General features: G+C 46.8%; 1 non-coding gene and 1 pseudogene across 1 annotated transcript; one reads left to right on the top strand and one right to left on the bottom strand.

Moving 5' to 3' along the window:
• Window positions 1–21,651: 21,651 nt before the first annotated feature.
• Window positions 21,652–33,827, bottom strand: LOC144160636 (uncharacterized; annotated as a pseudogene).
• On the top strand, window positions 23,394–23,465 carry Trnar-ucu (transfer RNA arginine (anticodon UCU)). The gene has a single exon. It is a non-coding gene; the product is annotated as a tRNA-Arg (tRNA).
• Window positions 33,828–72,089: the final 38,262 nt, after the last annotated feature.

The raw sequence follows: 72,089 nt of genomic DNA, 5'->3' as shown, positions 1-72,089 counted from the left end.
TATATATTTATATATATATATATATATATATATATATATATATATATATATATATATATATATATATATATATATATATATATATATATATATATATATATATATATATATATATATATATATATATATATATATATATATATATATATATATATATATATATATATATTTATATATATATATATATATATATATTTATATATATATATTTTTTTATATTTATATATATATATATACGTGTATAGGCGAATCTGAATGGGAAATGGGGTGCCCATTCAAGTAACACAAAAAGAAGGCTGGGCAGCAAACGAAGGAAGCAAGGGTTTAGGAGGAAGGAAGGAAATGTAACTTGGCTAGAGCATAGTTGGCTATCCTGCATGTGGGAAAGGGCTAACTAGGCAATAAAGAGATTAGAAGAGTGAAGAAAAGTTGGAGCAGGCACGTACGCCCAGCACTGAAGCACTGACGCTGACAATGGAGCCGCTCAGTCTATAGTCTGGTGTTTAAGTTCGTCGCCTGAAGAAAGCGTAAGTGTTCCTTAGTCGCATTTTCAGCGGATGAGAGTAACGAACACCTCGGAAACCAAAGGGAAGAATGTGGTCGGTCAATAAAACCGATTATGAATATTGAAAGACCGAAAGAAACTGGAGACAAAGTACCCGCCGTGTGGGATCTGAACACACAACCTCGAGAATACGCATGTGGTGTGATTACAACTATGGTACCGTTGGGGCTATTTTCCCACCACTTTCAGGAGTGTATGTCAAAGTATTTTTTATTTCTGCACTTGGGGGTGGAAGCCAGCGCACCTCAAACTACTCGGGGTGAAGGGGGTCTTCTTTTTAACCCCGGGGCCGTGACTCGAGTATCTACGATACGTCGAGAGTGGTCGACCGGCGTTGAACCATCTTAAGCTCCCTATGGCACCAACACTCGCAGAACAGAGGCCCTCGCTATCTATGTAGCGAATCATAATGGGAAATGAGGGGCTCGTTGAATTAAAACAAAAATAAGGGTTGTCAGTCAAGAAAACCTCGTGAAGCAAAAAGGAAATTGTTGTTGGTCATGGAAACAGATAAAGAATTAGGAAGGACAGGAAGTGTAGAACAAATGCCTGCCGAGTGGTATCCCAACTTACAAATTTAAGAATACACGTCAGGTGTTATGTCCACAAGGCTACTGGAGGGGTGGTATCTGCTCACCTTCCTCGTCCATTTATGTTAAGGTATCTTTGTTTCCTGTGCTTTGGAATGGTAGCCAGCACACTGACTACTCGTGGTGAAGGGGACATTCTTATTCATCCTCAGGCCGTGACTCGAGTCTCTTTGACGCGTCGTTAGCTGTAACCAGCGTTGAACCCTCTTAGTGCTCGGACGAAGCCAAGCCTCTTTGCTGAAATGTTGGCAACAATCCTAGTGTGTACCTTGTTAGAAGTTTTTTTTTTCTTGTGTTACCTACCATCTTCAAAATATTGTTTATCCCTAAATATATATATATATATATATATATATATATATATATATATATATATATATATATATATATATATATATATATATATATATATATATATATATTGCAACCGTGAAAGTGAGCGCTGGTTTTTCTAGCAATGGGGAATAAAGTACTTTATTTAAACGGCGAACTTGTGTCCGTAAGTCCACTGTCAATGCTGGCACCAGCGTCCACAAAAACTGCTCCTTCATCTTTCTCTTCGCCCTTTTTCATCAGCTGTTCACTTGAACGTCCTCACTTAGAATATTGGGTGTAGACCGCTGGGTCTGTATTGCAATGATGATATTAATGCCGTGGCATCACTGCCCTCTAGGAAACGGCATCGGCCCGATGCGGGATAGTAGGTTAGTTGGTATTGCAGCCTAACCAGTATGAAAAACGTAGTAGCTGAAAAGCGCCGTGTTAGTCTACAAATACACAAAGGAAACCAGATACGTTCAGTCAGGCTGAATTTGGTCTGAGCGAAAGTAATCGGGCTTCATGTGGGCCACGTGTACGATCTTTGGGGTAGGCCTGGCGTCACGATGAGCATGCTGCTTTTGCCTTCGGTTCTACCTCGTAGTTTACATCAGATACGCGACGAAAGATTTTATAAGGGTCTAAGTATCGGCAGAGTGGCTCTTCCGAAAGCCCACGGCTACTTACGGGTGCCCAATCCCAAACGATATCTCCAGGTAGATATTCATGATTGCGTCTTCTCTGGTTGTATCCTTGGGGGTCAAGTCCATGTTGCCTTAGAATGCGCAGTCGGGCAAGCTGACCAGCTTCTTCAGCGCGCTGCGTGAAATCTTCCACGGCATTGTCGGCTACGTAGGTGTGATCTACGGGAAGCATAGCGTCCAGTGCAGTGGTCAACGCGCGTCCGTAGGCAAGTTGAATTAGGGTGAGTCAAGTTCTTTGGTGCGTAGCCGTATTACAAGCTATGGTGGCGCAAGGTAGAATTTCGTCCCACTTTCTGTGTTCTAAATCGACGTACATCAACAACTTATCGGTGATGACCCTGTTGAGGCGCTCCGTGAGCCTGTTAAATTAAGGGTGATATGCCGTTCTTTTACCATGGTCGCAGTTAGGCTAAGAACGTTTTTCGGGAAGGTAGCAGTGAAAGCGGTACCCCGATCTGTAATGACAGTGGTAGTTGCGCCGTGTCGCAGAACAATGTTCTTTACGAAGAATTTGGCGACTTCTAGGGCGCTGCCTCGAAAAAGAGGCTTCGTTTCGGCATATCGTGTTAAGTAGTCAGTGGCTAAAATAATTAATTTGCTTCCCAGAGACGATGTTGGAAATGCCACAATAGATCCAGTCCAACCGGCCTGAATGGCGCGTCTGAAGGATCAACTGGGTGAAGCATTCCGGGTGGTTTTACGGGAGGTGTCTTCCTGCGCTGGCAATCGCGGCACGTTCGTACGTAATGTCTTCCGGATTGAAGAAGCCTAGGCCAAAAATACCTATGGTGGATCAAACACTGATTTCGTGTTAAGCCAATCAATTTGGGGAAGATTAAAGTCACCAGATAGAATCAGCCGGTTGTCTTTATACATACATAATTCATCGTGAAGCACTTGCAAATAGCTGGACGGAGCATTTGGAGGCCTATACACCGCACATATCATGAAATTATGACCCCAGCAGTTTGCATTCAAAAATAGGCTCTCGTGGTCTGGTATCTGCGGTAAGATAACATGCGGAATAGAGCTTTTTAAGACAATAGCTACACCGCCCCCACGAGGAGGGCGGTCGCGGCGTATGATTTGATAGGATGCAGGAACTATAATAGAATCGGGGATGTAATCATACAACCATGTTTCTGTTATAACTTTTTTGGGTGGGTTATATTCTAGAAGCAAATATTCAAGTTTATCAGTTTTGTTGACAAGGCTTTGAGCGTTTAGGTTTAATATTCTCAGTTCTTTGTGGACGCTCCGTATTTCCCGTCAATCTGATGTGCTGCCATTTGACTCATTGTGTGCCGCTGCTGCAGTTGCCGCTGCTGCAGTTTCTGGCGCACGCTGGTTTTTCTGTGCTGATCAGGCAGGCTGTGAGGGCAGCAGGACTCTCTGTTTCTTTTCGTTGTCCCAGATATACAAGTCTTCATCGATTTTAAGCTTATCGTGAACTAGCAGAACGCGTTTTTTACTATAGCGCTCGGGTTTTGCGCTTTCCCAGAGAAGCTTGCGTTTGTACAAAGTGTTTTGGCTGTAATCATTGTGTACAAAAGTATTTGTTCCCATTAGTTTATGCGCATTTTTCAACACAGCCTGCTTTTCTGCAAATTCCTGAAAGTAGGCAATAACTGGCCTCTGGCCTTCTTTTCGCCCAAGGCGGTAGATGCGAGCAATTGATTTGCACTCAACGCCGAGTTTTTTCTTTAAAAAAATGCTTATAACCTTTCTTTTCGGTAACTCGTCCTCTTCATAAGCTGTTTCCGCAATGCCATATACAACAAGGTTCGACCGTCGGCTGCGGTCCTCCAAGTCTACTAGCTTGCTGTTCTGCCATGCCATCATGGTCTGTAGAGAAGCCGTCGAAGTTTCGAGAGATGTAACGGCAGGTGCCTTCAAGTTAGGTTCCTGTAAGATCTTATTTATAGACTGGATTTGCGAGCCGTAATCACGCAATACTCGTTCAGTGTCGATAAGACGCGTTTTCTTTTCCGACAGTTCATCCCGTATCGTAACCTGACCACTCAAAAGTTTTTCGCACATTTCCTCAACCATTGGACCAGGATTTTCCTCGATGTCACAGCAAAGCAACAATTTGCATACAACATAACGATCATAACAAATACAAGCAAGTGTGCGTGGGCAGGGCACAACCAAAAAGAAAATTTCATTTTTCGTTCTGATGTTACAGTTGGAATAACTAACCTGTGCAGTGAAGAATTTCATGGTAAGCGACATGGTCGCAGCCGTTTCGCCGTGTCCACTGCCGAAGAAGCACTGGAGCGGGTCCTTTATAGGGTTGACGATTGGTGACGTCACTAACATGCGCAGACCATGCAGAGGGGTGGGGAAGAGCTTGTCGGGGAACGATAGCGGTGCAGACGGACCCGTGTCGATGGCTGCTGGGCCTCGGCACGCATCGCTTCCGGTCGATGATCCCGCGATCACTGTCAGAAGGACCTGTGCAGTGAAGAGTTTCGTGGTAAGCGACATGGTCCCAGCCGTTTCGCCGTGCCCACTGGCAAAGAAAGGCAGGTTTTTGCACGAGAGCGTTGATTGTTAAACGTCAAACGAAAGGGTGTTTCAGTCTGGCTGATGCATTGTTTGCCGCAGAGGGTGCATTCCAGCAGGCATACGACGTTGGCGGAATCACAGTTAAAGTTCCCTTTTATATTAACATAATAGTTTGAAGCTGTGCTAGCGGCGCGCTGTGTGGTAGTCATTTGTGGGCATACATTACACCGTGGTTTGTTACAGGGCATGCAACCAGTAGTCTGTGGTCGGCTGATGCTGGATTTAGTGAGAACGTCGCCCAAATTTTTGCCCCGTCTATAAACAACACGTGGCGGCTCTGGGAATATTCTCTTTAGGCATTCACTTTGAGCGAGGATGCTTTGATGTTTCTTTAGTATGGATGCAACTTTCGGAGAAGAGGCCGGATGGGTAAAAACGAGGTCTGTTTGTTGATTGGGTTTTGGAGCTTTTTTTTCGGATAATGTCGGTGCGGTTCAACTGGTTAGCTCGTGTAATCGCGTCATCGATCACCTGCTCTGGGTATTTTCGATTTAAGAGTGCGGTTTTAAGTTCTCTGCTGTTAGAATCAAAATCCGACTGGCTTGTGCAGATTCGCCTAAAACAGTGAGATTCGCTATAAGGTATTGCAGTCTTGCAGTGCCTGACACGGCTGCTGTGGAAGTGCAAACACTGGCGCGTGTTCGTAGGTTTCCTGTAGAGATTAGTTTGAAGTCTGCCCTGAGAAACTGTGACCGTAACATCCAGGAGATTTATGCTGTGCGTAGAGTAGGAATGAGAGAGGGACATGGTAGGATGCGCAAGGTTAAAAGCCTCAATAAACGCACGACATTCCATTTAACCCTGCTGCCAAATCATGAACAAATCATCTATATACCTTTTGTAGTACAATGGTTTCAATCTTTGGGTTGCGAGGAAGTTTGACTCTAGACATCCCATAAAGATGTTCTCGTAGTAGTGCCCGATTTTGGTTCCCATTAACGTCCCAATGACTTGCACGTAATTGACACCATCAAACTCAAAATTGTTAAGTTGAAGGATAAGGTGAAGTGAAGTTACTAGGGTGAGAGAATCGATGGGGTAACAAGTAAACAATTGGTGGGAATTTCCATCTTCATGATATCCGAGAGAAAATCATTTGTATCCTTAATGAAGGATGGAACGCTGGGGGGAATGTCGTGAATGAGAGAGTCGACATAACGCGAGAGGTTCTTGGTGACAGTACCAATGGCAGAGAAAATGAGGTGACCTGGGTTGTTATTTTTATGAATCTTAGGAAGAAGGTTGAATCTACCGGCTACTAACTTAAGGGGATAAGAGAACGAACAGTTGTTTGAGTTATTTCCTGATTTTGAACAAGCTCAGTGAGTCTTTTTTTGACAATTAGCTTATAATCATTAGTGGGATCGCTAGGGAGTACTTTGTAGAACGCAGATTCTGATAGTTGTCTATGAGCCTCGTTGACATAGTCAGCTTTGTCGAGGATTACGATGGCGCCTCCTTTATAGGCCGGTTTTATTACTATTTCGGGGCAACCAGCGAGTTCCTCCAGGGCTTTCTTTTGCTTGTTTGTGATGTTAAAGCGGAAAGGAATCGGCTTTTGGTATGCTGCTCGTACATCGCGATGAACGGCCTTAATGTACATCGCGAGGCATGTATCGCGCTGCGTGGAAGGGGTCCAGTGCTTATGGCTAGGCAATGCGTTCGGGCTTTGTCGGTTGGAGGACGGTCATGGAAGTACTCTCGCAGTCTGATTCTTCTGGCGAAGTTGTTTAGGTCCTTAAAAATTGAAATTCGTTGAAACCGCCAGTTGCCGGGCAAAAGTTCAGACCTTTTGACAAGGCGCTCATTTGATCTGGTGACAGGGTAATACTAGAGAGGGTCATCACATTTCCGGTGAGATTTTTGTTAGTTTATTAGCCTGGGGAGAGGTTACAGAAGGGGAATAAAAATTTGGGTTTGCGTTGGCAGACTCACTAGTACTGGCACTAATGAGACCTTCTGAATGGTTAGTATTTGGCGCGTTTAAGGGGCGATTTTCATGTGCATTCCCAGATAATGAACAGCCATTAGTAATGTGGCTAACTTTATTCTGCCCTGCTTTTGTTTTGCAACCGGGCGCATGCATTTATGACGCACGCTTACTCATTGACTCTATACCTGCTTGATCTAACACAGTTTTTCTGCATGTCGGTACTAATGACCTGACCTGTTCTTCTGCTGAACGTGCTTTTTGTGACTATCGCTCGCTGACTGACCTGATTCTTCAATCTCGGCCTAACATCTCCACCATCTACGCAAGCTTGATTCTTCAGCGCTCTGCGAACCACCGCCGTGACTACCGCATCTCTCGCTTTGCCATTGGCTGCAATGAAAAAGCACGATGCTTTAACTCTATCCTGCGTGAATTCTGCCGCCACTCTCGCTGTGTGCGCTTCATTGACCACGGCTTCCAGCACGTTCCCGCCCGCCGAGTCCTTGCTGCTGATGGCCTGCACCCCCGCTTCGGGAGTTAGGCTGTGCTTGCTAGCCATATCCACGAGCTTTGCTTCACACAAAAGCGCTCCAACCCTCCGGGGTAGCGCAAGGTCGCATGCACCGCCACCCAAGCTCCCACAGGGGCCTCAAAGGACCATGACTTCCCATCGCTGCCTCTGCTCCCGTCCAGCCGAACGCCCTCCACGATGTCCCCGGCCACACGGGCCAACCGGCCAGCGCGGCGTGCCGCCGTGACCACCGTGGCCACGGACCTTCAGCTGAGCGCCAGGGACGTACTACCATAGTCCCCGGACGCCCGCTGCAGGCTGCAACCTGTACGTGCTCGTGCGATCACAAACTCGGAGCGCCGACGCGTCACCTGCAGCCCAACCCCGAGAGTGCACCACTCCCAGACCCTGCCGCACCCGCCCTCGGGAACTACAACGGCCACCGTAGCCTCAACCACGATCTAGCCACTGGAAAACGCCAGCAGCGGATCCGCACTGCTATAGGACGCCCCAAAACAAGCCTACAACCTCCGCAAGAAAGTGCCTTCTGCGCCGACAAAGGGACTAGGCTCCGAAAAACCCGGTAATCCAGCTTCCTACCCAGTATCAAAACAGTTCTTAAAATTAAGAAAGATTACTGAAAAACGCATATGTTCCCAAATGCACGTTTCCGCACTTTCACAGTATTTGTCTGCCGAGCTAGCTCCCATGTATTTGAGGGTTAGGCAGAGCCCTGCAACTGTCGAACAGTCCTCTTCCTACAAAAAAGAGGCAACAAGTACTATGCAACACATTCTTGTAATTAACGCAGATAATTCTCCATCACTACGAGACTATGTCCCATTCCCTCCGCCAGGAAGAGGAAATTCTTAGCAAGGATCTAAGCGAAAGAGAATCAGGCCTTCTACGCAGCTACGAATCCGAAAAGGCATCCGCTATATCCGAAACAAAAGTCCGTAAATTTTCCCAACATAAAATTCCTAGCAATGACTACATCCGCAAGAATATTAGCCACATTACTAAAGGCTGTCCATTACCTGGCAATGCACATAAAAATCGCCCCTTAAACGCACCAAATACTAACCATTCACGAGCTCTCATTAGTGCCAGTACTAGTGAGTCTGCCAACCCAAACCCAAATTTTTATTCCCCTTCTGTAACCTCTCCCCAGGCTACTAAAACTAACAAAAATCTCATCGGAAATGTGATGAACCGCTCTAGTATTACCCTGTCACCAGATCAGATCAGCGCCTTGTCAAAAGTTTTGAAATTTAGCCTGGCAACTGGCGGTTTCAACGAATTTCACCTTTCTAAGGACTTAGATAACTTTGCTAGCAATATGAGACTGCGAGAGTACTTCCATGACCGTCCTCTAACCGACGAAGCCCGAACCGCATGGCCTAGCCATAAGCACTGGACCCCTCCCACGCCACGCGATACATGCCTCGACAAGTACAGTAAAGCCGTTCATCGCAATGTACTAGCAGCATACCAAAAGCGAATCCCTTCCCGATGTAAGATCACAAACAAGGAAAAGAAAGCCCTGGAGTGACTCGCAGGTTGCACCGAAATAGTAATCAAACCGGCCGATAAAGGATGCGCCATCGTGATCCTTGACAAGGCTGACTATGACAACGAGGCTCATAGACAACTATCAGAATCTGCGTTCTACAAAGTACTCCCTAGCGATCCCACTAATGATTATAAGCTCATTGTGAAATAAAAAGTCACTGAGCTTGTTCAAAATCAGGAAATAATTGAAAAAACTGCTCGTTCTCTTATCCCTTTCAGCCCAGTAGCGTGTAGATTCTACCTTTTTCCTACGATTCATAAAAATAACAATCGAGTTCGCCCCATTGTCTCTGGCGTTGGTACTGTCACTGAGAACCTCTCGCGCTATCTCGACTCTGTCATTCGCGACATTCGCCCCATTTTTCCATCCTTCATTAAGGATACAAACGATTTTCTCTCGGATAATATGAAGATGGAAATTTCCACCAACTCTTTTACTTGTTACCCTAGATGTCGTGTCGCTATACACTATCATTCCGCATGCCGATGGGATCACGGCTGTATCATGTGCGTATGAGGGGTCGCGGGTGACAAACCTATCGATTCTCTAACCCTGGAAACTTTGCTTCACCTTACCCTTGAACCTAACAATTTTGAGTTTGATGGTGTCAGTTACGTGCAAGTCAGAGGAACGTCAATGGGAACCAAAATCGGGCCCAACTACGCGAACATCTTTATGGGATGTCTAGAGTCAAACTTCCTCGCTACCCAAAGTTTGAAGCCTTTGTACTACAACAGGTATATAGATGATATATTCTTGATTTGACAGCACGGTGAAATGGAATTTAGTGCGTTTATTTAGGGTTTTACTCTTGCGCATCCTACCATCTCCCTCTCTCAGTCCTACTCTTTGCAAAGCATAAAATTCCTTGGTGTCACTCTTACAGTTTCTCGGGGCAGACTTCAGACTAATCTCTACAGGAAACCTACGGACACGCGCCAGTATTTCCACTTCCACAGCAGCCATGTCAGGCACTGCAAGACTCCAATACCTTTAAGCAAATCTAACCGTTTGAGGCGAATCTGCAGAAGCCAGGCGGATTTAGATTCTAACAGCAGAGAACTTAAAACCGCAATCTTAAATCAAAAATACCCAGAGCAGGTGATCGATGACGCGATTACACGACCTAACCAGTTGAACCGCACCGACATTCTCCGAAAAAAAGCTCCAAAATCCAGTCAACAAACAAACCTCGTTTTGATCCATTCGGCCTCTTTTCTGAAAGTTGCATCCATACTAAGGAAACATCACAATATCATCGCTCAAAGTGAACGCCTAAAGAGAATATTCCCCGAGCCGCCACGTGTTGTTTATAGACTCACCAAAAGCAAAAATTTAGGCGACGTTCTCACTAAATCCAGCATCAGCCGACCACAGACTACTGGTTGCATGAACTGTAACAAACCACGGTGTAAGGTATGCCCACAAATGACTACCACTCAGCGCGCCGCTAGCACTGCTTCAAACTATTATGCTAATGTAAAAGGGAACTTTAACTGTGATTCCGCCAACGTCGTATACCTGCTGGAATGCACCCTCTGCGGCAAACAATACATCGGCGCACTGAAACACCCTTTCGTTTGAGGTTTACCAATCACCGCTCTCATGCAAGAACCTGCCCTTCTTTGCCTCTATCAAAGCATGTTAACACTCCTGGTCATTCTTTTTAACAACTTAGAGCCACAATTCTTGAATTTAGTTTTAAAACGCATAACGATCACGAGGTTCGTGAGTCCTACCTTATCTATAAGTTTAAATCAGCGTCGTTTTGCATAAATGAAAGTAATTTGATATTAACATGTCTTTCCTCCGAATAAAATTTCGGCCACATTTCTCAGGTTAGTGTTATGCCTGTTCATTTCTTTCCCTCAATGATATTCTCCCATGAGTTGGCGAGCTCCCGTAGTTGGGTATAGTTTTGTGCTAGCCCGACGATTTGAAGCACAATGGCTTCACTGAACCAAATTTGACGAACAAGTCTGGACGTTGTGTTCTGGGTAGAAGGCTGCAGTACCATTGTTAGCTTTGATTTTCTCACCTTGTAATTATTTGTGAACGCGAGCATGTGTGATTGCTTTTACGTCCTCCTTCTTTTTTGTATTGTTGTTTTTCATATTTGTTGCTGACCTCGTCGGCATTCGCTGAACTGGCACCATGCACCGGCCACATAAAAACCACCTGCTGATGCATACGCGTGCACCTGCCTGTTTTCTTTCTTTTCATGACTTTTTTTGCATACCAATCTACACTCATTTCGTGTCGAAACTGCCTGTCCTACTGCTTTTTGGCGTGACCCTTGCCTCCCCCCAACAACAGCCACGTGTCTCGTATTTTAATGACCTTACCCGGTTTCTCTGAACGGGTGGTATGGGCAGATGTTCATCCTTTGTGTGCATTTGCATATAGTCTTTGAAACTTCTTTGTTCTGCGTGACTAATATTTTTGCCCATGTCAAACACGTGCATGGGCTTATCTTGTTTTGACCCCTCTTCCACCCCCCTTGCCACGGGGAAAATTACCCTGTTATTTTTTTTCTCGCTCTTTGTATGCCAATGTACACTCAATTGCGGTCGAACCTGCCTTTCCTACTGCTTTCGGGCGCGACCCTTGCCTCCCACCGACAGCTGCCCCGTGTCTCTTGTTTCAATGACCTTACCCGGCTTTTTAGTACGCGTTTGTATGAGCGGCTGTTCGCCCTTTGTGTACATTAGCATATCTTCTTTGGAACTGCTTCGTTCCACATCACTAATCTTTTTGTCCATGTCAAACACGTGCATGGGCATATCTTGTTTTGACCCCTCTTTGACTCCCGTTGCCACGGGGGATTCGAAAATTACCTTGTTATTTATTTTTATTTATTTATTTATCTTTTCTCTCTCTTTGGTTCTTGTCTCTCTTTTTCTTCCAATGTTCGTACTACGTGACTGCTTGTTCTGATTATCCCTTTTCTAATTTATTTTCCCGCTCTCTCTTCATTCTTTTGCTACCCACCAACCATGATCCATTTACAAACTCTCCCTCCTCTTACCTTGCCCTCGCAAGGGCAACTCTGAATTTAACTTTTTTTGTACTCTGAAGAAAGGGAGTCCTCTCACTGAAACGACAGTAAACTTATTTCGATTTTCTACGTCTTTCTCGTTTGTCTCTGTCTCTACTAACCTTTTATATATATATAGATATAAATAAATATTTATATATATATATATATATATATATATATATATATATATATATATATATACCTGCCGCGGTGGCTCAGTGGCTAAGGCGTTGCGCTGCTGAGCACGAGGTCGCGGGTTCAATTCCCGGCCGCGGCGGCCGCTTTTCTGATGGAGGCGAAAAGCAAAAACGCCCGTGTGTACGAGATTTCGGCGCACGATAAAGATCCCCAGGCGGTCAAAATTAATCCGGAGCCCTCCACTACGGCGCGCCTCATCGCCTGCGTTGCGTCGGCGCGTAAAACCCTACAATAAATCAATCAATCAATATATATATATATATATATATATATATATATATATATATATATATATATATATATATATATATATATTTATATATATATATATATATATATATATATATATCTTACACAGAAAAAAGGTTAGGCAGTCAAGCAAACCTCGGAAAGCAAAGAGGAGGATTTGGCAGGTCTTTGAAACAGATAAAGAATTTGGAAAGAAAAAAAGAGGAGAAAAAAAACTGCCATGTAGTATCCGAACCAACAACCTCCAGAAGAGCTGTCTGGTGTGATGAGATTTTGGAGATCATGGGTTCGGATCCCACCTGGCAGGCATTTTTTCTCCGCTTTGTTTTTTTTTCAAATTTTTTATCTGTTTCAATGACCTACCACAACCTCCTTTTTGCATTCCGAGGATTTCTTGACTGCCAACCATTATTTCTGTGTAATTTCTACGAGCCTCTCATTTCCTATTCGAGTTCGCTACATGCATAGGGAAAACCTCTGTTCTGGCAGTCTTTGTGCATAAGGGAGATAAAGAGGGTTCAACGCTGATTTATCACTCTCGACATTGCGTAGACAATTGAGTCACGGCCTGGGGATAAAAGAGAAGGTCCACTTCACCCCGAGCAGTCGGAGTGGACCGGCTACTGCCCCCAAGTGCAGGAAAAAATTCAATTGTACTAAATACCCCAGAAAGAGGAGGGCAAAATCGCCCCGCCAGTAGCGTAGTGGTCATCGCACCAGACCGATTTTCTAGAGGTCATGGGTTCGGATAACACCTGGAGGGCATTTTTCCTCCGCTTTCTTTCTTTCTTTCCAAATTCTTTATCTGTTTCAATGACCTACCAAATCATCCTCTTTGCTTTCCAAGGTTTTCTTGACTGGCAACCCTTATTTGTGTGTTATTTCTACGAGTCTCTCATTTCCTATTCTGATTCGCTACATGCATTGCGAGGGTCTCTGTTCTGGCAGTCTTGGTGGAATGGGGAGCTTAACCGAGTTCAACGCTGGTTGATCGCTCTCAACATGTCGTAGACACTTGAGTCGTGGCACGGGTATAAAAAGAAGGGCCCCTTAACCACGAGAAGTCGGAGTGGCGCTGGCTACAACCCTTAAGCACAGGAAAAAATTACATTGACCTAAATACCCCAGAAAGCGGAGGAGAAAATCGCCCCAAAGATAGCGTAGCGGTCATTGCAACAGACCGGTATTCTGGAGGTGGTGGGTTCGGATCCCACCTGGCGGGCATTTTTTGTCCGCTTTCTTTCATTCCAAACTGTTTATCTGTTTCAATGACCTATCACATCCTGCGCTTTCCTTTCCGAGGTTTTCTTGACTGCCAAACGTCATTTCTGTGTTATTTTTACGAGTCCCTCATTTCCTATTCTGATTCTTTACTTGCATAGCGGTTGCCTCTGTTGTTGCAGTCTTGGTGCCATAGCGAGCGTAAGCGGGTTCGACGCTGGTTGATCAAACTCCACATGTCATAGACACTTGAGTCATGTTCCGGGGATTAAAAAGAAAGTCCCCTTCACCCTGAGAAGTCGGAGTGGCGCTGGCTACAACCTCCAAGCAGAGAAAAAATTTCATTGACATAAATACCCCAGACAGCGGAGGGAAAAATATCCCCGCCGGTAGCGTAGTGGTCATCGCCCAGGACGGGTAATCTGTATGTCGTGGCTTCGTAGCCCACCTGGCGGAATTTTTTTTGTCCACTGTTTTTCTTTCCAAATTCTTTATCTGTTTCAATGACCTACCACATCCTCCTCTTTGCTTTGTGAGCTTTTATTGACTGCCATCCCTTATTTCTGTGTTATTTTTACGAGCCTCTCATTTCTTATACTAATTCGCTAAATGCATAGCGAGGGCCTCTGTTCAGGCAGTATTGGTGCCATAGGGAGCTAAGAGGGTTTAACGCTGGTTGATCACTCTCGACATGTCGTCTTTGAACAGATAAAAGATTTGGAAAGAAAAAAAAACGGATAAAAAATAACCGCCAGGTGGTATCCCAACCAACAACCCCCAGAAGACCTGTCTGGTGTGATGGGATTCTGGAGATCATGGCTTCGCATCCCACCTGGCAGGCATTTTTTCTCCGCTTTGTTTTTTTTTCAATTTTTTTATCTGTTTCAATGACCTACCACAACCTCCTTTTTGCTTTCTGAGGATTTCTTGACTGCCAACCCTTATTTCTGTGTAATTTCTACGAGCCTCTCATTTCCTATTCGAATTCGCTACATGCATAGGGAGGGCCTCTGTTTTGGCAGTCTTTGTGTATAAGCGAGATTAAGAGGATTCAACGCTGATTTATCATTTTTGACATTGCGTAGACACTTGAGTCACGGCCTGGGGATAAAAGAGAAGGTCCCCTTCACCCCGAGCAGTCGGAGTGGACTGGCTACTGCCCCCAAGTTGCAGGAAAAAATTCAATTGTACGAAATACCCCGGAAAGCGGAGGGGAAAATCGCCCCGCCAGTAGCGTAGTGGACATCGCACCAGACCGATGTTCTGGAGGTCATGGGTTCGGCTCACACCTGGCGGGCATTTTTTCACCGCTTTCTTTCTTTCTTTCCAAATTCTTTATCTGTTTCAATGACCTACCATATCATCCTTTTTGCTTTCCGAGGTTTTCTTGACCGGCAACCCTTATTTCTGTGTTATTTCTACGAGTCTCTCATTTCCTATTCTGATTCGCTAAATGCATTGCGAGGGTCTCTGTTCTGGCAGTCTTGGTGCAATAGTGAGCTTAACAGAGTTCAACGCTGGTTGATCGCTCTCAACATGTCGTAGACACTTGAGTCATGGCCCGGGGATAAAAAGAAGGTCCCCTTAACCACGAGAAGTCGGAGTGGCGCTGGCTACAATCCTAAAGCACAGGAAAAAATGACATTGACACAAATACCCCGCATAAGCGGAGAGAAAAATCCCCCCAAAGATAGCGTAGCGGTCATTGCAACGAACCGGTATTCTGGAGGTGGTGGGTTCGGATCCCACCTGGCGGGCATTTTTTGTCCGCTTTCTTTCTTCCCAAATTGTTTATCTGTTTCAATGACCTATCACATCTTGCTCTTTGCTTTCCGAGGTTTTCTTAACTGCCAACCCTCAGTTCTGTGTTATTTCTACGAACCCCTCATTTCCTATTCTGATTCCTTATTTGCATAGCGGTTGCCTCTGTTGTTACAGTCTTGGTGCCATAGGGAGCTTAAGAGGGTTCAACGCTGGTTGATCAAACTCGACATGTCGTAGACACTTGCTCATGTCCCGGGGATTAAAAAAAAAGTCCCCTGCACCCTGAGAAGTCGGAGTGGCGCTGGCTACAACCCCCAAGCAGAGAAAAAAATTTCATTGACATAAATACCCCAGAAAGCGGAGGGAAAAATATCCCCGCCGGTAGCGTAGTGGTCATCGCCCAAGACGGGTAATCTGAATGTCGTGGCTTCGTAGCCCACCTGGCGGTATTTTTTTCTCCACTGTTTTTCTTTCCAAATTCTTTATCTGTTTCAATAACCTACCACATCCTCTTCTTCGCTTTGTGAGCTTTTATTGACTGCGAACCCTTATTTCTGTGTTATTTTTACGAGCCTCTTATTTCGTATCCTGATTCGCTACATGCATAGCGAGGGCCTCTGTTCAGGCAGTATTGGTGCCATAGGGAGCTTAAGAGGGTTCAACGCTGGTTGATCACTCTCGAAATGTCGTACACACTTGTGTCATGGCCCGGGGAATAAAAAGAAGGTCCAATTCACCCCGAGAAGTCCGAGTGGCGCTGGCTACCACCCCCAAGCACAGGGAAAAATTACATTGACGTAAATACCCCGGAAAGAGGATGGGAAAATCGCCCCGCCGGTAGCGTAGTGGTAATCGCACCAGACAAATATTCTGGAGGTCGTGAGTTCGGATCCCACCAGGCGGGCATTTCTTCTCCGCTTTCTTTCTTTATTTCCAAATTCTTCATTTGTTTCAGTGACGTACCACATGCTCCTCTTTGCTTTTCGAGGTTTTCTTGACTGCCAACCCCGATTTTTGTGTTATTTCTGCGAGCCCCTCATTCATACTAATGTATATACATATGTATAAATATATATATATATATATATATATATATATATATATATATATATATATATATATATATATATATATATATATACACAAGTAAGTACAACCCTCCTTAAAAGTTGCGTAGATGCGGAAATATGGGAAAATGAAGTACTTTCCTAGAACGACAGTAAGCGGCAACAAAACACGGAACATTTTTGAGAAACACGCGTGAACGAACGAGTGCACACTTATCCAAAACTTTGACACCGATTTTATGTCTGTGTTTACTAGAACCACCATATTATTGTCCGTAGGAATACCGTATACACGGAGTATACGGAAAACATACGGTTCGTCATTTTGCCTATTATTGAAGCTAAAAACACGAAACCTGTGCCAAACATTTTTATGGCGCGAATTGATGTGATTCCGCTGTTTTTTATACCAACATCTACTTTCGGTGGGCTATGGGTCGCATAATCCGTATGAACTCCGTATTTCCATATTTCCTTACATACGGAACATTACAGTAGGAAAGGAGCAGCAAAACTTTGAAGATGGTAGAGAACACAAGAAAAGAAAACATCGAACAGGTAGAAACACGATTGTTCCCAATGTTTCAGCAGTCTTGTCTTCGTCAGGGCAACCTCTGCCTGGCTGGCACGCTTTACATAGGGGTAGGTCCCCAGTTGACAGGAGAGAAGGAAAGAAGGATGTGGAATTGAGAAAGCAGACTGGTTTGGGAGTATGTCGGGGACATTTTTAGGGGGAAATAAGGCTGTATAGTATGAGCCGCGAAGTTGGTCAGATGGAAGTCAGCTGGGGACTGATATTCCAGAAAATTCTGTGAGAGAAAGGGTGGGAGAATGGTAGTTGACCCGCGGCGGGGCATACCGAAAGGTTCTCAGAACCGCCGGAAGCAGAACAGGCAGAGAGAGGGGTCCTTATTAGAATCTAACTGCAAGCCTCAGGTCAAAATAAAAGGTAGAGAAGGCGAGAGAGAATAACTAGGTCAAAGAAAAAAGAAACAGAACATGGAGAAATACCACACAAATCCGTCCACAAAAGAAAAAGCAATACCACACAAATAAAATGGCACCTGTCGCCCACAGCAACATTCCTGGAGCAGGCCTGTCCTGAAACTCAAAAATGAAAAGATAAAGTTAGTGACGTACGGGGCAAATGACAAAGGGGAGCAACAAAAAATAAACAAGTAAAATTGAATTCCGAAAGAGAAGGTTGGAGGGATGCGGGTGCGTACTAAACTGCAAGCTAAGGAATGAAAACAAAGGAATTAAGTGACCAAGTAAGGAGCACAGATAGGGGTCATAGTCTATGAATAATGTATATGCAAAACAAAGCCTAATGTTTTATTCCCTTTGATTATCGCAAGTATTCCAAGTTCCCCTAGACACATTATTCCATCAGGTTTCATGGAGTTGAATTTCTGAATGAATAGGATTTTCGGTATTTCCGGTCCCTAGGAGGCTTAACGTTTGTCTAGAGTATAACAAGTTATTGTCATAAAAATTGTGGCATAGTTGGTTGAAAGGCCCGCTACAGCTATCGAGGATTCAGTAAGAGTATCTGCTCGGTGAACGTTAATTCGTAGGATCATAGGTTGACTCGTTTCGCCTATATACTGTTTGTGGCACATTGAGAGTTCAAGCATGTACACAGTGTTGGAGGAAGTGCACGTAAAACTTGAAACATTCTTGTGAGCATAATTACTGGCTGTGCTTCTTACAATGCAGTCTGTGTGCAGCTGCCTGCAAGTTTGCATCCGGTACGGGAGCAGCTGGCTATGACTGCTTGCTTTGAAAGCACTGTTTTAGGATGCACTAAAATATCTTTTAGATTTCTGTTTCTCCAGTAGGTAACCCTTGGTGCTCCCGGAAAGTCTTTTTAAGTCGGTTGTTTCTGGCTAAAATGGGGTACTAGTTCCGCAATATATTGTTTACTTATGGGAGGGCGTTTGAAAATTTCTTATTAGGCAGGCGTTCTGGCGCTTTTCTTTTGTCGCTGTGAGCACGTAATCGCTTTTAAGAATATACGCACGTTGTTATGCCTGGTGGAGAGAGCTTTTGGGGTGTTTCTACCTTGTTCACAGTTTGCTTTTCTTATATATATATATATATATATATATATATATATATATATATATATATATATATATATATATATATATATATATATATATATATATATATATATAAATTTATATATATATTATTTATTTTTTCTTTATTTAATACATACTGCAGACCACAGTTGTGGTCCTGGCAGGACGAGCACTTGAATAGCCCAATAATACAAAAAGAGCAAAAGGGTAAAAAAAATGAAACGGCGGACATTGCATTGTCAATACAAGACACAAACAACAACAACAATAACAAAAAACGGGGCTATACAGTATATAATAAGTATGGCTCAGCAATGGAATTCCATTCAGCCACGGTACGCGGGAAAAATAAAAATTTGTAAGTATCAGTATGCGCTTGGTATGGTGTTAGCGATCTAGGGTGATGGTGCCGCGTGTGTCTTGTGGTCAGGGCGTATGTATACAGAGAGGGGTCGATAGCCTATTTATGGTTAATAAGTGAGCAGAGGAAATCAAGACGAAGTTTTTGTCTTCTTAACTGAAGCGTGGCAATGTTATTGGCAATCATTAATTCATAGGGAGAATCCATGCGACGAAATTTTGAAAAAAATGAACCTAACAGCTTTCCTCTGAATCTTTTCCAATTTATCAATGTTATTTTTGGTATACGGGTCCCATACTACAGCAGCATACTCAAGTTTTGGTCTAACGTATGAATGGTAGCAAAGAAGTTTAACACTTGGAGGCGAATTACGAAGTTTGTGTCTCAAGAAACACAGTTTTCGAAAAGCGGAGGAGCAGATGTTGTCTATGTGCAAGTTCCAGGAAAGATTATTATTGAACGTTACGCCCAAGTATTTGAAGCTGTTGACTTGGTTCACCGCGCACGATCCCAGTGTGTACTGAAATTCGAATGCAGATTTTTTACGCGTTATGCGTAGGGAAACAGTTTTCTCTGCGTTGACAACCATGCCCCATTCCCTGCACCAACTGTATATATTGTCCAGGTTTGTGTTAAGTTCTCTTTGATCTTGCATGCTGGAGATTTCACGGAATAAAATACAGTCATCTGCAAACAGCCGGACATGAGTGGTGGGTGTAACTACAGTGACGACATCATTAATGTATAAAAGAAAAAGCAACGGCCCCAGAACACTACCTTGAGGCACTCCGGATGTGACAGGAAGACAGTCCGAGGCATGACCATCAATCAAAACATACTGCTCTCTATTCATCAAATACCTAGACACCCACGCTACCAAAATTTCCGCAAGATTTATATTTTTTTATTTTTGAATTAATTTGTCATGAGGAACTTTGTCAAATGCTTTGCTAAGATCAAGAAAAATTGTGTCTACCTGAACATTATTATCAAGGGCCTTTGCAAACTCGTCTGTGACGGTGACCAGTTGTCACAGTCGAATAGCCTTTCCTGAAACCATGTTGGAAGCTTGTTAGAATCGAGTGTCTTTCAAGGAATTCAAGAATACGGTTGGCTATGATATGATAAATTAATTTGCAGCATGTTGAAGTTAAAGATATAGGACGGTAATTATCCGGAATTAATCGTTCCCCTTTTTTAAAGATAGGGATGACTCTAGCTATCCTCCAGTCACCTGGTAGTGTTGCAGTTAACAAGGACGCTTGGAATATTACACCGAAAAATTTGGCGATGCATTCGGCATAACGCCGAAGAAACACATTCGGAAGGTCATCAGGACAAGAGCATTTTTTTGCTTTCAAGTTTAAAAGCATTGAAACCAAACCAGAATAAGAAATGAAATTCGCTTCACACGGTTCAAACAAAAACGTTTCTGGCACACATATTGCTGAATTGGCAAACACGCTCTGAAAATAAATGTTGAAGGGATTTGCGATGACAATGCGATTTGTAACCATGCGCCCTTTGACAGAAATTGACATCACTGGCTTTTTGTTATCGGATAGATAACTCCAGAACTTTGTTGGGTCACTTTTAATAAAGTTTTGCATTAACGTTTTAAAGTAATAGTCTTTGGATTGTCGCACCTCACTTGCCAGGCTTCTTTGTAGCTTTTGGATCACATTTCGCTGGGCATGCCTCTTTTCAATCGTTTAATTTTCCGCTTTAGATGGATGATACTGCGCGTCAACCAAGGTGTGCCTTTTGTTCGTTTTTTTACGTTTGTCCGGTACAAAGTTGGTGATACAGAATCGGCATACTTCCAAAAAGTGATCCCAAAGAGCGCATGCGTCATTGACATTATCGCTGAAGTCAACTAAGGCCGCTTCCATATGTTCAATCACGCAAGCATCGTTTGCTCTAGAATAATCTTTAAAAGTTTTAACGGACATTTTTTTATAACAAACGAATTTCAGTAGCGGAATAGATACGCTGACAAGGCTATGATCCGATAACCCTTGTTCTATCAATACAGTATGCTCTGAAAAGTCGCGATTCACAAACACCAAGTCTAAAATGGAGCTCGACTGTCCTTGTACACGAGCAGGTTGTTTAACTACTTGAATTAGGTCGTGTGTGAACATGATGTTAAAAATAGTATTAACATTTTTGCTAGGCTGCGTACAAGTTTGCAACCGTTCCCAGTCGATGGTGGGCAAATTAAAATCACCTATCAAAATATTTTATTATTAAGATACAGGGACATATGTTCTTGCAACGTGATTAGATAATCTGGAGCTGATTCTGGAGGCCTGTAGCACGCGTACAAAATAAACCTATGGTCCCAGCACGTAATCTGTAGGCATAAACATTCAAGATTGCTTATATTGGCTAGAATCTTAGCCTCTAATGGCGGCTTTACTAGGACGGCTACGCCCCCTCCTCTGGTGGCCCTGTCTTTGCGAAATATGTTGTAATGGGGCGGGAAAACTTCATCACCAATTTCACTTCTCAATTTCCATGAGTGAAACTTAAGCGCGAAATTTTTCACAGGGACGAGAAAGGGAACGACACAAAGCGCCTGTGTCGTTCCCTTTCTCGTCCCTGTGAAAAATTTCGCGCTGAAGTTTCACTCATGGAAATTGCGAACCAACTAGCTCGTCTCTCCATTTTGCTTCACTTCTCAACCAAGTTTCAGTTACTACGGCTATGTGCGGATCATGTTGCAATAATTGAATTTCCAGTGAATCCATCTTATCAATGACACTACGTGCATTTATATTTTGAAGCCTTAGTGGTTATTCATTCACCACATTTTTTATGTTTGAGCAAGACGATGTGATCCTCGCAGTGAGTGAATCGGCGGAGCGTACAGTTGAGACACTGGCATGCCTTTCAATTAGCTCTGTAATTGCCCTTGGCTTCGCGTATTTGGGCGGCTTGACTCTGCGATTTCGTTTTTTTGGACAGGAACTTTGTCGTTTTCCTCGTCATCCCAGACATAGGCCTTTTTGTTTATGTATAATTTATCAAAAATGAGCGAAGTTTTGTCTCCGTTATCGAGGTTTTCCTTAGAACTTTGCCAGAGCTTCCTTCAGAACTCTCTCAGTCTTTTTGAAAAATCCTCGCCTATCGAATAATTGTTGCCTTTAATTTGATTCCTTTTTTCAAAATGGCAACTTTGTCCCTTGAATCCAGCAGCTTGAAAGTTACTGGCCTTACTTTTCCGGACGATGGTTTCCCAGCCTATGAATGCGCTCTATACCCGCTGGATCAAAACCAAGAATGCCTTTGACTATCTTTTGGTTTACAGCATGCTCCAGCGTGTCGCTACTTTCGTCCTCAGCTTCAGGGAGTCCGTAAATGATAAGGTTAGACCTTCTGCTACGATTCTCTAGGTCGTCTAGCTTGTTCTCAAGGGTTTGAATTGTAGTAGACAAGGAAACAATCTGTTCCTGGCATGAGGAGACCTTGGTTTCAAGTACTGTTAAGGCATCAAGTTTCCTTTCAATATCTCCAAGCCGCTTTTCTTTGATTTCTTTATTATCATTAGCGATCTCGTTGAGTTGTTTCGCTATTTTAGCCAGGTCTGGACCAGGGTTGGTCTCAATATCCCCTCCTAGCAAGAGTGTCTTCCGGCACAACGAAGCAACGTCATACAGCAAGCAACGAATCTCTGAACAGAAAAGCCGTGGGCACGGCACCACCACCACAAAAGGGTCGCTAGAGCAAAAGCACTTTCCATAATGCTTTCTCACCTATACAATAAACAGGAACGGGTTAGCAGCGGTCCGCATGTTCGTGGTGCCACCGTGCCCAGTGATCGTGCCTTGAGCAGGGTTTCCTTTTATAGCCGAGTAGACTGGTGTCGTCATCTGCAGCTCCATCACGTGTCGTTCTACGCGCGCTGTGGACGAGTGACGGGGCAGCGTGGTCCATGACAGCCCTTGCAAGTGGTACGGCACGAGGCAGTCGGTCCTCTCTTGGTCATGCGCCGTGGAATCGGCATTGCACTTGCCACGACGAGTGGCGTTGACGTTATGCAGGAGGCCAAATACCTGTACAATAAACAGGAACGGGTGAGCAGCGGTCCGCATGTTCGTGGTGCCACCGTGCACAGTAAATATAAATACCCCAGAAAGTGAAGCAGAACACAGTCGCCCAGATAGCCGAATTGGTAAGGCATTCGAGATCTAATCGAAAGGCGTGGGTTCGGTCCCCACTCTGGGCGCGTGTTTTTCTTTCTTTCTTTCTCACGTAATAATAATAATAAATAAAGATTGTAACATCACTAACGGTAAAATATAGTCTAATCATTCCCCTATGCCTTCTTTGGCGTTGTAAACTGCCGGCATTTCTTTCTGTATTTTCCTAACGAGCCCCTCATTTCCAAACCCTATTATCGTGCGAAAGCTTAGCGAGGGCCTCGGTTCTTTCAGCCTTGATGCCAAGGTAGCATAAGAGGGTTTCCCGCCAGTTAGCCGCTTACGACAGGCTGTAGACGTCCGCGTCACGCCCCGGGGGTTGAAAAGAAGGTCCCCTTCTGCCCGTGTAGTCTGAGTGGCGCTTGCTACCACCCTCAAGCGTCAGATACAGTTTTAGTAAATATAAATACCCCAGAAAGTGAAGCAGAACACAGTCGCCCAGATAGCCGAATTGGTAAGGCATTCGAGATCTAATCGAAAGGCGTGGGTTCGGTCCCCACTCTGGGCACGTGTTTTTCTTTCTTTCTTTCTCACGTAATAATAATAATAAATAAAGATTGTAACGTCACTAACGGTAAAATATAGTCTAATCATTCCCCTATGCCTTCTTTGGCGTTGTAGACTGCCGGCATTTCTTTCTGTATTTTCCTAACGAGCCCCTCATTTCCATACCCTATTATCGTGCGAAAGCTTAGCGAGGGCCTCGGTTCTTTCAGCCTTGATGCCAAGGTAGCATAAGAGGGTTTCCCGCCAGTTAGCCGCTTACGACAGGCTGTAGACGTCCGCGTCACGCCCCGGGGGTTGAAAAGAAGGTCCCCTTCTGCCCGTGTAGTCTGAGTGGCGTTTGCTACCACCCCCAAGCGTCAGATACAGTTTTAGTAAATATAAATACCCCAGAAAGTGAAGCAGAACACAGTCGCCCAGATAGCCGAATTGGTAAGGCATTCGAGATCTAATCGAAAGGCGTGGGTTCGGTCCCCACTCTGGGCGCGTGTTTTTCTTTCTTTCTTTCTCACGTAATAATAATAATAAATAAAGATTGTAACGTCACTAACGGTAAAATATAGTCTAATCATTCCCCTATGCCTTCTTTGGCGTTGTAGACTGCCGGCATTTCTTTCTGTATTTTCCTAACGAGCCCCTCATTTCCAAACCCTATTATCGTGCGAAAGCTTAGCGAGGGCCTCGGTTCTGGCAGCCTTGATGCCAAGGTAGCATAAGAGGGTTTCCCGCCAGTTAGCCGCTTACGACAGGCTGTAGACGTCCGCGTCACGCCCCGGGGGTTGAAAAGAAGGTCCCCTTCTCCCCGTGTAGTCTGAGTGGCGCTGGCTACCACCCTCAAGCGTCAGATACAGTTTTAGTAAATATAAATACCCCAGAAAGTGAAGCAGAACACAGTCGCCCAGATAGCCGAATTGGTAAGGCATTCGAGATCTAATCAAAAGGCGTGGGTTCGGTCCCCACTCTGGGCGCGTGTTTTTCTTTCTTTCTTTCTCACGTAATAATAATAATAAATAAAGATTGTAACGTCACTAACGGTAAAATATAGTCTAATCATTCCCCTATGCCTTCTTTGGCGTTGTAGACTGCCGGCATTTCTTTAAGTATTTTCCTAACGAGCCCCTCAATTCCAAACCCTATATATATATAATATATATATATATATATATATCTATATATATATATATATATATATATATATATATATAGAGAGAGAGAGAGAGAGAGAGAGAGAGAGAATCAGAAATAAGAAAGGAGGTCTCGGTGAAAATAAGAGTTTGCAGTCAAGAAAACCTCGGATAGCAAAGGGTAGGTGTGGTGAATCATAGAAACAGAAAACGAATTTTTAGAGTCAGAAAGAAAGTGGTAAAAAAATACCCGCCGGGTAAGATCCGAACCCATGACCTCCAGAATACCAATCTGGTGCAATAACCACTACGCTACCAGCGGGGGTGTTTCCCCAGCACATTCACGGGTATTTATGTTAAGGTATTTTTGTGTCGTGCTCTAGGGGGCGGTAGTTGGCGCCACTCGGACTACTCGGGGTGAAGGGGACCTTATTTTGAACCCCGGGGCAGTGCTCGAGTGTCTATGACTTGTCGAGAGTGGTCGACCAGCATTGAACCCTCTTAACTCTTTCGCTACCGCGCCTATCAAAATCGATCAATTTGATCGATAGTTTTGGGAGCGCCTTTTCATAACGTTCCACGCGTTTCTCGAACAAGTAAAGCTGTTCGGAGTTTGATCAGAAAATGGCCTTTCAAAATCAGTTTTGTTTTCATTTTTGCTACCGAAACGGGATTTTTGACACGCTTTTGAATCACCTGGGTGTGGAAAAGGGGCGTGGTCATCGCGCGTCACTGCTACCAACGAAGAATGCGTGCAACTCGTAATTACTCTGCACCAGCGCTTGTTTTTTGCTATCAGGGCGTGAATGGGGAACTAGCAAACGATTTTCAATCGTCCGGTTTGCGCTCTGACAGTAATAATCCCAGAAGTCGTCTGAAAATGTCAAGCATTGCCTGGTTGCAAATCTACTTTATGATTTTAGGCAGTTTTATTGCCTTTGCGCACGTTGTTCAAAGTACTGTGGTAGTTCTACTTACCCCAGGACCATTCGCAAACAGTTTACAACAGTTTCGGTTTCGTTTCTGCATCGCGAAATTCATATTTGGCGCTACTACGCAGTTACCCAACTTCAAGGCTGCCTGCCATGGCGCCTGGAGCGTCCGCGACTGATCCGCGAACAAAGCACGGCGCTCCTGATTTCCCCCACCCTAACCCAATTTCTGCGATAAGAACTTCAGATGCAAGTCAAAAGATCACACCTCGTCGCCAGATATCTGTTCCGCCCAGGACAGCGCTTCAAACCGGCCTTACACTGCCAGCTGTACCACTTCCAGTTTCGTTTCCATGCGAGGGTATATCCGGGTGTCTAATGTTGCTGCTTAGTTGAACTGTCTATTCGGACGGAGTCTCCAAGAAGTTTTTGTACTGTTTCATTTGAAAAATGTTAGGTGGCGCTGCAATAGAGGAGGCTTGTTGTGCTGATCTTTTTCATCGCGCAACTGCTACTCGGCCAAGGATCGCAGGGCACGATTCTAGCTCATCGTACCTCTTTTTTGCGAGCAAGGCTACAATTGCGAGTAAGAAGATGATAATAAAGCTCAGCTTTATGTTTTGAGAGATAACTGACCGTAAACAACAAGCATCAGCCACGGCGTTCCGTTTTTAACTCCATGCATGTTTTTTTCCACATCGCGTGCTAGTCCCAAATATTGTGCTCGCTGTAAATGAGAAGTCAGCCATTGACATGATGTTTTTACGTTATGTGGGGGCAAATTGGTGCCTCTGATAATGACAAACCGCCAGGTTTATTCCAGGAAACCACCCGAAATTGCACATTTTGAATTATAGGTTGGGCTTCACCGCATGACACGAGCACCGTGCATGCTAACATTTTTTTTTATATCTGACAAACTGTTCCACGCAAGACAACATTTTTTCTAGGGCGTGTTTTTGAAATGTTTCCCTACAAAATGTATATTCTAATTTTTTTCTACTACCGGTGGTTTGATAAACACAACTCCTTTTTTATCATTTTTTTTCGACAACTTGACAAAAATTTTGATTTTGATGTTTTTTTTACAACTATGATATATAAAAAACTTTATAAACTGGTGTTATTGGAAAGGCCGTTAAATAATCTGCATTTTGTGTTCCTGCAATTAGTGCCTAACCAATTTTTTAGCAGGAAACAAAATGTTTTCTTGGACCCCTAAAATTAGTCAATTATCCGGCGGTAGCGAAAGAGTTAAGCTACCCTTGGCACCAAGACAGCCAGAACAGAGGCCCTCGCTGAGCATGTAGCGAATCAGAACTGGGAAATGAAATAAGACAAAAAGGAAGTGTTGGCAGTCAAGAAAACCTCGGAAAGCAATGGGGAGATTATGCTGGATATATATATATATATATATATATATATATATATATATATATATATTTATACATATATACGTGTATAGGCGAATCTGAATATGAAATGGGGTGCCCATTCAAGTAACACAAAAAGAAGGCTGGGCAGCAAACGAAGGAAGCAAGGGTTTAGGAGGAAGGAAGGAAATGTAACTTGGCTAGAGCATAGTTGGCTATCCTGCATGTGGGAAAGGGCTAACTAGGCAATAAAGAGATTAGAAGAGTGAAGAAAAGTTGGAGCAGGCACGTACGCCCAGCACTGAAGCACTGACGCTGACAATGGAGCCGCTCAGTCTATAGTCTGGTGTTTAAGTTCGTCGCCTGAAGAAAGCGTAAGTGTTCCTTAGTCGCATTTTCAGCGGATGAGAGTAACGAACACCTCGGAAACCAAAGGGAAGAATGTGGTCGGTCATTAAAACCGATTATGAATATTAAAAGACCGAAAGAAACTGGAGACAAAGTACCCGCCGTGTGGGATCTGAACACACAACCTCGAGAATACGCATGTGGTGTGATTACAACTATGGTACCATTGGGGCTATTTTCCCCAACACTTTCAGGAGTGTATGTCAAAGTATTTTTTATTTCTGCACTTGGGGGTGGAAGCCAGCGCACCTCAAACTATTCGGGGTGAAGGGGGTCTTCTTTTTAACCCCGGGGCCGTGACTCGAGTATCTACGATATGTCGAGAGTGGTCGACCGGCGTTGAACCATCTTAAGCTCCCTATGGCACCAACACTCGCAGAACAGAGGCCCTCGCTATCTATGTAGCGAATCATAATGGGAAATGAGGGGCTCGTTGAATTAAAACAAAAATAAGCGTTGTCAGTCAAGAAAACCTCGTGAAGCAAAAAGGAAATTCTTGTTGGTCATGGAAACAGATAAAGAATTAGGAAGGACAGGAAGTGTAGAACAAATGCCTGCCGAGTGGTACCCCAACTTACAAATTTAAGAATACGCGTCAGGTGTTATGTCCACAAGGCTGCCGGAGGGGTGGTATCTGCTCACCTTCCTCGTCTATTTATGTTAAGGTATCTTTGTTTTCTGTGCTTTGGAATGGTAGCCAGCACACTGACTACTCGTGGTGAAGGGGACATTCTTATTCATCCTCAGGCCGTGACTCGAGTCTCTTTGACGCGTCGTTAGCTGTAACCAGCGTTGAACCCTCTTAGTGCTCGGACGAAGGCAAGCCTCTTTGCTGAAATGTTGGCAACAATCCTAGTGTGTACCTTGTTAGAAGTTTTTTTTTCTTGTGTTACCTACCATCTTCAAGGTATTGTTTATCGCTAAATATATATATATATATATATATATATATATACATATATATATATATATATATATATATATATATATATATATATATATATACATATATATTGCAACCGTGAAAGTGAGCGCTGGGTTTTCTAGCAATGGGGTAACAAGTACTTTATTTAAAGGGCGAACTTGTGCTCGTAAGTCCACTGTCACTGCTGGCACCAGCGTCCACAGAAACTGCTCCTTCGTCTTTCTCTTCGCCCTTTTTCCTCAGCTGTTCACTTGAACGTCCTCACTCAAAATATTGGGTGTAGACCGCTGGGTCTGTATTGAAATGGTGATATTAATGCGGTGGCATCACTGCCCTCTCGGAAACGGCATCGGCCCGATGCGGGATGGTAGGTTAGTTGGTATTGCAGCCTAACCAGTATGAAAAACGTAGTAGCTGAATAGCGCCGTGTTAGTATACAAATACACAAAGGAAACCAGATACGTTCAGTCAGGCTGAATTTGGTCTGAGCGAAAGTAACAGGGCTTCATGTGGGCCACGTGTACGATCTTTGGGGTAGGCCTGGCGTCACGATGAGCATGCTGCTTTTGCCTTCGGTTCTACCTCGTAGTTTACATCAGATACGCGAGGAAAGATTTTATAAGGGTTTAAGTATCGGCAGAGTGGCTCTTCCGAAAGCCCACGGCTACTTACGGGTGCCCAATCCCAAACGATATCTCCAGCTAGATATTCATGATTGCGTCTTCTCTGGTTGTATCCTTGGAGGTCAAGTCTATGTTGCCTTAGAATGCGCAGTTGGGCAAGCTGACCAGCTTCTTTAGCGCGCTGCGTGAAATCTTGCACGGCATTGTCGGCAACGTCGGTGTGATCTACGGGAAGCATAGCGTCCAGTGCAGTGGTCAACGCGCGTTCGTAGGCAAGTTGAAATAGGGTGAGTCAAGTTCTTTGGTGCGTAGCCGTATTACAAGCTATGGTGGCGCAAGGTAGAATTTCGTCCCACTTTCTGTGTTCTAAATCGACGTATATCAACAACTTATCGGTGATGATCCTGTTGAGGCGCTCCGTGAGCCCGTTAAATTAAGGGTGATATGCCGTTCTTTTACCATGGTCGCAGTTAGGCTAAGAACGTTTTTCGGGAAGGTAGCAGTGAAAGCGGTGCCCCGATCTGTAATGACAGTGGTAGTTGCGCCGTGTCGCAGAACAATGTTCTTTACGAAGAATTTGGCGACTTCTAGGGCGCTGCCTCGAAAAAAGGCTTCGTTTCGGCATATCGTGTTAAGTAGTCAGTGGCTAAAATAATAATTTGCTTCCCAGAAACGATGTTGGAAATGGCACAATAGATCCAGTCCAACCGGCCTGAATGGCGTGTCCGAAGGATCAACTGGGTGAAGCATTCCGGGTGGTCTTATGGGAGGTGTCTTCCTGCGCTGGCAATCGCGGCACGTTCGTACGTAATGACTTCCGGATTGAAGTAGCCTAGGCCAAAAATACCTATGGTGGATCAGCGCCAATGTGTGACTTACGCCGTGATGGCCGTCTGAAGGCACACCGTGACAGGCAGGTAGAAATTCGCTCCGTAGCAAAGTTGGCACAACAAGAAGAAATTTCTCCAGGCTATCGGAGCTCCGTTTATACAGGAAATTATTCCGCAGGCAGTATGTGGCACATTTCTAAGGAAGGGACGCGGTACGGTGGAGTTCCTGCCGCGCAGATGCTCGATGAGTGGCGGTACCCCGGCGTTCTGCATCTGGTAGTCAGCCATGTCAGTGGTGTGGAGCACTCCGAGAAACGGGATGTACTCTCCTGATTCACGAGTCGGCATCGGTATGTTCACTTCCCGACTTGTACACAACAACAATGTAGTACTCTTGGAGCCACAGGCTCCACCGAGCGAATCGTCCAGATGGGTCCTTAGGTTGGCCAGCCAACATAAGGAGTGGTGATCGCTAGCCGCCGAGAAAGGGTGACCGTACAGGTAGGGGCAATATTTGGTTATGGCCCAGATCACCGCTAGGCATTCCTGTTCCGTCGCAGAGTAATTTGTCTTGGCTTTTGAAAGCGTCCGACTGGCGTATGCGATAACGTTTTCTTTCCCATGCTACCATTGCACTAGAATAGCACCAATCGCAACATTGCTAGCATCAGTTGGCATTTCTGTCTCACTGGAGTCGTCGAAGAGGGCCAAGATTGGTGCATTCTGAAGGTGGGTGTGTAGCTCATCGAGTGCCGCTTGCTTCTCTAGTGTCCAAGTGAATTTCACATCGTTTTGTTTAAGGGGCGTAATGGTTCGGCAATCTTGAAGAAGCCTCCCACGAAACGTGTGTAATACGCGCAAAGGCCTAAGAAGCACCGTGCCGCCTTCTTGTCGGTGGGCAGTGGAAAGCAGCTCACAGAAGCTGTTTTGCGGGATCGGGTCCGAAGCCTCTAGCACTGACAACGTGTCCAAGAAATTGTAGTTCTTAGAGCCCGAGACTGCATTTTTCAGTCTTGATAGTTAGATCTGCCGAGCAGAGAGCTTCAAGAACGCATCTCAGTCGCAGCTCAGGTTCCTCAATTGAACTGAAAAAACGACTACGCCATCTTAGTAAACCAGACACGTTTGTCACGTTACCCCGCGAGTACTATGTCTATCATCTGTTGGAATGTTGCAGGAACGGAACACAAGCCAAACCGGAGGACTGTAAACTCGTAGAGGCCATCAGGTGTTACCAACGCCGTCTTTACGCGATCTCGCTCACCTACATCTATTTGCCAATAACGGGATTTAAAATTTAAGGACGAAAAAAATTTGCATTAAGGAGGCGCTCAAACGTGACCTCAATTCGAGGAAGCAGGTAGACGTGCCGTTTTGTCACGCGGTTCGATTTGCGGTAGTCAACGCCAACTCGAAGCGTATTGCCTTTCTTTTATATACCCTAAGCCAGAGCCCACGTGCTTTTAGACGATTGAATAACATCATCATCGAGCATCTGCGTTACCTGACTCTTGATTGTTTTTCCTTTCCCTTGGCGCACCCATGTAAGGTTGTTGGCGCACTGGCCTGACAGATTCATCCGTAAAGAAACAATACTTCGCGATGGGTGTCCGACGCACTTTAGAACACGTGGCAAAGCTGTCGGAGAATACTTGGACGAGGGACTTTGAGGCCTCTATTTGTGCGGTCGAGAGTTCGGGTTTGATCTCAAAGGGTATGCACAGCGTCACTGCCAGTGGATCAGATCGCTTGCGTTCCAAGAGCGCTCACGTGCGTTACGTCAGAGATTTATTCGATGAACCCGATGGCGATGCCTTTGGCGAAGTGCCGACGCTTGTTTAAAAAAAAAATTAGTGAGTAAGGCGGGCATACATCCGTGTTGTAGCCTCACTTATCCTCTTGCAATGCAGATCCTTTCTCTGTGAGCAACCGGATGTTACCTTCGGCAATAGCAGGGCAATCCTGGAATGCATCGCTTCTAATGTTCACGCGCAGTATAGTGCGAGCTGTTAGCGTGGCATCGTCGTGAACGATGCGCAACGCCTTGTCACGCTCGTTTTCCACATGACTGGCAATAGCTCCTTTGGTAGAAAAGCTAATTTTAGATTTCTCTAAGTCGATAATGCTCCGTTAGTCAACAGGAAGTCAACGCCTAGTATCAGTTCTCTCCAACACTCTGGAAGCCCAATGAATACATTGACATTGGGAAGGCGGGTAATCTTAATTCGGGCAGTGCACATACCGACGACGGGAGTAATCAGGTGTCCTCCAGCTGTACTAATTTCAAGGCCAATCCAGGGGGGTCAGAACTTTATCTAAAGTAGATGCGAGAGTTTTACTTATAACAGAATGGTCCGCGCCAGTTTCAGCTAAGGCAGTCGTCTCGCGGCCATCCATGTGCACACGTACGTCACAGGATACGAGTTCGGCTTAACAGCGACTGGACTAAGCTGACCATTTTTCTGAGTCGTCGTCGTCGTGGTGGTCGCAGCGGAGTATATTGTCGGTTAGCGAAATCAACGGCCCCACCTCCGGGAGTCGCTGCCCTCAGTTCCCTGGTTCTCGGGGCTACCAGGGTGATGGTTGGTAGAACCTGGCACGACACGTGGACTCTGGGATCTGCGTCGGTTGGAAGGAGACGGTGACCAAAACTCACGATTTATTGGAGGAAACATGTTGTTACGTCCGGCGATGTACTCATCGATCTCCCGTCGTCGTCCCCGTACCTAGGGCGTGGTGCGTTCGTCGAAAATTAACGTAATCGAGCCCGACAGTATGCCCTGGTGCGGTAAACGTGTCTTGGTTCCCTACAGTTGAAGCACAGAGCCCTACGGTCAGGAGGACGCCATTTGTCGCTCTTCCGGGGTGTTACATTCATCTTATAGGGCACGTCGCGGGGTCCCAAATGCACCTTAGGCTGCGGCGAGACGGAAACGATTTCGGGCGGAGAGCAGTAGGCTGTGTTCCTCAAGGTAGCGGCGTACGAAATGCGTGGCTCTTGTCGCGCCATGTCTGCTTGCTCTGACGTCCTCACATCTTGGCTGAGTTTCAAATGCATAGTATTTCTTTAACTCACATGTGGCGTCCGCCGTCCGTCCGCAACAGCTCAGCGCACAAGTGCGCTCTCTCCCTCACTCCTCCTCTCCCGCATCACGCTACCCTCCTCGCTCTTAACAACAGGTCCGCACCCCTCCCCCTACAATATATAAAAAAATAACAGTTATCGGCGCTGGTTTCGATCCCACGACCCTGTGGGCGGAACGCGAGGTGCATGGTGCTCTTGCCACTGCGCCACAAAAGCGACACAGAATCAAAGGGTACGAACGCACCTTATATCCTTGACTCATTCAAACTTACTCAAGAAGCTGCTGATACACGGCAGCAGTTGCATCGATCTCGTCTTCACCAGTTGCTGCAAATCACGACCCCTGCTTAAAGACCCCTTAACAGTACACTTTAGCGACCATGAAGGCCGTCGTTCTCAGCATCCAATACAACAACAGCAAGAAATAAATAAATAACGACTTACAACAACCTACCCCTTGCCTTCACTTCTTGCGTCACAAAAAAAAGAACAACCCATCTCTCCACGAGGGGGGACTCGAGTGGCAAAATTACTAAAGTAATAATGATTATAATAAAGAAATAATATTATTTAATAGTAATAAGCAATATTAGTTAACACAATCACTAGCACCCCACCATCACCCCCCAAACACTAACTTTAACGCAATACACCCACCCTGTACGCGACGCATTTACTCGAGTCCCCCTTCGTGGGGAAATGGGCCCAGTTTTTTCTCTGACAATTTCGGTGATAGACACCGAAGCAGGTGACAAGTTAGCCAGTTGAAGGCGGTGGAGCTCCTTTTTAACTATTTTCCTCACGACCTCCCGGACACCAGGGATTTCGAGCTGTGCTACGTTTGACACGGTGGCTCCTTCGCGGTGGTACTGCCGGGCCCATTGCCGAAGCGCCCTCTCGCAGTCGTAGCCTCCCTAATAAATTCGGAAATGGTTAAGGGCAGATTTCGTAGTATACCGGCAAATATTGCGTCCGTGACGCCTCGGATGAGGTGCCGCTCCTTCTCGTCCAACGCCTTGGCGGGGTCTGCCCGCCTGAACAGACGAGACGACTCTTCGGCGTACATCGTGAGGCTCTCATTAGAACGCTGCCACCAGCCTCTGCCGTTTATTTTCCATCACCGCTCAAGTACGCGGCGAGTACCCGCCGGCAAAACTCCTCCCAGCACGTCTTCTACACCTCATGGTTCTCGAACCACGTTCGTGCGCCTTCCTCGAGAGCGTAGTACACTATACGTAGCTTGCGCTCCTCATTCCATTTGTTGAATGAGGCAACACGCTCGAACTGGTCCAGCCAGTCCTCCACATCTTCAAAGCTCTCCCCATAGCAGATCTTCGGCGTACGCGGCTGATGAACCAAGTACTGCATAGATGTGGTAGGTGAAAGAGGTGCATCTACGACAGCGGTGTTTCGCCCCGTGATCTACCGATTCCGGTCAGGAATCAGTAGATGACGGGCGGGCATCATGTACCCCACAAATCCACCACTTGTAACGGTGAAAGTGAGCGCTGGAGTTTGTAGCAATGGGGAAAAATAACTTTGTTTAGAGGGCGAACTTGTGCCCGTAAGTCCGCTGTCACCGCTAGCTACAGCGTCCACAGTAACTGCTCCACAGAAAAAAACTGTCCCGTGCCTGCAAGTCCGCTGTCCCCGTTAGCTACAGCGTCCGATGAAACAGCGTCCACAGAAACTGTGCCCGTAAGTCTGCTGTGACCGCTAGCGACAGCGTCCACAGAAACTGCTCCTTTGTCTTTATCTTCGCCCTATTTCCTCAGCTGCTCACTTCAAATTCCCCATTTAGAATATTGGGTGTGGACCGCTTGGTCTGCCTGGCAATGATGATAATAATGCGGTGCCATTACTCCCCGCGAATAATGTTGTATGTCATTGAAACAGATATAGAATTTCGAGAGATAGAGAATTTAAAATTTTCTCTACTCTCTCTCTGTCTTTCCAAATTCTTTATATCTTTGAATGAGCAACCACATTATCTCCTTTGCTTTGTGATGTTTTCGTGACTGCCAAACTTTATTTCTGTCTTCATTCAACGAGCCCCTCCTGTCCTATTCGTATTTGCTACATGCATATCGAGGGTCTGTGTTCGGGAGTGTTGGTGCCCCATGGAGCTGAAGAGGGTTCAACGCTGGTCGACTGCTCTCGTCATGTGGTAGACACTAGAGTCACTGAACGGAGGTTAAAAAGAACGTCCCCTTCACCCCAAGTAGTTCACGTTGCGCTGACTACCACCCCCAAGCGCAGAAATAAAAATACTTTACATGAATACACAAAAATATAGAGGGATAAATAGCTCCACCGCTAGCTTAGTGGTGATCGCGCCAGACACGTATTCTGAAGGTCGTGGGTTCGGATCCAACTTGCGGGCATTTTATCTGCAGTGTGTTCCTGCATTTCAAAATTACCGATCTGTTTCAATGGCCCTGCACATTCTCCCCTTTGCTTTCGGAGGTTTTGTTGACTGGAACCCTTATTTCTGTCCGAATTCAACAATCCCCTCATTTCCTATTCTGATTCGCTACAATCATAGTGAGGGACGCTGTTCTGGTAGTCCTGGTGACATAAGAAGCTTAAGAGGGTTCAGTTGACCAGTTTCGACAAGTCGTAACCACTCGAGTCACGGCGCGGCGGTTAAAAATATTGTCCCTTGACGGCGAATAGTCGGAGTGACGCTGGCAACAACAATCAAGTGCAGAATTAAAAATACTTTAACATAAATACCCCAGAAAGTGGAGAGAAATATAGCCCCGCCGGTAGCGTAGTGGTCATCGAACCAGACTAGTATTTTGTAGGCCGTGCGTTCGCATCCCACCCGGCAAGAATTTTAGATGCCACCCTTAGAGGAGCATCACTTACGCGCGGCCTGTCACTCCGGCGTCTGTCCGGCGTCCGGGATAGCGCGCTCTCCCCCTCCGCTATAGCACGCTCTCCCCCGCAACATCTGTGGCGCCCGCTCCCGTCGGCGGCGGCGCTGCACTCGCGCTGCACTCCGCGTTTGCTCCGCGGTTTGCGCATGTGCAGTGCTCTCTCTTTCCGTGGTCTCACTTTCCTTCGGCGCGGGCATACAAGCGGCTTCCCGCGCTCCGGCCTCTCCGGCCGCCCTTTCGTTCGCCGGGGCTCGCTTACTTCGCTTGCTCTCGCTTGCACGGGTCCCTGAATGAAAGGGATGCCGCAACCCAGTGCCAGCAACACCCCCCCTGGAACCCCCTTCAGCGTCGCATCACACCAGAGTTCCCGCGAAGGGAGATGCGCGAATTTTTTTTTCCACTTTCTGTCTTACCAACTTTTGTATCTGTTTCAGTGACCTACCACCTCCTCCTCTTATCTTTCCGGGGTTTTTGAATGCCAACCACTAGTTCTGTCTTAATTCAATGAGACCCTCACTTCCTATATTTGATGATGTTTGGAGTTTAATGGCGCAAGGCCGACTAAGGGCAAAGAGCGCCAAACAACAGTGATTACATGAAAGTGGCATGGAAGTAAAAGTAGAACATTTCAGTAAAAATAAGCAAAGTAAAACACAACGTAATGAAGATGACTGGTGTAAAGGGTCAGGTTGTCAACATGCCTGATATGAAATGAGATGTAAAAATTTTACATCGGTAAGAAACTCGAAAACGCGTTTGATTGGAAACATGGCTTCGTCTCCTAAGAAGTATGACGGGTGGGGTGGAATATGTCGCGTGTGTAGTTGTGGGAAGTATTTGCGTCGTGTTGTGTCGAGTGCCTTACATTGTATAAGGACGTGGATCACGGACAGGGCCTCTCCGCACCTGCTGCACAGAGGTCTAGGAGACCCCGTGAGAAGGTGCGAGTGCGTTGCATGAGTGTGCCCTATCCGTAATCTAGCCAAGGCGACTTCAGTGTATTTATTACGTGTGTCGGTGGTGTATGGTCCCATGTATGGTTTTATTACATGTAACTTGTTGTCTGTTTCTTCACTCCAGTGTGTTTGCCATGTTTTGCGAAGTTGTTTTCTGATGAGTGGTTTCACGTCGATGTAGGTTAATGTGGTTAGGTCTACTGTATTCCTCATTTCCTCATTTCCTATTCTTATTCGCTAGAACCATAACGGGAGCCTCTGTTCTGGCAGTCTTGGTGCCATAGGGAGCTAAATAGAGGTTAACGCAGGTCGACCACTCTACATGTCGTAGACACTCGAGTCACGGCCCGGGAATAAAAAGGAGGTCCCCTTCACCCCGAGTAGTCCGAGTAGCGCTGGCTACCACCCCAATGCGCCGAGTTCGAATGTACTTTAACATACATATCCCAGAAAGTGGAGGAGGAAATAACTCCGCCGGTAGCGTAGTGGTCATCGCACCAGACGCGTATTCTGGAGGTCGGTTCGTATCCCACTCTGTGGGCATTTTTCATCCACCTTCTTTATGTCTTTACAAATTCTTTATCGGTTCGACTGACTTACCACCTCTCTCCTTTGGTTTCCAAGGTTTTTTGTCTGCCAACCCTTATTTACGTCCTAATTCGACACGCCCATCATTTCCTAATCTGATTTGCTACATGCATGGCGAGGGCCTCTGCTCTGGCAGTCATGGTGCCATAGGGAGCCTTAGAGGCTTTAAGGCAGGTCGATTACTCTTAACATGTCGTAGACACTAAAGTAACGGCCCGGGGGTTAAAAAGAAGGTCTCCTTCATCCCGAGTGGTCCGAGTGGCGCTGGATACCACCCCCAAGCGCAGAAATCCAAAATATTATATGTACCCCAGAAAGTGGAAAGGAAAATATCCCCTCCGATAGCGCAGTGGTCTTCGCTGTAGCCGCGTATTCTGGACGTCGTGGGTTCGGAACCCACCCAGCGCTTATTTTTTTCTCCACTTTCTTTTGTTATTTCCAAATTTTTTACCGGTTTCAATGATCCCACTACATTCATTCCTTCGGTTCCCTACGTTTTCTTGAATGCGAACCCTTATTTCCGTCCTAATTCTATAGCCCCTTCTTTCCTATTCTGATTCGCTACATACATAGCGAGGGCCTCTGTTCTGGGAGTTTGGGTGCCATAGGGAGCTTAAAAAGGTTCAACGCAGGTCGACCACTCTCTACTTGTCGTAGACACTGGAGTCACTGACAGGGGCTTAAGAAGAAGTTCCACCTTCACCCCGAGTGGTCCGAGTTGCGCTGGCTACAACCCTGACGTGCCGAAATCAGCAATACTTTCACATAAATACCCCAGAATGTGAGGGGAAAATAGCCCCGCAGGTATATTGGGCATAGCACCAGACGCGTATTTTGGAGTTCGTGGGTTCTGATCCCACCCGGCGGGCGTTTATCTCCACTTTCTTTCTGTTTCCAAATTGTTTATATGTTTTAGTGATTTACCACATTCTCCCGTTTGCTGTGCGAAGTTTTCTTGGTGTCAATTATTGTTTCTGTATTAATTCAACCAGCCCCTTATTTCCTCTTCGGATTCGGTACATGCAATGCGAGGGCCTCTGTTCTGGCAGTCTCGGCGCCATAGCGAGGTTAAGAGGGATCAACGCTGGTCCACCCCTCTAGACACGTCGTAGACACAAAGTAAAGGGCTGGGGGTTAAGAAGAAGAACCGCCTTACCTCCATTAGTGCTACTGGCGCTGGCTCCCATCCGCGAGCTCAGGCAAAAATTACGTTGAGGTAAATACCGAGGAAAGTTGAAGGAAAAATAGCCCCGCCGGTAGCATACTAATCATTTCACCATTGGCGTATTCTGGAGTTCGTGGGCTCAGATTCCAGCCGGCGGGCATTTTTTCTCTACTTTCTTTCTTTCTTTTAAAAAAATGTGAACTACCACATTTTCTCCTAAGGTTTCCTTGGCTTTCTTGACTGCCTACCTTTATTTCCCTCTTCATTCAATGAGCCGCTCATTTCCCATTTTAAAAAATAAAACATGGAATATGGTAGAGAACACACAAAAAAAACTTCGAACAAAGTAGAAACCATGATTGTTGCCATCGTTTCAGCAAAGAGACTTGTCTTTGTCAGGGACACACGTGCCAAGCGGCCAGCCCCGCATTCCCTCGTGACCACCATGGCCACAGACCTTTGGCTGAGCGCCAGGGGCCTACACCAGGAGTACCCGAACGCCCACCGCACTCTGCCACACGCACGTGCTCCTGAGGCCACGGCCAGGGAGCAGCGACGCATCGCCTGCAGACCAACCCCGAGAGTGCGCCGTCCCAAGAACCTGCCGCGCCCAGAGCCTGCTGCGTCCGCCCTCCGGATCCAAAGCACCCATCAGAGCCCCAGTCCACACCGAGCCACTGGAAAACACTAGCAGACAATCCGCACTGCCTTGGGACGCCCCAAAGCCAGCCCGTACAACCTCTGCAAAAAAATATCCTCTGCGCCGACAAAGTGACTAGGACCCAGAAAACCCGGTAATGCAGCCTCCTACCCAGTGTCAAAACAGTTCTCTAAGTTAAGAAAGATTACTGAAAAACGCATATGTTCCCAATTGCACGTTCCTGTTCTTTCGCTCTATTTGTATGCCGAAGTAGCTCCCATGGGTTTGAGGGTTAGGCTGAGACCGGCCACTACCGAACTATCCCCAGCCAACATGAGGAGTGGGCAACAGACAACGCATCCATGCAATTAACACAGATCGTTCTAAATCACTAGGAGACTATGTCCCATTCTCTCCACCAGGAAGAGGAAATTCTTAGTAAGGATCTAGGCGAAAAAGAATCCCGCATTCTACGCAGCTACAAATCCAAAAAGGCGTACGCCATAACGGAAAGAAAAGTCGGTAAATTTTACGAGAAAATAATCCTAAGAACTACACCCGTACGAATAAAGTTAGCCCCAATACTAATGGCTGTTATTTATCTGAAAATACGCACAAAATTTGCCCCTTTAACGCCACTAATGCGCAAATACTGACCAAACACCAACTCACATTAGCGCCGATTTTATTCAGTATTGCAACGCAAGCCCAAGTATGTATCCCCTTTCTGTCAACTCTCTCCAGGCAATCAACGCTAACAAAAATCTCATTGGAAATGTTATGAACCTTTCTAGTATTACCCTGTCACCAGATCAGATGAGCGCCCAGTCAAAAAGGCGGAACTTTTGCCCAGCATCTGGCGGTTTCTACGAGTATCAACTTTTAAGGACTTAGATAACTTCGCCAGAAATATGAGACTGCGAGAGTACTTCCATCACTGTCTTATAACCGAGGATGCTGGAACTTAATTGCGTAGCCACAAACACTGGCCCCTGTCCCGCAGCGGCATACATGGCTCGACATGCACATTAAAGGAGTTCATCGCGATGTACGAGGAGAATTTCAAAAGCAAATCTCTTTCAATCATAACATCACACGCACAGAAACCAAAGCCCTCCAGAAACACGCTGGTTGCCCCAGAGTAGTAATCCAACCTGAAAGTAAAGGAGGCGCCATTGTTATCCTCGACAAAGCTGACTATGTCAACGAGGCTCACACAGAAGTACCAGAATCTACCTTCTGCAAAGAACTCTCAAGTGATATCACTAATGATTATAAGCCGATTGCAAAGATAAAATCACTGAGCTTTACAAAATCAGGAAATAACTGAAACAACTGCTTGTTTTCTAATACCCTTAAGCACAGTAGCTGGTAGATTCTACCTTCTCCCTAAGATTCATGAAAAGAAGAACACAGGTCACCTTATTGTTTCTGACATCGGTACTGTCACCGAGAACCTCTGGTGCTATGTCGACTCTCGCTTTCGCGACATTCGCACCAGCTTTCCACCCGTCCTTGAGGATACAAATGGTTTTCGCTCAGATATCACGAAGGCTCAAATTCCTAAGCTCTGTTTACTTGTTACCCTGGATGTCGTGTAGCTATATAGTAACATCCCGCATGCGGATGGAATCACGGCTGTATCGTGTGCGTGTGATCGTTCGCCGGGTGACCAACCTATGGATTCTCTCACCCTTGAAACTTTCTTTCAGCTTATCCTCGAGCTTAACAATTTTGAGTTTGATTGTGTTTCGTGCAAGTCAGTGGAACGTCACTGAGAACCAAAATGGGGCCCACTTACGCGAATGTCGTTCTGGGATCTATCGAGTCAAACTTGCTCGCCACCCAAAAATTCAACCCAGTGTAGTAAAAAAGGTATATAGATAACATATTCATGATACGGCAGCACGGTGAAAATTAACTTCTTACGTTTATTTAGGTTTTTAACCTCGCGCATCCTACTATCTCCCTCTCTCATTCCTACTCTACGCACAGCATAAATGTCCTGGATGTTGCAATCAGAGCTTCTCAAGGCAGGCAGCAGACTAGCTTCTATAGAAAACCTGCAGACATGTGCCAGCATTTGCACTTCCCCAGCAGCCATGTCAGGCATTGCAAGACTGCAATACCTTATAGCCATCCTCACCATTTTAGGCGAATCTGCACAAGCCACGCCAATTTCTATTCTAATTGCAGATAACTTAAAACAACTCTTTGGAATAAAAAAATACCAAGAGCAGGTGATCGATCACGCGATTACACGAACTAACCAGTTCAAGCGCACCGAAATTCTCCGTAAAAAGCTCCAAATCCCAATCCACAAACAAACCTCGTTTTGACCCATTCGGACTCTTCTCCAAATGTTGCATCCGTAGTAAGGAAACATCAAAATATCCTTGTTTAAAGTGGGCGCCTAAAAATATTTCCCGAGACGCTACGCGTAGTTTATAGACGGAGCAAAAGTTTGGCGACGTTCTCACCAAATTTAGCATCAGTACACCCCAGACTACTGGTTGCATGGCCTGTAAAAAACCACCGTGTAAGGTATACCCACAAATGACCACCATCCCACAAGCTTCAAAAGATTATGTTAATGTAAAAGAGAACTCTGATTTCGTCAACGTCGTATACCTGCTGAAATGCACCCTCTTCCTCAAACAATACATCGGCCAAACTGAAACACCCTTTCGTTTTAGGTTTACAATCACCGCTCTCATGCAAAAAACTGCCCTTCTGTGCATGTATCAAATATGCTTTGCGACAGAGTCATTGTTAACTATAGTAAGGATTACATACCTAATCGCATGCAGTACATAGAATTCAACAATAAGACATCCGCAATCACACCGGTATCATCAAGAGTTCCTGCGGGTTCTTTTTGGCTCCTATTCTCTTCGTTATTTTTAATAATGATTTTCCATCAAGAGTAACAGTTAACAGAAAACTATTCGCAGATGACTTTGATTTGTAGCGAAATTAACACAATGCAAGATAACGCACCAATGCAAGATTGGTGCAAGGAGAATCCAATGCTGCTGAACTCCAAAAAGTGTTCGCTCCTGACTGTTAGCAGAAAAAGAAAAATTTCCGACATTCTTTAAAATGTCAACAATAACCCCCTTGAGCGTGTAACGGAGCATAAATACCTAGGAGTTACATTAACCGCCGATTACATATGGGAATCGCAAATTACCAACATCACTTCTTCTGCATTGAAGCGCTGTTTATGATCCGGTTACGGCTGCGACAGGCACCACGTTACATAAAGCTATTGGCATACACAACGTTTGAGCGGTCCGTACTTGAATACGCCAATATCGTCTGGGAACCTTTTAATAAAGAATTAAACAATAAGTTGGAAAGTGTCCAAAGAAAAGCGGTAAGGTTTTTCTATAACTCATATAAAATGAGCGACTCTCCGATAAAGCAAATAAAAAACCTGGCGTATTCACCCTCGATAATAAAATCAAGATACCCCAAGGTGTCCATAGAAAAGCGGTCAGGTTTATCTATAACCGATATAAAATGAGCGACTCTCCGACAGAGCTATTAAAACAGGCTGGCCTATTCACCCTCGATAATAAAATCAGTACAACCCCTATAACCTTTTTGTTTCAATATTTCAAGGTCACCTAAATTTAGAGGTCTCAAACTATATATTCGTTGCTCGAACAAGGCTAAACAGAATACCGGTTAAACTAGGACTCTTTCAAGTCGGCTTTCTTTCTATTAGAAATAAGAGAATGAAATTCGCTAGGCAACTCAATAACAGGTACCACGAGTTTAGCAGAGTTTTTGAGACTGGTACAAATTAAAATTTACACGATGTGACTATAACTTGTAATCACCCAGTGAATGTGTGTATCAACTGATTTGTTTATCATCTTGTCACAAAATCTTGAATTTTCAAAAAAAAGAGTAATAGTCAGTAATCCCGAACAGAGATCAATGTTGTAACCAGTATTTTCAAAGCCTGTACGGTATGTTACTGTTGTAAAATGTATGCGTTCCTTGTTCATATTTATTCCATGAAGAGTGTATAACGTGTACATCAGTCCGCCGGATATGTAACCCCAAAGTGCTTGAAACACTCTGACATGTACTGCGTATATGTCTTTCCTGTGAGAATCCCGTGAGGGACTGGCCGTATGTTTAAAAAAATAAATAAATAAAAACGCATCCGATCGCCAGGATCGTGAGTCCTACCTCAACATTAAGTTTGAGTCAGCGTCATTTGGCATCCAATGAAAGTTATTGGAAATTGACGTGTCTTTCCTCCGATTAAAATTTCAGTTGCGTTTCTCAGGCTAGTATTATGCCTGTTCATTTCCTTCTCTCGATAATTTTCTCCCATAGTTGGCGACTCCTGTAGACGGGTATAGTTTCGTGCTAGCACGGCGTTTTTTAGCACAGTGGCTTCACTAAAACAAATTTCACCAGCAAGTCTGGACATTATGTCCTGGGTAGAAGGCTGCGATACAATTGTTAGCTTTGATACTGTCACCTTGTAATCAATTTGTGCACGCGAGCGTGTTTGATTGCTTTCCTTTCCACTTTATTTTTACTGCAAAGCAGTACATGTGTAACCCCTCAGTTTTCATTCCGGTGTCATCGATTTACTCGGCGCCGCTCCCTGGCACCTCCTCACCACCGCTGACACCTGATGATGATCATTTCTATTGGTTTCCCCTTTGTATCGGGGTGATGACTTGTCATCTTACCAAAAAGGTCGAGTATACCTACGTTTTACACTCTTGGTTTAATAATATCGTTGATAGGGGCAGGCACAAAAAGATGATTAGGCACAAAATACTTTGTTTTTCTAATACAGGTGGTAACTCTCTTAGCCAATATTCCCCTCTCTTCTCTTCGTCGACCAGCATTCCATTGTTTTTTTCGTCCCCTCCACAGCCTTGAAGTTTACTTTTTCTGTGATACCCTTAAATTCTAGCGCTTCTGGAAGACGAATATTTTCTTCATGTAGATTTGGATGGATACCCTCACATTCTAACACTATGTGCCTCATAGTTTCTGTTTCTTTTCCGCAGATCACGCATATCCCATCATTTTCTGAATACTTCCCCACAAAGCATTTTTTTCGCAGGCAGCCTGCTCTAACCTCAAAAAGCAAAGCGCTGCCCTGTGAATTATCGTAGAAATTTTAATTTCTGAAGTTTAATTTCTCGGACCTGTACATGTCTAACCACGTTTTAGCTTCCATTTTTTACATCCATTTATTTGTTTCAATCTTCCTTGCGTCTTTTTTAGTTACCTTGGCTGTTTATGGGTTCTTCACTGTTCTTTCCGTATTTCATCGTTAGCCTTCTAGTCTACCTTAACCACTGCGTGTCCACGCTTTTAAAGTATAGGTACCTAAAAACCTTAGCTGCCCACCGTCGTTGATTTATTGCTCTCAACCTCATTTCAAAGCCTATTTTACTTTTTGCTTCTCTAACGTCAAGCGACGCCCAGCCCATATCTCCCTGAACTGCTTCGTTAGTTGCTTTTCAATGCACGCCTAAGGCCAAACGTCCTACCGTTTTCCGGTTCACTGCAAGGCCTGATAGAACGTCTGATTTTAAGCAGAGTACAGCATTCGCAAACGTGAGACGCGGAACTATTACTGCTTTCTACATTCCTCCCACCACTTCATATTTTTTATACCCCCACAGCGCTCTACGCTTCATTATAGCTGCATTTCGCTTACCCTTAACTATATGCTGCTCCTCGTGAATTCTTTGGTACATAACCCCTTCGTTTATCCACACTCCCAAATATTTATATTCCGTTACTCTGAATAATTCACCTTGCTGGATAAGAACTACGTCACCGGAAGAATCGTTGAAAATTATTATTCCTGATTTTTCTGCACTAACTTTAATCCGGGGTCGGTGGCTTACTGTCCGCTAATATTTATTAGCCGTTGTATATCGGTTTGGTTATCATCTATAAGAACAATGTCTTCGTATAACATTCCTGGAATAAGCTGTTGTACCACTTCACCTTGTAGCATATGGGTTAGGCTAAGCCCTACTTGACTTTCTTCCAGTTTCTTTACTAACCCTGCCATGTAAAGCATAAACAGTATTGGGATCAAAGGGCATCCCTGTTTCAGTCCCCGATGGAAGTTGGCCTGCTGGGCGCATTTCTGTCCTTCCCATGTAAGGTGCACACGATTGTCTTTATAGATTGACATAAGGAATTGTATTAACTTGTCTAGTCCCTCGAGTTGCAGCATCCTCCAACCGTTCTCTGTTTACGTTGTCATATGCCCCGTTTATGTCCAAGAACGTAATCCATATTATTCCAAGAACGCAATCCACTTCTTTCACAACTATTTTCCCTCTCGCCTACCCCGATGCCCCTTTGGCAAGTTGCTCAGTCGGCAGCTAACGGCGGTATGCGGTCATCAGATGATTGTGAAAAGTAAACTGAAGCACGGATTGGCGTGAAAAATGCACTGACAATTACTACAGTCCCTAATATGAAATCTGTGCGCAGTGCGAGCTGCAGTCTGCTCGGTCACGGCGTATTTTTGCTGCAGCTCAGGAAGTGTTCGCGTGATCAGCGAACGTAACGCGGCCTGGGATACTCTGCTGCTGCCACGCAGTGCGCTGCCACTGCCGGGTAGCATGTCCAAATCGTGTTAGAACCTCCCGCGTGCACGTCACATGTTTCGGATTAACCCTGCACAAGAGAGCTGGGACCATGTTGTTGCATATCCTGTTTCAACCTCCCGCGCAAAGGTCACGCGGTTTGGATTAGTGAAGAAAGAAATAGCGTCTGGGAAAGTGTCAAGGAAAGGGCGCTGCTTGCTTCAGACACATGGAACATGTGAGAGGGAAAGGCAGTGAGAGAGATGACACCGTAGCCGCAGGTGGCGTACTCCAGTTCACCCTTCCCTAGACACTCCTCTCCATTTTCTTTTCTTTCGTCCCTGCGGCGTTCGCTCACTCGGTTACGCGGAGAGACGCTGCTCCTTCGAAGCCCAGTTAACAACTGCCACAGGGCTGCCCCCTAAAACAACGGAAACCGGCGTCGTGGCGTCGGTCACTTCTATGCGCGCGCACATGGCCGGTGTCCGGTTTATGCGGGCGAAGGTCTCTAGTAAAGAATAGAGAAAGGGAAGTGTGTATTCGCAGCTATGGGAGTCATGCCCGTACTGATGGATGGCATCCCTGTTGTGCTGGTAGGAGATTTAACCGCGGACGTTAATCGGCCCAAAGGGACCTGCACAGAGTGCTTAGTGGTAGAGAGGATTGGTTTGTGTATTAGTCTATGTCTAGATTGTCGACACAAATCCGTCATCGTGATCTATGGAAGTAAAAAATGCCATGCCACGCAGTTTGGTTGGCTGAGACGTGAAGTGACGTCATTCTTTAAAGTCATTACGACAGTTTCGGCAACAGTCTGAACCCGGCCTTGCACAGGCAGCCAGATGCTTACGGCGCGGAATGGACACAGAAAGTTCCATGTTTTTAGCAAGAAAAAAGCTTGGATCCGTGAGCGGTTCATTCAGCTAATTGGCTAGGAAATATCGTCCATCGCAAGTTACGATAAACGCTTTTTGTTTCGTGCACTCAGGTGGACTGCATACGGCTTTGCAGGTCATCCTTCTTCACATAGTGGAAGGGCACTAATTTTTCGTATTGCTGTTTTATAATTTCAGTGGCTGATCGCATCAGCATTGCCTCAACTAGTACCATGTGCCGACCAGATGTGTACGCCCGGTGCGTGTCATACGTGTGGACCTGGCTTCTGTTATCTTTCTCTTCATGACCTGTTTGACCCTGTCTTTATTCTGCTCTTTTCATACGAATGCACACTAATTTTCTGTGGAAACTGCCTGTCTTGCTGCTTTTTGGCGCGACCCTTGCCTCCCACCAGCACAAGCTAAGTTTACTACTGTCAAGTTTGGTTCACCTGACTCTGATTCTAAGAACGGTTGTGTATGGCCAGATTTTCACTTTTGTGTGCCTCGGCATATCTTATTGGCACCCCTCTATTGCCCTAAGTTGCCAAAGGACACCTGAAATACCAAATACCTTGTTATTATCTTTTTCTTCGCACTTCGTTCTCATGTGTTGTAGCAAGAGGCTAACTTCTCCGTTATCTTGTTTACTCCCATGCCAAATGCGTGCAATGGCATATATTGTATTCACTCCTCTCTTTCGCCCTATTGACAAAGAGGAGAAAGGGTAAACAACTTTTATTTCTCCCCGTTCTGTTTTTGTTTTTTGTTTTTTTCATGTTCGTCCCCGCACGGGGCACCTTGAGTAGTCTTGGTGACGGTACTGGCGATACCGCGGACCCCGAGCCCCCAAACATAAGCTGGATCCAACCGTGGCGATGTGTTTATAGGTGGAGGGATGAACGGCGGCCGCGGGAGCCCAGGTCAAGCTCCGGCGGATGGGCTCCGTGTCTGTTCACCAGGCAGGGAGCTCCGGGACCTCTTTGACTACCAGGGTAAGGTCAAAGAAGAAAGTACCCCCGTCTCCCTGCTTTCCAATGTATCATATGGCATTTTCCAAACCCCCCCCCCCCCCCAAACGTGATCGGCCCCCGAAAAGGGGCCGCACCGAAGTATCATTTCCGTCCTTACCAACGATCTCAACCCCTAAGCCAGCCAACTATCCCCGCTTCCTGATTATTCAATCCGTTGAAAAAGAAAAGCCTGTTGCCTCTCTGTCCGTCTTCTTGGTCACAAAGTTCATAGAAGGTATAATAGGAAAATCCTACAAAGCAAAGAAACAGAGAACGGGAGAACTTTTGGTAAAAGTCAGTACCCAGCAGCAGGCAACATCCCGGTCACGCCCCACCGAAGCCTTAACAGCTCACAGGGCGTGATCTCAGATCCTGACCTCGTGACTGAAACTGAAACCGATCTGCTAGAGGGCCTGAAAAGTAAGGGCGTAACAGCAGTGAGGCGCATAACGATACGCAGAGAAGACACAGAAATTCCTACTAAACATCTCATCATAACATTTGATCGATCAACACTACCAGAATTCATTAACGCAGGATACATTCGATGTTCGGTTCGGCCATACATTCCTAACCCCCGCCGCTGCTTTAAGTGCCAGCGGTTCGGGCACAGCACCAACTCTTGCCGCAGCCGTCTGACCTGCGCAAAGTGAGCCCAGCATGATCACTCATCTGACAATTGTCCATCTTCAACCCTCACCTGTGCCAACTGCCAGGGACACCATGCCGCCTATTCTCGAAAATGTGAGAAGTTCAACCAGGAAAAGAAGATTATCCACGTGAAAGTAACTGAGAACATCACCTTCCCAGAGGCGCGTAAGAGGTTCGCCTCTTTCCCTCTGGGGAGGTACGCCAACGCAGCTCGCCGGGGGGCGGAGCGGCGTCTGGTTTCTGCGGGGACCCAGTACCGCGAGTCGGACTTGGTTCGCCCCTGCCCCCCCCCCCCCCTGGGTTGCCTCAGGCAGCCCAACCCGCCTCCGCACCGCTCGCTGAGCCAGCAGCGGCTGGGGGCAACCACGTCTGGTGGAAGCGATGCTGCATCCTCCACTTCCACTCCAGCGTCCAAAACCACAGGCGAAGGCGCAGAGGAGATAGACCTGGGGTAGCCAGCGGCAGCTCCCACCACCACTGCACCGCCTGCGCCATCCGAGGCGTTCCTGAATCCATCGGTGGTTGCGGGAAAGGAAAAGCGCACCCCAAAGAGTTCGCGGTCCACGGAGCCTGATCCCTCAGGCGCTCCGAGGACATCCGAGGATGAAATGGACGTCGGTCCGTTCGTCTCTGCGGTGCACCGCAAGGAACGCGTCCCGACGCCAAAGCCTCCCGACAATCCAAAAAAGACGAGAATCACAGCCCCGAAAGGCGACACATAAACAACACAGTCCAGTAGCTCCGAACACTTCATAATGGGAACAGAGAACATAGTACAATGGAACTGCAGAGGCCTCTTTCAAAATCTTGACGATGTAAAGTAAATACTGCATGCTAATCAGCCAAGTGTAATGTGTGCTCAGGAAACACTATTAAATTCTAAACACACAAATTTCTTGAATAGTTACCTGGTATACAGAAAGGACAGGGATGGCTGCACACACTCTTCTGGGGGTGTGGGCATAATCGCCCAGAAATCTTTAGCATGCCACCCTGTCACTTTGAACACTGTCCTTGAGGCCGTAGAAATTCGAACAATAATATTTAATAGGTTGATAACGGTATGCTCCCTATACATTCCTCCTGATCTTGCACTTTCGAGCTCTGACTTCGAGGCGTTGGTCGACCAGCTGCCCGAACCATACATCCTAACAGGCGACCTTAATGCACCAAATTGTCTTTGGGGCTCTACTCGTAAGAATGCCCGAGGTCGCCTGGTAGAGAAATTCCTTACATCTTCAGGAACATGCCTTTTCAAAAATAAACAGCCTACACACCATAACATAGGACACAACACATACTCATACCTTGACTTGGCTATTGGCTCAGCAGTTCTCTTTCCTCTTCTCGAGTGGGGTGTGGGAACTGACCCATATGGCAGTGACCACTTCCCCACCTCACTAACATATATAGGTAAAGGGCCAAGCAGTTCATCTTCCCATAGTTGGTTCAATGAAGCACGAGCTAACTGGAACACATTTACAGAAACATCGAAACTACACTACACTGCCATGAGACCCCTATACGTCGATGAAGCCGCTCAATTCCTCACGGCGCACATCCTCGACGCCGCCGAAAAGTCCATTCCCCACGCCTCTGGTGCCCCGCGCAACCAGCGGAGGCCGTGGTGGAATGAGGACTGCAGGCAGGCGCGGGAGGCCCAGAACGAGGCGTGGGGTATCCTTCGTCGGTACCCCACGTCGGGAAACCTCCTCTTGCTCAAACGGGCCAAGGCATTAGGAAAACGTGTGCGCCGTGAAGAAAAACGCGATAGTTGGCGCACATTCATAACATCAATTAACTCCTACACAGACACACGGAAAGTTTGGACCCGAATACGCAAACTCCAGGGACATCAAACACACAGCCTGCCTCTGGTCAGTACAACAGGGGACACACTCGAAGACCAGGCTGACACACTCGCACAACACTTCCAACACGTTTCCAGTTCAGCACACTACACAAACACTTTCATGAAACACAAACTCGTGACCGAAAAGAAGCCTTTACATGACAATGACAGGTCAGCCACTTCTTATAAGTCTGAGTTTACGCTTCATGAGCTGAGGTGTACTCTGAGCACGTGTAAACCCTCAGCTCCAGGCCCAGACAACAGTACATATACAATGATACAGAACTTACACACAGACACTCTTGTAACACTTCTTCACCTTTTCAACAAGATATGGCTTTCGGGGCACATTCCAAAGTCTTGGAGGGATGCCATAGTTGTAGCATTATTGAAAGAAGGGAAGGACCCTTCTTCTCCAGCTAGCTATCGACCCATTGCCCTGACCAGCTGCCTGTGCAAGCTTCTCGAGAAGATGATAAACCGGAGGCTCGTGTACTTTTTTGAGTATAACGGCCTTCTCGAGAGCTGCCAGGCAGGCTTCAGGGCAGGGAGATCCACAAATGATCAACTTGTGGCACTAGAGTCATATATTAGGATGCCTTCATTCACAAACAGTTCTGTTTAACTGTGTTTTTCGACCTACAAAAGGCCTATGACACCGCTTGGCGTTATGGGATCCTTACTGACCTGAAGTCATTCGGTGTTTCTGGTAATATGTTTAACACCCTTGCTAGCTATATGTCGCAGAGAACCTTTCGCGTCAGAGTTGGTTCTGCACTGTCAAAGGTACACGTGCAAGAAAATGGCGTGCCGCAAGGCGGAGTTCTAAGCTGCACTCTCTTCATAGTAAAAATGAACTCCCTTGGGAAGGCACTGCCGCCTACAATTTCTTACTCCATGTATGTAGATGACGTGCAGATATCTTTTAAATCATGTAATATGTCCATCTGCGAATGTCAAGTCCAGCTCGGCGTCAAGAAGCTTGCCGGCTGGGCAGACAAGAATGGTTTTAAATTGAATCCTGTAAAAAGCTCCTGCGTTGTATTCTCTACGAAGCGCGGGGTCCATCCGGACCCAGACATTACTCTTAATGGCGTGTCGCTTTCTGTGAACAAGGAGCACAAGTTCTTAGGTGTGGTGTTTCATCACAAACTCACATTCATTCCCCACATCAAGGAACTTAAAAATAAATGTCTCAAAACAATCAATATACTTAAGGTTCTCTCCCACCAATCCTATGGTTCCGACAAAGAACTCTTGCTTCGCTTGTATACTGCTTTGGTTGGGTCTCGTTTGGACTATGGCAGTGTGGTGTATGGGTCGGCGACTAAGACAGCCTTGCGAATTCTTGACCCAGTTCTACACCTGGGCCTTCGTCTTTCGTCGGGTGCTTTTCACACTAGCCCTGCTGAGAGTCTTTATGTTGAGTGTAATAAGTGGAGCCTTGAGAACCAACGGACATACATGGACTTACTTTATGCTTTTAAAATTTCATCGCTGAATAACCATCCTTTTTATCCTGTCTTTAACGACACATCCGCATCTCTGCTCTTTATAAATCGCCCATCCGTTCCTCTGCCCTTTTCACTTAGAGTGAAAGAGTGAGCCTCGGATCTCAGTGCTTAGTTTTTAGATGTGTACAGGTCATCCTTTTCAAACAGTTTACCGCCTTGGCAAGTTCGTCCTGTGTCGTGCGACCTTTCTTTTATGAAACTTGACAAAAATCGGGTACCGCGAGCTGCAATACTGCAGCACTTTCTGTCTCTGCAGTTTAAATACCCACTTGCAGAATTTTACAGTGACGCGTCTAAAGCCTCCAACATGGTCTCCTGCGCTGCTCATGGTCCGGATTTCAGTGCAGCCAGAACCAAGAGCGTCCACACAACAATTTTTTCAGCAGAAGCATATGAAATTTTACTTATTGTACGACACATTCTAGAGAACCAGATTCCCAATTCCATCATCTATACAGATTCTTTGAGTGTTGTTCGCGCACTGGCATCGCACAAGCCCTCTAAAAACCACATAGGTAATCTCGTTTTCAACACTATTATGTCTGTGTATGCGCAGAAGCATCAGCTGCTCCTCTGCTGGGTACCAGGACACGCTGGGATCGCTGGAAACGAGTTGGCAGACGAGAGGGCAGCTGCTGCTGCACTCAGGAACACTTTAGACATAACAACCATACCATATACAGACCTCAAAACACACATCAGACAACACTTGCGTAGAACATGGCAAATACACTGGAGTGAACAGACAGACAACCAGTTACACGTTATAAAACCACGCTTGGGACCATACACCACTGACACACGCAAAAGACACACAGAAGTCGCCTTGGGTAGGGTGCGGATAGGGCACACCCATGCAACGCACTCGTATCTGCTGACGTGATCTTCTAGACCCCAGTGCAGCAGGTGCGGAGAGGCCCTATCCGTAGTGCACATACTAATCACATGCAAGGAACTTCACACAACACGACACAAACACTTCACAGAACTCTACAGACAACATATTCCCCTACATCCATCGTTTTTTCTAGGTGATGATGCCATTGTTTTCGTGAAACGTGTGTTTGAGTATTTGTCCGACGTCAAGTTTTTAAACCTCATTTCCTATCACGCATCATGAAATCGGGCCCTATACACCAGCCATGCTCATTGTCGTTTTGTGATTTTACTTTTGTTTTTGGTGATTTTACTTAGTGTTTAAGGTTTCACCCCTATCATCGACTATTATTTTGGTGCTCTTTGCCCCAGTTGGCCTTGCGCCATAAACATCCAACCATCATCATCATTTTCATGTTCGTTCCGCGTGACTCTGATTTTTTTTTGCCGATGTCAAATGCGTGCTTTGGCATATCATGTTTTGACTCCTCTTTCACCACCGTTGCCTCGAGGGAAAGGGGAAATTGCCTTGTTAAGTTTTTATTTTTGCTTGTGTTTCTTTCCTTGTTTAGCCTTTTCTCATGTTCGTATCGTGTGACTGTAGCTTTTTGTTATCCTTTTTTTCCTTCTTCTACTTCTCTCCCTTTTCTTCATACCAACCATAATTAAATTTTACACACTCTCCCTTCCGTTGCCTTGTCCTCGCCCTATCTACATTTCCCGTTTATATCTGACCCTGAAACCAACTTATTCTGTACTCTCAAGAAAGGAAGTACTCTTCCTGAAACATCAGTAACCTTTTATTTTATTTTCTAATGTTGTTCTTTTGTGTCTCTGTCTCTAGTAACAATAAAAATATAATATATATATATATATATATATATATATATATATATATATATATATATATATATATATAGCGAATCAGAATAGGAAATGAGGGGCTCGTTGAAAATAACACAGAAATAGGGGTTGGCAGTCGAGAAAACCTCGGAAAGCAAAGGGGAGGATGTGGTAGATCATTGAAACAGATTAGGAATTTGGAAAGAAAGAAAGAATGTGAAGAAAAAATGCCCGCCAGGTGGGATCCGAACCCACGACCTCCAGAATACCGGTCTGGTGCGATAACCACTACGCTACCGGCGGGGCGATTTTCCCATTCACTTTCTGGGGTATTTATGTTAGGTATGTTTGTTTCCTGTGCTTGGGGGTGGTAGCCAGCGCCATTCGGACTAATCGGGGTGAAGGGGACCTTCATTTTAACCCCCGGGTCGTGACTCGAGTGTCTACGACATGTCCAGAGTGGTCGACCAGCTTTGAACCCTCTTAAGCTCCCTTTGGCACCAAGACTGCCAGAACAGAGGCCCTCGCTATGCATGTAGCGAATCAGAATAGGAAATGAGGGGCTCGTTGAAAATAACACAGAAATAGGGGTTGGCAGTCGAGAAAACCTCGGAAAGCAAAGGGGAGGATGTGGTAGATCATTGAAACAGATTAGGAATTTGGAAAGAAAGAAAGAAAGTGAAGAAAAAATGCCCGCCAGGTGGGATCCGAACCCACGACCTCCAGAATACCGGTCTGGTGCGATAACCACTACGCTACCGGCGGGGCGATTTTCCCATTCACTTTCTGGGGTATTTATGTTAGGTATGTTTGTTTCCTGTGCTTGGGGGTGGTAGCCAGCGCCATTCGGACTAATCGGGGTGAAGGGGACCTTCATTTTAACCCCCGGGTCGTGACTCGAGTGTCTACGACATGTCCAGAGTGGTCGACCAGCTTTGAACCCTCTTAAGCTCCCTTTGGCACCAAGACTGCCAGAACAGAGGCCCTCGCTATGCATGTAGCGAATCAGAATAGGAAATGAGGGGCTCGTTGAAAATAACACAGAAATAGGGGTTGGCAGTCGAGAAAACCTCGGAAAGCAAAGGGGAGGATGTGGTAGATCATTGAAACAGATTAGGAATTTGGAAAGAAAGAAAGAAAGTGAAGAAAAAATGCCCGCCAGGTGGGATCCGAACCCACGACCTCCAGAATACCGGTCTGGTGCGATAACCACTACGCTACCGGCGGGGCGATTTTCCCATTCACTTTCTGGGGTATTTATGTTAGGTATGTTTGTTTCCTGTGCTTGGGGGTGGTAGCCAGCGCCATTCGGACTAATCGGGGTGAAGGGGACCTTCATTTTAACCCCCGGGTCGTGACTCGAGTGTCTACGACATGTCCAGAGTGGTCGACCAGCTTTGAACCCTCTTAAGCTCCCTTTGGCACCAAGACTGCCAGAACAGAGGCCCTCGCTATGCATGTAGCGAATCAGAATAGGAAATGAGGGGCTCGTTGAAAATAACACAGAAATAGGGGTTGGCAGTCGAGAAAACCTCGGAAAGCAAAGGGGAGGATGTGGTAGATCATTGAAACAGATTAGGAATTTGGAAAGAAAGAAAGAAAGTGAAGAAAAAATGCCCGCCAGGTGGGATCCGAACCCACGACCTCCAGAATACCGGTCTGGTGCGATAACCACTACGCTACCGGCGGGGCGATTTTCCCATTCACTTTCTGGGGTATTTATGTTAGGTATGTTTGTTTCCTGTGCTTGGGGGTGGTAGCCAGCGCCATTCGGACTAATCGGGGTGAAGGGGACCTTCATTTTAACCCCCGGGTCGTGACTCGAGTGTCTACGACATGTCCAGAGTGGTCGACCAGCTTTGAACCCTCTTAAGCTCCCTTTGGCACCAAGACTGCCAGAACAGAGGCCCTCGCTATGCATGTAGCGAATCAGAATAGGAAATGAGGGGCTCGTTGAAAATAACACAGAAATAGGGGTTGGCAGTCGAGAAAACCTCGGAAAGCAAAGGGGAGGATGTGGTAGATCATTGAAACAGATTAGGAATTTGGAAAGAAAGAAAGAAAGTGAAGAAAAAATGCCCGCCAGGTGGGATCCGAACCCACGACCTCCAGAATACCGGTCTGGTGCGATAACCACTACGCTACCGGCGGGGCGATTTTCCCATTCACTTTCTGGGGTATTTATGTTAGGTATGTTTGTTTCCTGTGCTTGGGGGTGGTAGCCAGCGCCATTCGGACTAATCGGGGTGAAGGGGACCTTCATTTTAACCCCCGGGTCGTGACTCGAGTGTCTACGACATGTCCAGAGTGGTCGACCAGCTTTGAACCCTCTTAAGCTCCCTTTGGCACCAAGACTGCCAGAACAGAGGCCCTCGCTATGCATGTAGCGAATCAGAATAGGAAATGAGGGGCTCGTTGAAAATAACACAGAAATAGGGGTTGGCAGTCGAGAAAACCTCGGAAAGCAAAGGGGAGGATGTGGTAGATCATTGAAACAGATTAGGAATTTGGAAAGAAAGAAAGAAAGTGAAGAAAAAATGCCCGCCAGGTGGGATCCGAACCCACGACCTCCAGAATACCGGTCTGGTGCGATAACCACTACGCTACCGGCGGGGCGATTTTCCCATTCACTTTCTGGGGTATTTATGTTAGGTATGTTTGTTTCCTGTGCTTGGGGGTGGTAGCCAGCGCCATTCGGACTAATCGGGGTGAAGGGGACCTTCATTTTAACCCCCGGGTCGTGACTCGAGTGTCTACGACATGTCCAGAGTGGTCGACCAGCTTTGAACCCTCTTAAGCTCCCTTTGGCACCAAGACTGCCAGAACAGAGGCTCTCGCTATGCATGTAGCGAATCAGAATAGGAAATGAGGGGCTCGTTGAAAATAACACAGAAATAGGGGTTGGCAGTCGAGAAAACCTCGGAAAGCAAAGGGGAGGATGTGGTAGATCATTGAAACAGATTAGGAATTTGGAAAGAAAGAAAGAAAGTGAAGAAAAAATGCCCGCCAGGTGGGATCCGAACCCACGACCTCCAGAATACCGGTCTGGTGCGATAACCACTACGCTACCGGCGGGGCGATTTTCCCATTCACTTTCTGGGGTATTTATGTTAGGTATGTTTGTTTCCTGTGCTTGGGGGTGGTAGCCAGCGCCATTCGGACTAATCGGGGTGAAGGGGACCTTCATTTTAACCCCCGGGTCGTGACTCGAGTGTCTACGACATGTCCAGAGTGGTCGACCAGCTTTGAACCCTCTTAAGCTCCCTTTGGCACCAAGACTGCCAGAACAGAGGCCCTCGCTATGCATGTAGCGAATCAGAATAGGAAATGAGGGGCTCGTTGAAAATAACACAGAAATAGGGGTTGGCAGTCGAGAAAACCTCGGAAAGCAAAGGGGAGGATGTGGTAGATCATTGAAACAGATTAGGAATTTGGAAAGAAAGAAAGAAAGTGAAGAAAAAATGCCCGCCAGGTGGGATCCGAACCCACGACCTCCAGAATACCGGTCTGGTGCGATAACCACTACGCTACCGGCGGGGCGATTTTCCCATTCACTTTCTGGGGTATTTATGTTAGGTATGTTTGTTTCCTGTGCTTGGGGGTGGTAGCCAGCGCCATTCGGACTAATCGGGGTGAAGGGGACCTTCATTTTAACCCCCGGGTCGTGACTCGAGTGTCTACGACATGTCCAGAGTGGTCGACCAGCTTTGAACCCTCTTAAGCTCCCTTTGGCACCAAGACTGCCAGAACAGAGGCCCTCGCTATGCATGTAGCGAATCAGAATAGGAAATGAGGGGCTCGTTGAAAATAACACAGAAATAGGGGTTGGCAGTCGAGAAAACCTCGGAAAGCAAAGGGGAGGATGTGGTAGATCATTGAAACAGATTAGGAATTTGGAAAGAAAGAAAGAAAGTGAAGAAAAAATGCCCGCCAGGTGGGATCCGAACCCACGACCTCCAGAATACCGGTCTGGTGCGATAACCACTACGCTACCGGCGGGGCGATTTTCCCATTCACTTTCTGGGGTATTTATGTTAGGTATGTTTGTTTCCTGTGCTTGGGGGTGGTAGCCAGCGCCATTCGGACTAATCGGGGTGAAGGGGACCTTCATTTTAACCCCCGGGTCGTGACTCGAGTGTCTACGACATGTCCAGAGTGGTCGACCAGCTTTGAACCCTCTTAAGCTCCCTTTGGCACCAAGACTGCCAGAACAGAGGCCCTCGCTATGCATGTAGCGAATCAGAATAGGAAATGAGGGGCTCGTTGAAAATAACACAGAAATAGGGGTTGGCAGTCGAGAAAACCTCGGAAAGCAAAGGGGAGGATGTGGTAGATCATTGAAACAGATTAGGAATTTGGAAAGAAAGAAAGAAAGTGAAGAAAAAATGCCCGCCAGGTGGGATCCGAACCCACGACCTCCAGAATACCGGTCTGGTGCGATAACCACTACGCTACCGGCGGGGCGATTTTCCCATTCACTTTCTGGGGTATTTATGTTAGGTATGTTTGTTTCCTGTGCTTGGGGGTGGTAGCCAGCGCTATTCGGACTAATCGGGGTGAAGGGGACCTTCATTTTAACCCCCGGGTCGTGACTCGAGTGTCTACGACATGTCCAGAGTGGTCGACCAGCTTTGAACCCTCTTAAGCTCCCTTTGGCACCAAGACTGCCAGAACAGAGGCCCTCGCTATGCATGTAGCGAATCAGAATAGGAAATGAGGGGCTCGTTGAAAATAACACAGAAATAGGGGTTGGCAGTCGAGAAAACCTCGGAAAGCAAAGGGGAGGATGTGGTAGATCATTGAAACAGATTAGGAATTTGGAAAGAAAGAAAGAAAGTGAAGAAAAAATGCCCGCCAGGTGGGATCCGAACCCACGACCTCCAGAATACCGGTCTGGTGCGATAACCACTACGCTACCGGCGGGGCGATTTTCCCATTCACTTTCTGGGGTATTTATGTTAGGTATGTTTGTTTCCTGTGCTTGGGGGTGGTAGCCAGCGCTATTCGGACTAATCGGGGTGAAGGGGACCTTCATTTTAATCCCCGGGTCGTGACTCGAGTGTCTACGACATGTCCAGAGTGGTCGACCAGCTTTGAACCCTCTTATGCTCCCTTTGGCACCAAGACTGCCAGAACAGAGGCCCTCGCTATGCATGTAGCGAATCAGAATAGGAAATGAGGGGCTCGTTGAAAATAACACAGAAATAGGGGTTGGCAGTCGAGAAAACCTCGGAAAGCAAAGGGGAGGATGTGGTAGATCATTGAAACAGATTAGGAATTTGGAAAGAAAGAAAGAAAGTGAAGAAAAAATGCCCGCCAGGTGGGATCCGAACCCGCGACCTCCAGAATACCGGTCTGGTGCGATAACCACTACGCTACCGGCGGGGCGATTTTCCCATTCACTTTCTGGGGTATTTATGTTAGGTATGTTTGTTTCCTGTGCTTGGGGGTGGTAGCCAGCGCCATTCAGACTAATCGGGGTGAAGGGGACCTTCATTTTAACCCCCGGGTCGTGACTCGAGTGTCTACGACATGTCCAGAGTGGTCGACCAGCTTTGAACCCTCTTAAGCTCCCTTTGGCACCAAGACTGCCAGAACAGAGGCCCTCGCTATGCATGTAGCGAATCAGAATAGGAAATGAGGGGCTCGTTGAAAATAACACAGAAATAGGGGTTGGCAGTCGAGAAAACCTCGGAAAGCAAAGGGGAGGATGTGGTAGATCATTGAAACAGATTAGGAATTTGGAAAGAAAGAAAGAAAGTGAAGAAAAAATGCCCGCCAGGTGGGATCCGAACCCACGACCTCCAGAATACCGGTCTGGTGCGATAACCACTACGCTACCGGCGGGGCGATTTTCCCATTCACTTTCTGGGGTATTTATGTTAGGTATGTTTGTTTCCTGTGCTTGGGGGTGGTAGCCAGCGCCATTCGGACTAATCGGGGTGAAGGGGACCTTCATTTTAACCCCCGGGTCGTGACTCGAGTGTCTACGACATGTCCAGAGTGGTCGACCAGCTTTGAACCCTCTTAAGCTCCCTTTGGCACCAAGACTGCCAGAACAGAGGCCCTCGCTATGCATGTAGCGAATCAGAATAGGAAATGAGGGGCTCGTTGAAAATAACACAGAAATAGGGGTTGGCAGTCGAGAAAACCTCGGAAAGCAAAGGGGAGGATGTGGTAGATCATTGAAACAGATTAGGAATTTGGAAAGAAAGAAAGAAAGTGAAGAAAAAATGCCCGCCAGGTGGGATCCGAACCCACGACCTCCAGAATACCGGTCTGGTGCGATAACCACTACGCTACCGGCGGGGCGATTTTCCCATTCACTTTCTGGGGTATTTATGTTAGGTATGTTTGTTTCCTGTGCTTGGGGGTGGTAGCCAGCGCCATTCGGACTAATCGGGGTGAAGGGGACCTTCATTTTAACCCCCGGGTCGTGACTCGAGTGTCTACGACATGTCCAGAGTGGTCGACCAGCTTTGAACCCTCTTAAGCTCCCTTTGGCACCAAGACTGCCAGAACAGAGGCCCTCGCTATGCATGTAGCGAATCAGAATAGGAAATGAGGGGCTCGTTGAAAATAACACAGAAATAGGGGTTGGCAGTCGAGAAAACCTCGGAAAGCAAAGGGGAGGATGTGGTAGATCATTGAAACAGATTAGGAATTTGGAAAGAAAGAAAGAAAGTGAAGAAAAAATGCCCGCCAGGTGGGATCCGAACCCACGACCTCCAGAATACCGGTCTGGTGCGATAACCACTACGCTACCGGCGGGGCGATTTTCCCATTCACTTTCTGGGGTATTTATGTTAGGTATGTTTGTTTCCTGTGCTTGGGGGTGGTAGCCAGCGCCATTCGGACTAATCGGGGTGAAGGGGACCTTCATTTTAACCCCCGGGTCGTGACTCGAGTGTCTACGACATGTCCAGAGTGGTCGACCAGCTTTGAACCCTCTTAAGCTCCCTTTGGCACCAAGACTGCCAGAACAGAGGCCCTCGCTATGCATGTAGCGAATCAGAATAGGAAATGAGGGGCTCGTTGAAAATAACACAGAAATAGGGGTTGGCAGTCGAGAAAACCTCGGAAAGCAAAGGGGAGGATGTGGTAGATCATTGAAACAGATTAGGAATTTGGAAAGAAAGAAAGAAAGTGAAGAAAAAATGCCCGCCAGGTGGGATCCGAACCCACGACCTCCAGAATACCGGTCTGGTGCGATAACCACTACGCTACCGGCGGGGCGATTTTCCCATTCACTTTCTGGGGTATTTATGTTAGGTATGTTTGTTTCCTGTGCTTGGGGGTGGTAGCCAGCGCCATTCGGACTAATCGGGGTGAAGGGGACCTTCATTTTAACCCCCGGGTCGTGACTCGAGTGTCTACGACATGTCCAGAGTGGTCGACCAGCTTTGAACCCTCTTAAGCTCCCTTTGGCACCAAGACTGCCAGAACAGAGGCCCTCGCTATGCATGTAGCGAATCAGAATAGGAAATGAGGGGCTCGTTGAAAATAACACAGAAATAGGGGTTGGCAGTCGAGAAAACCTCGGAAAGCAAAGGGGAGGATGTGGTAGATCATTGAAACAGATTAGGAATTTGGAAAGAAAGAAAGAAAGTGAAGAAAAAATGCCCGCCAGGTGGGATCCGAACCCACGACCTCCAGAATACCGGTCTGGTGCGATAACCACTACGCTACCGGCGGGGCGATTTTCCCATTCACTTTCTGGGGTATTTATGTTAGGTATGTTTGTTTCCTGTGCTTGGGGGTGGTAGCCAGCGCCATTCGGACTAATCGGGGTGAAGGGGACCTTCATTTTAACCCCCGGGTCGTGACTCGAGTGTCTACGACATGTCCAGAGTGGTCGACCAGCTTTGAACCCTCTTAAGCTCCCTTTGGCACCAAGACTGCCAGAACAGAGGCCCTCGCTATGCATGTAGCGAATCAGAATAGGAAATGAGGGGCTCGTTGAAAATAACACAGAAATAGGGGTTGGCAGTCGAGAAAACCTCGGAAAGCAAAGGGGAGGATGTGGTAGATCATTGAAACAGATTAGGAATTTGGAAAGAAAGAAAGAAAGTGAAGAAAAAATGCCCGCCAGGTGGGATCCGAACCCACGACCTCCAGAATACCGGTCTGGTGCGATAACCACTACGCTACCGGCGGGGCGATTTTCCCATTCACTTTCTGGGGTATTTATGTTAGGTATGTTTGTTTCCTGTGCTTGGGGGTGGTAGCCAGCGCCATTCGGACTAATCGGGGTGAAGGGGACCTTCATTTTAACCCCCGGGTCGTGACTCGAGTGTCTACGACATGTCCAGAGTGGTCGACCAGCTTTGAACCCTCTTAAGCTCCCTTTGGCACCAAGACTGCCAGAACAGAGGCCCTCGCTATGCATGTAGCGAATCAGAATAGGAAATGAGGGGCTCGTTGAAAATAACACAGAAATAGGGGTTGGCAGTCGAGAAAACCTCGGAAAGCAAAGGGGAGGATGTGGTAGATCATTGAAACAGATTAGGAATTTGGAAAGAAAGAAAGAAAGTGAAGAAAAAATGCCCGCCAGGTGGGATCCGAACCCACGACCTCCAGAATACCGGTCTGGTGCGATAACCACTACGCTACCGGCGGGGCGATTTTCCCATTCACTTTCTGGGGTATTTATGTTAGGTATGTTTGTTTCCTGTGCTTGGGGGTGGTAGCCAGCGCCATTCGGACTAATCGGGGTGAAGGGGACCTTCATTTTAACCCCCGGGTCGTGACTCGAGTGTCTACGACATGTCCAGAGTGGTCGACCAGCTTTGAACCCTCTTAAGCTCCCTTTGGCACCAAGACTGCCAGAACAGAGGCCCTCGCTATGCATGTAGCGAATCAGAATAGGAAATGAGGGGCTCGTTGAAAATAACACAGAAATAGGGGTTGGCAGTCGAGAAAACCTCGGAAAGCAAAGGGGAGGATGTGGTAGATCATTGAAACAGATTAGGAATTTGGAAAGAAAGAAAGAAAGTGAAGAAAAAATGCCCGCCAGGTGGGATCCGAACCCACGACCTCCAGAATACCGGTCTGGTGCGATAACCACTACGCTACCGGCGGGGCGATTTTCCCATTCACTTTCTGGGGTATTTATGTTAGGTATGTTTGTTTCCTGTGCTTGGGGGTGGTAGCCAGCGCCATTCGGACTAATCGGGGTGAAGGGGACCTTCATTTTAACCCCCGGGTCGTGACTCGAGTGTCTACGACATGTCCAGAGTGGTCGACCAGCTTTGAACCCTTTCCAAATTCCTAATCTGTTTCAATGATCTACCACATCCTCCCCTTTGCTTTCCGAGGTTTTCTCGACTGCCAACCCCTATTTCTGTGTTATTTTCAACGAGCCCCTCATTTCCTATTCTGATTCGCTACATGCATAGCGAGGGCCTCTGTTCTGGCAGTCTTGGTGCCAAAGGGAGCTTAAGAGGGTTCAAAGCTGGTCGACCACTCTGGACATGTCGTAGACACTCGAGTCACGACCCGGGGGTTAAAATGAAGGTCCCCTTCACCCCGATTAGTCCGAATGGCGCTGGCTACCACCCCCAAGCACAGGAAACGAACATACCTAACATAAATACCCCAGAAAGTGAATGGGAAAATCGCCCCGCCGGTAGCGTAGTGGTTATCGCACCAGACCGGTATTCTGGAGGTCGTGGGTTCGGATCCCACCTGGCGGGCATTTTTTCTTCACTTTCTTTCTTTCTTTCCAAATTCCTAATCTGTTTCAATGATCTACCACATCCTCCCCTTTGCTTTCCGAGGTTTTCTCGACTGCCAACCCCTATTTCTGTGTTATTTTCAACGAGCCCCTCATTTCCTATTCTGATTCGCTTCATGCATAGCGAGGGCCTCTGTTCTGGCAGTCTTGGTGCCAAAGGGAGCTTAAGAGGGTTCAAAGCTGGTCGACCACTCTGGACATGTCGTAGACACTCGAGTCACGACCCGGGGGTTAAAATGAAGGTCCCCTTCACCCCGATTATTCCGAATGGCGCTGGCTACCACCCCCAAGCACAGGAAACAAACATACCTAACATAAATACCCCAGAAAGTGAATGGGAAAATCGCCCCGCCGGTAGCGTAGTGGTTATCGCACCAGACCGGTATTCTGGAGGTCGTGGGTTCGGATCCCACCTGGCGGGCATTTTTTCTTCACTTTCTTTCTTTCTTTCCAAATTCCTAATCTGTTTCAATGATCTACCACATCCTCCCCTTTGCTTTCCGAGGTTTTCTCGACTGCCAACCCCTATTTCTGTGTTATATATATATATATATATATATAATACAGTTTGGAAGATGGTAGGGGAAAGAAGAAACGGAAACTTCGACCAAGTTAGCCACCCAAGAGAAAGGACAATGCAAAAGGCGGTGCTTGTTCACACAATCAGCTCAAGTTTCCAGGCTAGCGAAACATTCTGAGAAGGGGAAGATGCAAGAGAGAGAAAAAAATCTACATAACATGTTTGAAACATGACAGGGGTAAAACCAACAAACTCAAAAAGTGAACTGCTAATTTTAGCATATGGTTGCAATATGGTTCAAGAAAATAGACGGGAAAAGACACGTCAAAGGATATGGCGCACACTACTCGGTACCCATCGGTTCTAACGGAATCCGAACCACGTGAGGGAGCACTAAACTTCGGTTGTAGTATTGGTGGCAGGGCAGCGCACGAAAATGTGGTCACTCGGGGTTTTGATAGGAAATGAGCTTCCATTCAGTAGCATAAGCCTGTAGGAATATAAAACAATGATCTGAAAAGGTTTTTAGTGTCAAGCATCCCGGAAAAACAGCTCTTGACCTCTTTTTCTGGGACAGTTGAGAGTATAATGTTTCATTTTATTATTACAGCCTCCAACATCTGGAAATTGTAATATTACCATTCCGCTGTTTCTCGCTGTCACCTCGGAATCCTTTTTCTAGCAGTACCCACTGGATAGCGTTGGGTTTGGACTCCCATCCGACAACCCGGACTCAGTGAGAAGATTCTGCAACGGTATTTAGGACCCTACCAGATTCTACGACGTATTGGCTAGTTTACCCACGAAGTGATCCGCGATGGTGATTCCGGCACGTCACGACGACGCGAAGTCGTCTACGTGGCTCGCCTGAAACCTTACTGCACAAGATGGCAACATTTCTTTGTTGAGGTTTTTTTGTTGCTGTTTGTTTGGACTGTCGTTTTATTTTAGCATCAGGTCAAAGGACTCTTAAGGGGGGAGAGTAATTCCACAAGCTATGTATAGGTTTCTTTATTATTGTCTGTTTTTACTCCGGGGCCGCGCCCGGCTTTATTGCCTGTGTCGCAAGCGAAGCGCGTGTTCAATTCTTTATTTTTGTGCCGCACGGGTTATCTCATTCAAATAAGGTGGCTATTTCGGACTAAGGTCACTAGCTGAGAATAATCTTCTTTAAACTACAATGTTCTGTGTGTAAATTGTCGGTTCGAGAAACACTTCCGCCGAAAGAAAAAAAACCCTGCAGAGCAGACACAGTGGTATTCGATTCAACGACAGCCGCCTAGGCAAGTCACTTTGTTGACTGCTACTTCGCAGCCTGTGTATTCTTCGTGTTTTTAGGGGAGCACAAGTTCGTTCCAATAAACGTTTTATTTTAGAATAAACTCCGTCATCTTTAGCTGCATGACAAGATATTACTTCCTGCGCTCTGCTTAGAGAAAAGTGTACTTGAGCAGATCACTTTCTGCCTTCTTTATAATGATTGCCTATGTCTTTGTAGCACGTACTTGATGACAATTCCTGCCCCTATACCCGACTGGATATACATACACACCGTTTTTGAAGTTTCTATAAGCTTTTGTAACTCCGCGACTACTTTCATCGCTTTTGTTTGGATCAATGCTAAGGCAATTGCTATTATTCCGCTTCTTGCTGGTTTGGTGTTCTATCTGAAGAACATGTGTTGGAGCTCGTGTCATCTTGTTACTTCAATGGTTGCTCTCATCGAGTGCGGACGAAGTGAGGCGTTCGTATGGGCAACTCTTTTTCTTCACTCACACACTCGTTCACGGCCATACCACCCCTTGAAGATTTCCCCGCTGTTCACCTGCACAAACACTCATAAACATTCATTTTTCCGCGAATAATATCTAACTGGAACAGTCTTCCTCCCACTGTGTTCACTTCACAAAACCGGCATGCATCAATTGATCAGATTTTTCACATGTAGAATTTTTTGTTTGTCGGTGTCAGCATCGTTTGTTGGTGTTTCTAAGATAGAGATTGTATAATTACATTTACTAGATATGCTTTATATCTTTCCACTCCTGCTTGGGCGAAATTCTGGCCTACAGTTTTGTTTAAATAAAAACATAAAAAAGGTTCCTGAGCTCTGGCATGTGGTCTCCCTTGGTTTCTGTTCGGATTTATGTTTTGGTGTAGCGGTTTGCTATCCTTTGTCTCTGACCATACGGCTGGAATATGGTCTTTGTTTTGACAATAAGCTTCTTGCCATGCTCTTTTATTTATGGCCGCTGTTCCCGCTCTTGTTCGGGGAAGTCGCACTCTTCGATTTGATATGTCAGCTTCTGTAAGCTTGGAGGCCGTATTATGCTTTGCCATCCCCAAAAGTTTTTCCGTGGATGAGTGTATCAGAATGCCCAGCGCAAGCTTCGTACATTTTCTACAAACGGCGTCCAGCTCATCCTTGTTTTAAATGGCCGGAGGCAGAGAACTGAGCAGATTATCCTCAAAGCACCAAAGGCTCGGACAAGCCTGAGCCCTTCATCTGCTTTGATTTCTCTTTTGTCCTTCCCATTCTTGCCATCATGTTGGTGATTTGTTGGAAAGTATTCTTCAGCTTTTTGAGTGCCGGTCGGATTCACAATTCTCCTTTATTATATGGCAAGGATTTAGACTTGTCGTGGGTCTGACGCTGAAGTCGTGTGTTACTATACTCATGTTTCTACTGTCTTCTTTCTTGCATCTTGCCTATATCACAAATAGCTGTAATTTTTGCGGCGAGCAGCTGAGACCACAGGTGTAATCACATTCCAGTATTGCGTCTGCCCCTTTTTTAGAGGGGTCCTGCCATCCACTCTTCTCAGCGTGCTTCCTCTGTCAGGATCGTAACGGGGTCCATAGATAAAGCGTGATTATTCCTTCTATTTTCTCTAGTAATGATGGTAGAAGTTGAGAGAGAGAGAACATCTTTATTGGCCAGCTAGAAGTTAATCAGGGGTACCAGCCTCCTGAGGGGAGGCAGCGCCCTTGATTGCTGGCGTTGGAGGGCCTCCAGAGCAAACTGGACGGCCCTTCGTTGGGAGTCAAAGTCTTCCTTGCACACCGCACTAGCAAGGTGAGGAGGAAGCACATCCGTGTGTTCCGGGGTCACTGAGCATGTCCATAGCATGTGCGCCATAGTAGCGCGATTAACACCACATAGCACACACATGCCACTGGGTTGTAGTTCAGGATGGACGCACGTCGCGCGCACTTCGAGTTGTCTGAGAATCACTGCCTCTTGCCTAGAGAAGTTGGAGTGGGGACCTGGGTACTGTCTTCTGGTTTCTCTGAACCATCTCAGCACCTATCCGTATGTGTTAATCGGGGTGAAGTCTTCATCGTCGCTGTCGTAGTTTCCGCAAGAGGGGGAGCCGGACAGGCGTTGCGTCTAGTGAGCGCACTCGCCATCCGGTCCGCGTCCTCATTGCGGTTCGCTTCGGGTCCTACCATACCCATGTGGGCTGGGAACCATTTGATGCACATGCCCGTCGATGATGGTCTAAGGGTCCCGCACACCCTCACTACACTCGGATGTACTTTGTTCTCGGCGAAGCGCAGGACTGCAGTCCGCGAGTCACTGAGGATAGTAGTGCAGTTGGGGTTGGAGAGGGCCAGCGCTTTGGCTAACTCCTCTGCTTGCTCGGTGGTAGATGCCACGTTGCTGCCGGCCGTGTAGAGCTCGCCAGTGGTGGCGGCGATGACGGCGGTCGCGTAGGTGTTCTTGCGGTCCGGGTACCTAGCCACGTCAACGTAGAAGGCCCCGGTGTCGGTGGAATGAGTGGCCGTAAGTGCTCGGGCTCTGGCGAGCCTTCGTTCGTGATTCTCTTGTGGGTTCGTGTGGCGGGGATGGGGGCGACCTGCAACTGTCGGAGTAGCTCACGCGGAAGCGGCCGCCAGTCCCTACCCTCCTGCAGCCTCGATTGATACCCTAGCCTCTTCAGTATTGCCCAGCCTGTTCTAGTCTCTCAATTTATATTGTTTCAAGCGGGACTAACTGCGCCTACCCTCCCAACACTTCTGCCGTGCCTAATTCACGTGCGTGTGAGGCGGGAAAGCGACAAAGGTGACCGACGTCAACATCTAAGGGGATTTATTCCAAAAACCACTCGTGCGCTCCCGTGTTCTAAGTCGCGAACGAATCCGTCGTTGCGCAAGCTGCCAGAGTCGTTTGTCTCTGGCGCTATCGGTGGACGGTGGTCGGTCCAGACTGGATAGGAAGAGACCGGAACGTTCGGCAAGCGCACGATGTCTGCTGACTGCCCGCCGCGCCCAGGCGGCGAAATCTCCATTGCGAAGTCTCCTTGCCGCCGGCGCAAACCCGAGCCCCACGTTCGTGGGAGCAGACACGGTGGCGCTATCTCACAAGGCGCAAGCGAACCCTACTGTAGTTACATCCTATTCCGCAAGGTTTCCGCGCCATGTAGAAGAGACACACGGGTCTTGGCGCGCTCAACGCGTATCCAGTCGCAATAGCAGGTTTCCACAATTCCTATACTCCTACTCTATAAATACGGGAACCGACTTGCATCCAAACGGCGCCACGCTGAAAAAGGGTTGCTGCCAATCTTTAAGTAACAAAACCCGGCAACAAACGTCACCCCCATGCCAGTTCACCCCAAATGTTCGCCATATGATGCCGGTTCCGCGAAGCTCACCTGATAAGCCTACAAACGCGTTGCACTGACCCGTTTTGCTCAGTTTTGGGAGCAGAATAGGTTGACATATCTAGAGAAAACCATCAGCCACCGCCGACGAAATCAGAGGTAGCTTGGTGGCGCAAATCCTGCTGCTAGCGAATGCGTTCCCGCAAATGATGGTCCCGCAGCCTCCTGGGTTCTCTGGCTTTTCGGCTCCTGTTCCGTTCCAATGGCTGAGTTGGTTGCCCAGCAGGGTGGTGGTCCTTTGGGGGCCGGGAAGCAACTGGTCGCAGCTCAAAACGCTGCGATCGGCGCTATCTTCACTGTCCGGCACGACCGGTTGGTTAAACCGGCCCTTCCTCGCGGTATGTGAATGTGTAGACTGCAACTGGCGTGACACCTGTTCCCATCATTGTTCGGAGGGCTCCTCCTCAACCCTTCGACGGGAGTAATTTCCATTTTTGAGGAAGGGAGAAGCGGATTTTCACCAAAAACTATAACTCGCGAAAAAGCCTACATGGAAGCCGCTCGCCTAACCTAATACAAATGATGGCTTCCAAATCCCCATTTAAGTTTTTTTGCGTGCTTGCGTTACTCGGCAAAGCCATGTCAGCGTCAAGCAGTCACGTCTCCTACAACTCACTCGTATTAATACTAGATGCACTATAAACGGCGCCAACCGCAATATGAGCAGCCTACAAGGGCGCAGCCAGCACACCCTCAAACACGCTCGGTCGCAGTAATATTAGCTTCACTAAACCCTGCGCCACTTCCATCTTAGCGGCTTACGGTGGTGGACATACACACTGACCTGCTCTATCACACACGCATCACTGACCGCAGACAATTGCTGCCGTGAGGCCAGCGCCCACCATGTTACAAGGGGTTACGGGTGCGGCTCTCTATTGATGGTAGCCCGAGGTCCATCTCTTACAAATTGGGGCAACCGTGCCGCACCAAAACGACCTCACTTCTTAGCCCCCCCCCGCACGGGGCACCTTGAGTATTCAAGGTGACGGCTTTGGCGACACCGCGGACCCCGAGCCCCCAACATAAACTGTAACCTACCGTGGTGATGTGTTTAAAGTTGAAGGGTAGAAGCCTCAAACGGTGGCCGTCGGAGCCCAGGTCTAGCTCCGGCGGGTGGGCTCCCTGTCTGTCTACCAGGCAGGGAGCTCCGGGACCTCTCAGGCTATCAGGGTAAGGTTTGAGAAGAAAGTACCCCCGTCCCCTGCTTCTATTACATGCCATATGGTAAATCGTAACCCCCCCCCCCCAAACATGATCGGCCCCAGAAAAGGGGCCGCACCGAAGGTACATTTCCGCCACTCCCAACCCTCAGTCTTCCAAAGCCCGATAACTACCCCCGTTTTTTGGTGTTGGAATCCAGTGACCAAGAAAAGAATCTTGCATCACAGTCCGTGTTCCTAATATCAAAATTTCTGGAGGGCATCATTGGTGACAAATATAAGGCCAAAAAACAAAGAACTGGAGAAATCCTGGTTGAAGTACACAACCAACAGCATGCAAAGATCCTCCTTGAACAAACTCGCATAGCCAATCTTGAAATCAGGGTGACACCCCACCGGAGCCTGAACAGTACTCAAGGTGTCATCACCGAAGTAGACCTGATGAATGAGACAGATGCTGACCTGCTGGAGGGCCTGAGAAATCAGGGTGTGACAGCTGTGAGGCGCATAACTATGAGGAGGGATGACAAAGTAGTTTCGACCAAGCACATTATCCTTACTTTTGACCGGTCCACACTCCCAGAGTACGTCAATGCAGGTTTTGTACATTGTAATGTCAGGCCCTACATTCCAAACCCACGCCGCTGCTTTAAGTGCCAGCGGTTCGGGCATGGAACCAACTCCTGCCGTGGTCGTCTGACCTGCGCAAAATGCGCTCAGTATAATCATCCATCCGATAATTGTCCATCGTCAACCCTCACCTGCGCCAACTGCCAGGGACCCTATGCCGCCTACTCTCGAACGTGCGAGAAGTTTAAGCAAGAGAAGGCGATTATTAATGTGAAGGTAACTGAGAACATCACCTTCCCAGAGGCGCGAAAGAGGTTCGCCTCTTTCCCCCTGGGGAGGTACGCCGACGCGGCTCGCCGGGGGGCGGAGCGGCGTCTGGTTTCGGCGGGGACCCAGTACCGCGAGTCGGGCTAGGTCCCGCTCTTGCCCCCCCCCCCCCCCCAGGGTTGCCCCAGGCAGCCCAACCAGCCACTGCACCGTTCGCTCACCCAGCATCGGCTGTGGTGGCAACAACATCTGTTGGGGATGCCGCTGCATCCACTGCTTCCTCTCCACCGGCCCAAAGCACATGCAACGGCACGGAGATGGAGACGGAGGCAGTCGCAGCGACCCCCTCCTTTCGCCTCACTGCCTGTGCCGTCTGTAGTGCTCCCCACGCCTTCGGCACTGGCAGCGCAGGAAAAGAACACCCGAAAGGGTACCACGCCATGGGGGCCCAGTCCGCTGGGCACCCCCTTGCCTTCAGATGACGACATGGACGTCGAGCCCTTCCGGCTTTCATCGCAGCGGAAGGAACGGGCTGCGACGTCCAGGTCAGTAGAGAAGGTCAGAAAACCCCTCCCAAGAGCCCAAGCCCCGAAAGACCCTACATGAACAGTCACACTCCAGTAGCTCTGAACACATAATAATGGGAAGAGAAAACATGGTTCAATGGAACTGCAGAGGCCTTCTGAGTAATCTTGACGACGTGTATGAGATTCTGCATACCAAACAGCCGAGTTTAATGTGTGTCCAGGAAACACATCTGAATTCCAAACACACAAATTTCTTGAATAGTTACCTGGTATACAGAAAGGACAGGGATGGCTGCACACACTCTTCTGGCGGTGTGGCCATAATCGCCCGAAAATCCTTAGCATGCCACCCTGTAACTTTAAACACTATCCTTGAGGCTGTAGCAATACGCCTAATTATATTTAATAGGTTGGTAACGGTATGCTCCGTATACATTCCTCCTGATGTTGCACTTACGAGCTCTGACTTCGAGGCGCTAATTGACCAGCTGCCCGAACCATACATCCTTACAGGCGACTTTAATGCTCACAACTCTCTTTGGGGCTCTTCCAGAACGGATGCCCGAGGTCGCCCTATTGAGAAATTCCTAACATCTTCTGGAGCATGCCTTTTCAACGAGAAACAGCCTACATACCATAACATAGGACACAATACATACTGAAATCTTGACTTGGCTATTGGTTCGGCAATTCTCTTTCCATGTCTTGAGTGGGGAGTGGACACTGACCCATATGGCAGTGACCACTTCCCCACTTCACTAACATATATAGGTAACGGCCCAAGCAGTTCTTCTTCCCATAATAGGTTCAATGAAGCATGAGCTAACTGGAACACATTTACAGAGACATCGAAACTACACCACACATCAATAGCACACCTACACGTTGAAGAAGCTACCCAACAACTCACGGCGCACATCCTCGACGCCGCCGAAAAGTCCATTCCCCACGCCTCTGGTGCCACGCGCAACCAGCGGAGGCCGTGGTGGAATGAGGACTGTAGGCGGCCGCGAGACGCCCATAACAAGGCGTGGGGTGTCCTTCGTCGGTACCCCACGTCGGGTAACCTCATTTTGTTCAAACGGGCGAAGGCGTTAGGAAAACGTGTGCGCCGTGAGGCGAAACGAGAGAGTTGTCACACCTTCTTGACATCCATTAATTCATACACAGACACATACAAAGTCTGGACACGTATACGCAAGCTCAAAGGACAACAGACACACAGCCTGCCCCTGGTTAGCACAACAGGGGACACACTTGAAGACCAGGCTAACACGCTTGCACAACACTTCGAACACGTGTCCAGTTCAGCACACTACACGAACACTTTCATGAAACACAAAACATTTGCAGAAGAAAAGCCCTTACAAGACAAAGACAGATCAAAAACTTCTTACAACTCTGAATTCACTCTCTATGAGTTGAGG

Source organism: Haemaphysalis longicornis, unplaced genomic scaffold (assembly GCF_048455015.1).
Source record: "Haemaphysalis longicornis isolate Haplotype H1 unplaced genomic scaffold, Haemaphysalis longicornis Haplotype H1 scaffold_11, whole genome shotgun sequence".
Classification (NCBI taxonomy): Eukaryota; Metazoa; Arthropoda; class Arachnida; order Ixodida; family Ixodidae; genus Haemaphysalis; species Haemaphysalis longicornis.
This window is presented reverse-complemented; position numbering and strand designations above follow the sequence as displayed.